General features: G+C 43.3%; 1 protein-coding gene across 1 annotated transcript; it reads right to left on the bottom strand.

Moving 5' to 3' along the window:
- Positions 1 to 46,956: 46,956 nt before the first annotated feature.
- ENC1 (ectodermal-neural cortex 1) lies at positions 46,957 to 60,297 on the bottom strand. The gene is made up of 3 exons (XM_064140195.1): positions 60,061 to 60,297; positions 53,769 to 55,581; positions 46,957 to 50,134 (listed from the first exon to the last, which is right to left on the bottom strand). The coding sequence occupies exon 2, from the start codon at positions 55,567 to 55,569 to the stop codon at positions 53,800 to 53,802; it is 1,770 nt and encodes a 589-aa protein (XP_063996265.1). The 5' UTR covers positions 55,570 to 55,581; positions 60,061 to 60,297; the 3' UTR covers positions 46,957 to 50,134; positions 53,769 to 53,799.
- Positions 60,298 to 72,089: the final 11,792 nt, after the last annotated feature.

Genomic DNA, 72,089 nt, shown 5'->3' with positions numbered 1-72,089 from the left:
AAAATTTCCCATGTCTTCACCTCATCAATATCTCTGAGCTCTTTCGGGTAGGAGGCAGTTGTACAGGCTGGGCTTGAAGGACTGTGCTGCTCTACAAGCCAAGAGAAAGGGGGTTGATGGAGTGGAGGGGCTGTCACCACTGGCCTCCAGCATTCACACACACTTCTTTAGACACCCTGGTGCCACACAAAGGATGAAGTCCTCCATTATTTCCTAGTAGGATAGGAATACATCATCCCTCATGATGAAGCACAACTCTTCACTCAGCAGCAGCCCTATGCTTTCCCACAGACTTAGGAAGCCTATCCTCAGCCAAGCTGATTGCACATCCATCCCTGGAAGAGCCTCAGCAGTGTGCCAGTAGCTCGGAGAGGCAAGCAAAAGGTGAAAGGCCTGGGAAGAAAAAGTGTATTTTATTCTAAAAGTTTGGTTACTTTGATGAACACCAATTTGACAGTCAATACTGCAGTAGATTTTCCCAGGGGACAGAAAAAAGATAAACCAGGGAGAGCTGGTGAGGGAGAGAAACTCACCTATAAATATTTATGCTTTTGTAAAAACAGTTTTTCTTGTTCCCACCTGGATATCATATCTGTAGAATCAGTGGCCTCTGGTACTCACTTCTGGATAAAGAAGGTGGCAGCTAATCCTTGCACTGCCCATAACAGAAGAGGAAAACATCTTGACCTCAATGTTTTTCTTTTAAGCAACATGTTAGCAAAAAATACTTCAGTAGCGTAACTTGCATTTTCATTTCAACTGGGTTAGTTAGATGGTGTCAAACATCTAATAATCAAAAACACATTTTAAAGTTGTATTTATGCTAATTTCTCTGTCTCGTTGAAAATAGGCTGAATCAAGCTCTGCTCAGGCTGTTGGTCTTCTTTTTGCACCAGCTCAGCAAATACACACCTTCTCCTAACCCAGCGTAGATTTCACCCAGAATACCCTCAGGACACAATAAATAGTTAGTGGTATGACAAATATTTTATCTGCTTCAGTAGGCTGACAGGAATACAGGTGAGGGAAAACAGGTGAGTCAATCCTATACTGGAATGGTTTTTTTTATTCCATAACACCCAGTCTTTGAAGGAATATATCTTTTATAACTTAGGAAAGCAAGGAGGAGGCTGCTTATGGCAGTGAATGTTCCCACCTCCCAGTTAGAGGGAGAGTAATTGAAGTGCCATTTATAGAAACCTTAATAATTTATTTCATTTTCAAGACAGGTGCATTTTTGCTGTATAATTTTTAATCATATGACAACTAAAACAGAACAAAGTAAAACAAACAAATGAACAAAAAAAAAAAAACACCAAACAAAACCAAAAAACATTATGACACATCCACTTTAACCTTCTATTTAAAGATGCATTTTGTCACCTTTCAAGCCAAAGGGGATGGATGGATAGATGGATAAATGGATAGATAGACAGTAAGCAGGCAGACAGATAAATAAACAAACCTTTGAAGGTGACAAAATTGAAATGCTGAGATTTTATTTTTATTGCACTTGTCTTTTGTTTGGTTGTTGTTTTGTTTAATATTTTTTTCTCCTTGCATAACCTGCTGTACTGTGAAGCAATGTAACATTACAGCTTCTTCAGCTGTCACTCAGTACATTCGTACTAAAGAACTAAAGAGAACAATGATTCATTAACAAAATCACCAAAATATTGTTACATTTACTCATGGCCTGGAGCTTTTTATACACATACATACACATATATGTGTGTATGTGTGTATCTATATATATATATGTGTATACACACATACACATATATATGTGTGTGTTTATATATATATATATTTAGAGACACATACATACATATGTATGTGTGTATATATATATATATAAAATGTAGAATCGTAGAATCATAGAATCAACCAGGTTGGAAGAGACCTCCAAGATCATCCACTCCAACTTAGCACCCAGCCCTAGCCAGTCAACTAGACCATGGCACTAAGTGCCTCATCCAGTCTTCTCTTCAACACCTCCAGGAACAGTGACTCCACCACCTCCCTGGGCAGCCCATTCCAATGCCAATCACTCTCTCTGGCAACAACTTCCTCCTAACATCCAGCCTATACTTTCCCTGGCACAACTTGAGACTGTGTCCCCTTGTTCTGTTGCTGGTTGCCTGGGAGAAGAGACCAGCTCCCACCTGGCTGCAACCTCCCTTCAGGTAGCTGTAGACAGCAATGAGGTCAGCCCTGAGCCTCCTCTTCTCCAGGCTAAACAGGCCCAGCTCCCTCAGCCTCTCCTCATAGGGTTTGTGTTCCAGGCCCCTCACCAGCCTTGTTGCCCTTCTCTGGACATGTTCCAGCACCTCAACATCTCTCTTGAATTGAGGAGCCCAGAACTGGACACAGCACTCAAGGTGTGGCCTGACCAGTGCTGAGTACAGGGGCAGAATAACCTCCCTTGTCCTACTGGCCACACTGTTCCTGATGCAGGCCAAGATGCCATTGGCTCTCTTGGCCACCTGGGCACACTGCTGGCTCACCTTCAGCCTACTATTTACCAGTAGCCCCAGGTCCCTTTCTTCCTGGCTGCTCTCAGCCACTCTGTCCCCAGCCTGTAGTGCTGCTTGGGGTTGTTGTCGCCAAAGCGCAGGACCCTGCACTTTCCTTCTCACACTTGAGACTTTAAGCTCAAAGTATGAATTAGAGACAATATCATCTAAGTATACACTACATCAAAGCTGAAACTTAAGTTCATTGCAGAGTTTTTTATTTAAATGCAAGCTTCTCACTGGTAAACTTACCACCGAAGGGCCTCCAGAGGAGCATGGAAGCAATGGGGGTGATACCATTATTCCCACCCTCCAACCTCCTGGGCACAGGACCAACACCAACGAAATAAAATAAAATAGACACCAAATATAGCATAATGTCCTTTTCCCTTCTTAACTACCTTTAGAATTGCCAGCCGAACACAGACACCCCACACAAGATTTCTAGCTACGTATTAGCACCAGTTCAGCTGAGTGATGAACCCCGTGAAATAAAAGCTTCATAATGGTGCTGCTGACACAGCGAAGAGCAGCCCCGTATAACGAAGTGGTTTCAGAGCAGCCTACTCACTCCATCATTTAAAGGAGAGGCGTTTCTCCCTTTGAAAGCTTGCCTTTTGTGTTGCTCGCTCTTCTACAGGCTGCTCCCTGCCAGAATGTTTGCTATTCTTTGGAGGCTTCTGCTGCTTCCTACATCAGATGGAATTTACCTTCTTGTAATTATTTGTTCTGGGAGCTTTGATCTCCACTTCCCTTGTAACTGCAATGTAGTCACACTTTGAACTACAAGAAAGTACCAATTTAAAGCTCTTGCTGCAAACATTATAATGGTTAATCCTAACAAAAAGGTGTTAATTGGTCTCCTGGTGATTCTAAGCCGCAGTCACAATAGGTTCTTATATTTGTTTACTACGGCCGTATTTCCTTCTCAGCCCAGTAAAAGTGCATTAGATCTGATAACCTTTCAGGCAGGATTCTCGTTTTTCAGCTCACGGTAGGATTTAGGGAAGAGAAAAAAACACAAACCCCAAATCTCTGTTAATGTCGGAGGAGCGATTCTGGCCCCACCAGATGTGATTCGATTGCTAGCTTCGCAACGAGCTGTCTGAGGCTCTGTGCTCATGGGTAAGAAGTAAAAATTTAATGACGCCAAAACTCTTTCTGAAGTACAATAGAGCCTCTGTAAGAGATGAAAGCTGTTTCCCCGTATAATACATTCACTGAAGCCTTTGGCCTTGACAGAGTTTCATAGACCCGAGGAGGAGCATTACTCCGTTTCTTTCTTGGATCAATCTCCTGCTTAGTAGTCCAAGAAATTTGAAATTAAGAAAATGCTTAAGCTGAAATAGCTCAGACTAATGAAAGTGGCTCATCATTCTGGAGTGTGCTGTTGGGTTTTCAAGGGCTTTTTTTGTTGTTGAATGGGTTGCTTTTATAGGAAAGCCTGGACAAAAGACACCTTCCCAGCAAATAAAAAAACATACAACTACTATTCCTTACCAAGATGAGGCTATGCATTTTGGTTTTCTATATGGAACATGCAGTGGTTTTAAAGGCTCAGTATGCAAACATACCTGTGACACTGCCCAGTGGAAAATTAGGCTTGTTTGCTTTTTGTCTTACAAAACCAGGATCACTAGTTTAACATAACTAGTGAATTCTGTTCACTGTGCCATATATTGTATTCCTCTCGGGGGGGGAAAGGCCCGGGGGGGAGAGAAAAAAAGGGAGGAAAAAAAGGAGAAAGGAGGGAAATGGGAAAAGGGAGGGAAGGAAGGAAGGAAGGAAGGAAGGAAGGAAGGAAGGAAGGAAGGAAGGAAGGAAGGAAGGAAGGAAGGAAGGAAGGAAGGAAGGAAGGAAGGAAGGAAGGAAGGAAGGAAGGAAGGAGAGAAAAATAGAAAGAAAGAAAGAAAGAAAGAAAGAAAGAAAGAAAGAAAGAAAGAAAGAAAGAAAGAAAGAAAGAAAGAGAGAAAGAGAGAAAGAAAGAAAGAAAGAAAGAAAGAAAGAAAGAAAGAAAGAAAGAAAGAAAGAAAGAAAGAAAGAGAAAAAAGAAAAGAAAAGAAAAGAGAAAAATAAAAGAAAAGAGAAAAAAGAAAAGAAAAGAAAAGAAAAGAAAAGAAAAGAAAAGAAAAGAAAAGAAAAGAAAAGAAAAGAAAAGAAAAGAAAAGAAAAGAAAAGAAAAGAAAAGAAAAGAAAAGAAAAGAAAAGAAAAGAAAAGAAAAGAAAAGAAAAGAAAAGAAAAGAAAAGAAAAGAAAAGAAAAGAAAAGAAAAGAAAAGAAAAGAAAATGTGACATATCTGATCTTTTGAGTGAAGACACTGGAACTGATTTTGTCAGGCCCTCAGGCTGTTTCTCAGTGCAATGACAAAAGGACCAGACAGAGCTGCAGTTTCGGTGCTCAGCCTGCATATTCCTGGAGTGCACAGAGATCAGCTGCTCAGCACAAACTTGCTCACAAGATTAACACAGAAATGGCACAGGGCACCAACATCCCACCTTGCTCTTCCAACTTCCTAAGGACATTCCATCAGTCTCCACGAGAGCAGATTGCCAGCTCTCTCTCCTACTGTCCGTTTGATATTCTCGCAGCAAGTAAAATGTTTTTGTGTACTTCTGATAGGCCAGCCCCACCCCTCTGAGGTGAGGTTTCCTGTTGTCCTCTTCCTCTGATTAGAGCACTTCAGAGTCAAACACTTCAAAAGTCCTGCTGAAGAGGCCAGGAGTGCCCCAGCTGACAGAGGACAACTCCTGAACTCTGACTGAACTCCCAGTTCCTCCCAGCGGATAGGGCTGTAGATTTACTGCAGCACGGTGCTCCCGGAGACCCACACAGCCTCCCTGCAGAAAGCTTGTCCCCCCTCTCAGACGCGAGAATGACCCTTCTTCCCCCAGCTATGGGGTGACCTTTCTCTCTCTATCCTAGGCAAACAAGATAGATCTGACTTACCCAAATGACCTCTGTAGATGGTCCATTCTATGCCATACCTCCCCAGCATGCTCCTGCACACAAAATACCTCTGAGTCTGTCGATGAGCTGACAAAATGGTATCAATGTGATCAGTTTTTAAACTCCCTCATAGACACAGGACTTCAGAAAGGTGTTCTTGGTTATGAGAGAGGAAGTGATGTCAAGAAAGTTTGATAGGAAAAGGGTGACCTACGTAGAGGAGCCAGGCAGAGGGAAATGCGATGTTTTTTCTTGCTCAACAGCAATCAAGTAGCTCGCTCGCTCAGTGCTCCTAACAGTGCTTCCCTATCAGTAGAGCTGTCGCTCTCTCTCTCTCACACACATACACACACTCAGTTGTAAACTTCTCTCTCAGTGTTATAGAAGGACGGCATCTCTGAAACGAAAACAACACTGTAAAGGTTTATACTACAAAGAAGTATTTTGGGGTTTGTTTTTTTTTGCCATTTGCTTTGCATGACTTTGTGCAATCTTCTGAATACAACCCAGACCTTTGGCAGCTGCAGATCGTGGTCTGAGGTGTTGATAAATTTACTCTGAAAAAAAAAATATCTGCAGTAGTCTCATTTCATCACAACGCACCCTCTGAGCTAGAGGAAAGGGTAAAAAGATCCCTTTCATTTCCCAGTGATGTTTCAGTTTCGAGTCTATGCATTCGCGTTTGGAGATGCTGACAGTCACTCTGAAAACATGTTTTTTCTCACAGTTAAAAACTTGAATCTGTGCCTTCTTTTTCTGGCTCCCACAGGCTGTTCTGTGCTCAGCACTTTTATTTCTTCCCCTACACTGACATTAGATAACTAAACGTTATGTGAGATTTCGTTATGTGACAGTTGCTAGGATTTTCTTTCGATTTGGGGAAGGGAAAGGGGAGTGTGGGGGGCGTTTGGTGTTCTTCTAAATGGGTTTGAAATGAAACAACTCTCAGAACAAACTATGCAATAGCATGCCAGTTCTCCTGTTCTCAGGATATTTACAACCCCACCTTCCTAGGAAAACAAGGGGTTTTACAATAGTAACTTGATACAATAAATCTAATCTCAATCATAAATCACACTTTAAAAGTTACATTCCAGGATTATGCAGGTTTAGCAATGAGTCTGTGTATTAAAAAAGGAGTAATGCTCATTCTATGACAGATGACAAGCCAAAGTTTACCACCTTTTGATTTCAAAGTGCAATTCTAAGCTGGGAGAACAGGTCCCTACTGTATCTTACACAAACATCCTCTTGCAAGTTAAGTGTCTGCAAAAGGTCGATCACAGCATTTTTTTCTCACCTAGGCAATTCATGGTATGTGCTCAAAGCCTGAAGCTCAAATTACAGCATGAACATGCGTGGAGGGGAATTAAAATTACATGGTTGCCTGAAAGAGAGCAGAAGGAACAGAGACAAGATATTTGCTGTTCTAAGTCTGACAAAGTTAGGAGAGAATTTAGTCATGTCTGGGAATTGGGACCATGAGGTTGTCTTTGCTGAAGTATAGGGATTCTGGTAGCAATGCCCTATCCTCCGCTTCTTTGCTTCATTTACCCTACTTGAAGAAAATAATCAAAAGAAATCATACGTTTTATGGATGCCTGTAGTATAGCAAAAAAGCCTCAGCCCTCAGTAGATGCATCTTTGCAGGACAAGCATAAAGTTAGGAATTCAAGACAGGAAATTAGCACAATGAGAGCGTAAACCAGTTTAGTGCCACCCAAAAACTGGGGAAAAAATCCTTGTGTGGGGTCTGTTCAGCACCAAACACACACTTAAATCAGACCCTAGTCTCACTCTTTGCAGGATTTTAGTTTTTAATCAGCACTGATTATTCTCTAAAAAAAAAAAAAAAAAAAAAAAAAAAAAACCTTAATTTTAATCACTTAGAAGTCAATTCACAACAAAACACCTGATCAAAGTCAGCGATAAACAAGCATAACCAGTTACAAAGGTGGTGTCAATGCATCCAAATTCTTTACAGAGGTGTTGCACTTGGTATCACTTAGACACCACAGTGACAAGCATAGCAGGTATCTCAGGAAACTACTCCTCTATAATCTTCTAGTCACTGTTCCATTTCTCATCTTAAGAAGCAACTCTGTCTCTCAATCCAGTCTTTCTCAAAAAGTACTAACATAAGTAAAATTACTGAATATGTTTTTTTTAAAAACTAATTCTGTGCTTATGTTTTCCTTGAGAAATATACAGAAATCTGTCACATCTGCAAGGACAGGCTCTCCCTATTCAAGTGGTTTGTTGTTTCCTACTGCCAGCCACAAATGTTCCCATTGAGAATATCTGAGACGGGAACTGGGATGCCATTGAGAACAATTGAGATGGGAATTGGGGTCCCATTGAGAACAATTGAGATGGGAATTGGGGTCCACACCATTATGGTAAATTAGAATGAATACTTGAAAGTTAAATCATTACTGGATTAGTTCCAACTAGAATCTTTTCTGAAAGCCTGTAGCTTGTGCCATGGCTATGAGTTTGCATACTGTTACCTATTTCAAAATAAGGAAAGAAGCCCTGCTTCATTCTCTATGCAACATCCAGCATAAGGATGGATATTACTCTGCACTGACAATGCTCAGAGTCTCTAGTTCAATATACAGAGTAGGCCATGAAATGCCTTATATTCCAACATGTGATTCCTTCACATAATACATGCTTTTGTCTCCATACCTGCTACAGTACACAGTGTTCCCTTAGCTTTCATCAACGCCTTCCCATCATTTTATGCTCATCTTGCCCATGTCTCTTTCCTCTTTTTTAGCAGTGCCTTTGGTTTGCTGAATTTTCCTAAACAATAAGATAGATCTCAAATATAGTTTAGACTTAGACTGCAACATGCCAGGGTCCTCCAACTTCCCTACCTAGACCATACCATAACTCCCCTCAGTTCCTTCCTACATCCGTTGCCTCCTGCAGAAAGAGCCTTTGCTATATTTCTCTTTCTTATGCTCTCTACAGCACCTTCAAGATCTCTCCTCACTATGCACTTATGAGCCCAAACCACAACAACGTTTTTCAAGGAGCACCATGTATTCACCATAGGTGGTGTAGAGCCACTCAGGCACTAGCTGGTACATGTGGCAACAGGCTCAATCACTCAGGTCAGGAGTGGGAATAAGGTGCACACCAACAAGCCTGACAGTTGCTGCCCCTCAGGCAGCCAGTATCACATGCTGACTACTAGATACCTGGTAGGTCAAACAAATGGCTTCAAGGACAGTATCAAGCTCTCTGGTGCTCCAGCTGGGTCTTGTTTAGCTGATTGAGAGTTTTGCCATTTTTTTGCATGGAAGTCAGATCAGATCCCAATGATAAGGATGAAAGTCAGCTTCCCTCTCCCCCTGTAACCTGACTGCAGCCATATAATCACCACTCCCTCATTCTCCGCTGGTGTCCTCGCTATGGGAGCATGCACCATGTGTGGCCACAGAGCTCCTTCTTCGTGCTCTTTGGAGAATTTTTCCTCGTCAAGATGGAAATTAAAATCTCAGCCTGGGGATTAGGATGTGGAAGGGCCAAGTCCTCTGTCTCTCACAGCTAGTTAACAATCCAATGAAGTCTTACCAGACATTCCGTTTACAAACCCATGAGTGCCTGGAATTAGAAAGGAGCAGCTTTCTTACTATATGCTCAACTGGAAATCTGTGTGGTTACACTTCCCTTCTTGCCAAGGTTGACAAGAAGTCTTGATTCAAAACTTTTCATAAAACATATACAGAACCGTTTCACCTCCCTGGAGGTGCATTCATGCTGCTCTTGACAAAACAAAGTGGCTTTTTTATTTCCTGTTATCACCTTCTGCACTTCTAAATCCCCAGGAACGGTCTTCGGGTGCATTCCAGAGGGGATACTGAATATTTTATTGACAGGCAAGTACTAAAGAACTGGTTCCCATAGTCACTATCTGCAAAAGTCTTCCCCTCAGGGCTCACGCAAGGGGGAAGTGTGTTCCTTCCTACAATAACCCTGCTGAGAACAATGCCAGGGAAACTGACTACTTCCTGCCAGGCTCATAAATCCCTCTGTTAATCTCTGACAGTTTTGCTTGCCTTGAAGAGAGAATAAATACATATGCTTCAGATGAGCATTCCTAACTCATTATCAAGCCTTTGAAAGATCCTGGATGCATTACCTAAAAATAGCTCAGGTACTCATGAGAAAAAAATTTACCTTATAACCAGAATAAGCTGGAGAGACTGACACCCAGTATCAGTCCAACAGTCTGAGAGATGAACACTAATGCTTCAGAGGTTTGGATATGAACTCTCCAAAGAGAAGGCGTTTAAAGTGAATTCATTAGGGTAAATAAGTGAATTCATTAGGGTAAGTACTTGGTTGTTGGGGTAGCCACTTGTGCACAGTTGTCTTTAAACTTCTAAGTTTGGAAGCTCCCTGTGGCCCATCACATCCCCACTGGATTTTGCATCTTACTGTGTAAATATTTCAGGATCATGATGGTCTTCAGTACAGCTCCTGTCATAGAATAGTCATATTTGAGTTATTTCATGTTGCCAGATTGATTGCATCAGTTATTTTATCTCTCCAATCATGCCAATTCACTGACTGTTCAATCCCTCTCCCATGACTTTCTCTCTATAGGCAAGAAAACAGAGCTTTCTAGTGAATCAAACTCCTCCCTAGCCACAGTAAGCTAACAGTGTTCTGCCTTCCCATCTTCTTCAAGTTCATATGCAGCTTCCTTTGTTTCTACTGTCATTCAGAATCTATTTCTTGTATACTGCTTGTGCAGTCATGTACACAAGGGACTGGCTATACTAGTAATGCTGAAGGGTGTAGTTTATCACATATTTTCTTCTTGGAAAAGCTGGTTTAGAAGTTCTCGTTCCTCCTTTCCAAGAGCTGCACTTTGTCATAGTCCTGCATACCCCCAACTGTGTCATACACTCCTGTCTGCAACCTGGGTTGCAGCAACCAAGTCCCATGATCACTTTTATCAGTACCACTGAAAGCATGGTGGCTGCAGAGGAGGGTGAGAAAAAAAAAGAACACATGGAAGTCTTTGTGGGAAGAGACATTTCTCAAGATGACTGTTGTCAAAGAAAACATATGGAACCATATCCTCAGATGGGAAAGATTTTTCTTATCTCCCTCCTGCTGATTGTCACTCCTCCCATACCCATAATCTGAGCCAGCACAGCTACGCAAACATGTAGGAGACTGCAGCATCAATTTAACAATTGCTAGAAGCCTCAGATCAGACCAGTTCTTAAGAAATTTGTTTGGGAAGAGGGGAGGCTAAGCAGCTTTTCCCACGTAGTTTGCCATGTAGTTTCAACACTGACTTTTTGACACAAAAGGCTTTTACATCTGCATCTTGAAAGCTGACCATGAAGTCCCTAGCAGGTGATACACCAGTTGTGCTCTGCACAAAGAAAATTGCACCAAATGGTAAAACCCACCCAAGTGCTTCCAACTTCTAGCACTGCTGGCTAGAGAGCGGCCAGACAGAGAGGGATCTGGGGGTGCTGATTGATACCCACCTGAACATGAGCCAGCAGTGTGCCCAGGTGGCCAAGAGAGCCAGTGGCATCCTGGCCTGCATCAGGAATGGTGTGGCCAGCAGGAGCAGGGAGGTCATTCTGCCCCTGTACTCTGCACTGGTTAGACCACACCTTGAGTCCTGTGTTCAGTTCTGGGCCCCCCAGTTTAGGAGGGACATTGAGATGCTTGAGCGTGTCCAGAGAAGGGAGACGAGGCTGGTGAGAGGCCTTGAGCACAGCCCTACGAGGAGAGGCTGAGGGAGCTGGGATTGTTAGGTTCGAGGTGAGGAGAAAGTTCTTCACTGAGAGAGTCATTGGACACTGGAATGGGCTGCCCGGGGAGGTGGTGGAGTCGCCGTCCCTGGGGCTGTTCAAGGCAAGGTTGGACGTGGCACTTGGTGCCATGGTCTAGCCTTGGGCACTGTGGTAAAGGGTTGGACTTGATGATCTGTGAGGTCTCTTCCAACCTTGGTGATACTGTGATACTGTGAACAAATCAACTCAGAACCGGCCAATGGCAACATAAACCAGGCTGAATAACAGACCAGAACACTTATATGCTTTTCAGAGCCACCAGAACAGCAGGTCTTACTCAGCCAATGCTCTGAAGCCCCACATGGAAGGCCATTTGAATACACAGCTTGTGTACATAGACTGCAGTCATCCAAGAAGGCATTGGGGCTGTAACAGATGTGCTCATTACACAGTGCATTTAGGCATGCACAGAAATCTCACCTTCTAAACACATCAGATTTACTGTGCTTGCACTAACCAACAGTGGAGCATGTGCAATACCAATATCGGCCTCAGGAGACACAATGCCCCTGCCTGGGGCTACAGCACAGAAATGTGGAAGCCCTGGCTTCCCCTGACGCCGTGTACCACTCCCCCCGCCCCTTCCCTGTGTATAATGGTCATGTACCCTGCTAAAGAAAAACAGTTAAAAGGTACAAGATGTTCAGCTGAAATTAATTATGCAATGGGTTGTTTCTGTTTGATCACAGCCATTTATTCTCCTAGTTCTGGGCAGGATAATACAGGTATTTCCAGGTAGCTTCTTGTTTTCTAGGAGAGCAAAGGATGCAAATTAAGAACACGGGCCAGCAAGGGACTGTGGGGATTGTAGCATCCACAGAAGTTAGTGTTGCTTCATAAGTATTGTGAACAGATCTGATTACTAAAGGAAATTAAATATATAGGATAGAAATAAGCAAATTTTTTGGTCATTCTTTAGGCAGAAAGTGCTATGTTTTGACCAGCTGCATTACCCCCTTAAGTTGGCATCTCAGTTAATTCCAGGAAATCAGTGTCAAAACTCCTATTGATTCCAATGGAGCCAGGATGTAAGCCAGTTATTAAAACCAGTTTGAACTTCTGATTGTTTTATCAAAAAATTATGTGACCCAAAATATGTGGGATAGACCAGCTGTAGACAAAACAGAATTAAACAGAACAGCATTCTACACAGAATCACTCTCAAAATAATAGTACATGTAGCTCACACATTACATAACTTACATTGTTGAAAGGAAAATAAAATCATAATAAAGTTGTCTTTAGGGGTAGACTTCTTTTTCTTCAATAACCCATAATCCTGCTGAACCATATGTTTACTGGTTTGCAGATGATACTGAGTTGGACAGCAGTGTTGATCCACTTGAATGCAGGAAGGCTCAGCAAAGGGATCTGGACAGATTGGATTGATGAGCTGAGATCAGTTGTATGCAGTTCAACAAAGCTAAGTGCTATGTACTGCACTTGGATCACAACAATCCCATGCAATACTATAGGCTTGAGGCAGAGTGGCTGGAAAGCTGCCCAGCAGAAAAGGTGCTGGTTGGCAGCCATTTGAACATGAGCTAGCAGTGTGCTCAGGTGGCTATGACAGTCAACAACATCCTGGCCTGTATCCAGGACAGTGTGATCAGAAGGACTAAAGTAATGATTGACACACCTCTGTGTTTGGTTTTGGGCCCTTCACTACAGGAAAGACACTGAGATGCTGGAGACATGTGCACAGAAGGAAAATGAAGCTGGTGAAGGGTCTAGAGAATAAGAAGGATTGTTTAGTCTGGAGAAGAGGAGACCGGGGGAAGACCTCATTGCTCTCAATAGCTACCTGAAATGAAGCTGTAGTGAGGTGAGGGTTGGCCCTTCTCTGGACACGTTCCAGTATTTCAACATCTCACTTGAACTGAGGAGCCCAGAACTGGACACAGTACTCAAGGTGTGGCCTGACCAGTGCTGAGTACAGGGGCAGAATAACCTCCCTTGTCCTGCTGGCCACACTGTTCCTGATCCAGGCCAGGATGCCATTGGCTCTCCTTCATGATCTAGACATATTTTCCAATCAAAATAATGATGTGATTCTGTGATTCTATTATGGGCAATATGTAAGTACCAAAAAAAAAGTAAAATTTAAAAAAAAAAGCCACAAAACAAAAAACCAAACCAACCAAGCAATGAAAGATCAAATCTCCACTGTGTAGAAAATATCCAGTAATGACTCTTCTATTGTGTCTCCCACAGCATCTTTGGGGCTAAACTGAGGCAGTGTGGTCTGGATGGCCAGAGAGTGAGGTGGATTGGGAACTGGTTGAAGCAAAGAAGTCAGAGAGTTGTGGTCACTGGGATGGAGTCTAGTTGGAGGCCTGTGACTAGTGGGGTCCCATGGAGGTCAGTATTGGGACCAATTCTGTTCATCCAGTGACCTGGATGAGGGCACAGAGTGCACTGTCAGCAAGTTTGCCAATAATACCAAACTGTGTGGAGTGGCTGCCACACCAGAAGGCTGTGCTGCCATTCAGTGGGACCTAGACAGGCTGGAGGGGTGGGCAGGAAAAAATTCAATGAAATTGTACAAGGGCAAGTGTAGAGTCTTGCGCTGGGAAAAAACAACCCCGGGTATCAGTATAGGTTGGGAACTGACTTGTTAGATGGCAGCTAAGGGGAAAAGAACCTGGGTGTCTTAGTGGACAGGAGATTGACCATGACCCTGCAATGTGCATTTGTGGCCAGGAGGGCCAATGTCACTTTGGGGTCTATTAGAAGGGCTGTGGCTATTAGGTCAAGAGAGGTTCTCTTGCCCCTCAACTCTGCCCCGGTGAGGCTGCATCTGGAGTACTGTGTCCAGTTATGGGCCCCCCCCCAGTTCAAGAAGGACATAGAAAAGCTTGAGAGAGAGTCCCGCGTAGATCCACAAAGATGATCAAGGGAATGAACCATCTTTCTTGTGAGGAGAGACTGAGGGAGCTGAGACTCTTTAGCTTGGAGAAAAGGAGACTGAGAGGTGACCTATTCAGTGTTTACAAAAATGTAAAGAATAAGTGCCAGGAGGATGGAGCCAGGCTCTTCCTGGTGATGCCCGATGGCAGGACAAGGGGCAATGGATGCAAGTTAATGCATAGTAAGTCTCATCTAAACATGAGGAAGAATTTTTTTTTCACTGTGAGGGTGACAGAACACTGGAACAGGCTGCTATGGGGGCTTGTGGAGTCTCCTCTCTGAAGATATTTGAAACCTGCCTGGATGTGATCCTATACCAATAGGAGATACTGCTCTGGCAGGGGTGTTGGACTAGATGATCTTTTGAGGTCCCTTCCAGCACCTGACATTCTGTGATTCTGTGATTCTGTGTCAGGAATTGATGGGGGCATTCCAACGTATTTCTTTGGCATCAGAAGGAGCTGAGCTAACACAGATATAAATGCCAGAGCATGGTCCTCGTAAAACTTTGGTTCTCAATCAGTCTTTTGTAAAACCAAGAGTATGAGGGCCTAATGCATGAGTCTGCTTGCTTACACACAGAATCTCCCAAACAAGACAAGGAGTATCTTGAAATACAAGTCATTTACTAGACCAATAGAGGAAAGGAAGGTACTCACATTGGAATGGTAAAACATAACAGAAAATATAGACAGAACAAACTTTACCAAGAAAGATTCAGGGGAAGCAATTGTGTGGATACAACAAATACCAGGTAAATGACCTCACTCAGTGGACAAAGAAGTGACAGGGTCAGAAGAGAAACAAAGGAGCTTTGGAACATAACTTTTATATCAGGTTGCTATAGCCAGGGGCCCTTTCCAAAGTAAGCAATTCTTACTCTAACACTAAAGGGGCAAGGTACAGTAAAATAAAAATATATGGTAATGGAATGAGTATAGGAGAAGAAATACAGCTAAGGATAACAACTGCCATGCAGACAAGCACCCTGCAGGAAACATCCTAGTGGCAGCTTTACAGCATTCCACAGATAAAAATTTCCTAATTCTGTCATAGGTAAAAGAGAAGGAAAAATGTGGAGCAAAATGCCTTTAACCCCCACCAGAGCTCTCTGATTCTACCTTAATTATTCAAAGGCACTTGGAAATCATACATGAAGCATTCTTCCACAACAAAAACTAAGACCTTCAAAGTTGTGGGGTTTTTTTTTTTGTTTTTTTTTTGTTTTTTTATCAAATTGCAGGAGATGTTTAATCATTTGCTGCAGTAATCTTGTGAAATGACTTTTGGGCAAATTTTGATAGAGTTAATGAAGTTAAATGAAACTTTCAGTTCCACTCTGACTAGCCCAACTGTGACAATGTTGACCGTGCATATGAGAAACCCCTATCTCTAGTGCCCTTTTGTGCACTTGTGCACTCATTTCCTTTATCAGGAAAGCCAGATACCCACAAATATGAGGAAAGGGGCCTTCTCAAGCATTTCTTACATCAACCAGGAGAGTGAAGGAAGCCCAGTCATGGGTCATTAGAACTCAGAGGTCAATCAGGGAGCAATCATGTGGGCTGTGGGATGTTCCTCCACAGGAATTACTCTGTGATTAGAGCACATCTGAACTTAAGAAAGTATTACCCACTTAGCTCTGCATTTTTGATTGACCCTTTCTTGTTGTGATAGCTGATGACTATGGATTTATGTGTCTTCCTTAGGCTTTGTTCCCGTTGTAGACTAAGGAAATCTGAAGCGATGACTCCACTATATTCACTTCACAGTTTATCCATTTCCCAGTGTGAACAAAGTCAGGCAGCATGCAAAGGCAACGTGTGCCTTGTATTATTACTCAGTACTGCATCCCTGGATCTGGTCCAAGACTAGCCTTTTCAGCAGTCAGTAGGCTGGGTGGTCTGAAGTGGAGACGGTTTCCTACTGCTTTCTACTGGTGTAAAGTTACCTCAACTATCTACAAAATTATGAGCAAACAGATCTGAAGAGAACAAACAGGAAGTCGAGCAATCTACAAGTTCCTCCAGAGAGGAGGTTTCTATTTTGAAGGCATGATGATCTTGGTTGCAATGAGGTGAATGCAATCTTAGATGCCTCACAAGGTATCTCAGTGGGGCCAAGTAAGGTATCTCTGCAACATACAGAAAAGCTTTGTCCCTATGCTGGAATTATTTTAATTCTTAGTTTCCATTTCTCATTAGCACTTTAGAAAGGTAGAAGTATCACAGTATCACAGTATCATCAGGGTTGGAAGAGACCTCACAGATCATCAAGTCCAACCCTTTACCACAGAGCTCAAGGCTAGACCATGGAACCAAGTGCCACGTCCAACCTTGCCTTGAACAGCCCCAGGGACGGAGACTCCACCACCTCCCTGGGCAGCCCATTCCAGTGTCCAATGACTCTCTCAGTGAAGAACTTTCTCCTCACCTCGAGCCTAAATCTCCCCTGGCACAGCCTGAGGCTGTGTCCTCTTGTTCTGGCGCTGGCCACCTGAGAGAAGAGAGCAACCTCCTCCTGGCCACAACCACCCCTCAGGTAGTTGTAGACAGCAATAAGGTCCCCCCTGAGCCTCCTCTTCTCCAGGCTAAACAATCCCAGCTCCCTCAGCCTCTCCTCGTAGGGCTGTGCTCAAGGCCTCTCACCAGCCTCATCGCCCTTCTCTGGACACGCTCAAGCATCTCAATGTCCCTCCTAAACTGGGGGGCCCAGAACTGAACACAGGACTCAAGGTGTGGTCTAACCAGTGCAGAGTACAGGGGCAGAATGACCTCCCTGCTCCTGCTGACCACACCATTCCTGATGCAGGCCAGGATGCCACTGGCTCTCTTGGCCACCTGGGCACACTGCTGGGTATCAATCAGCACCCCCAGATCCCTCTCTGTCTGGCTGCTCTCCAGCCACTCTGACCCCAGCCTGTATCTCTGCATGGGGTTGTTGTGGCCAAAGTGCAGCACCCTGCACTTGGAGCTATTGAACGCTCTGCCCATCTGTCCAGGCGGTCAAGGTCCCACTGCAGAGCCCTTCTGACCTCCAACCCAGCCACATCTGCCCCCAGCTGTAAACTTGCTGATGACTGACTCCATGCCCTCATCCAGATCATCTATGAAGATGTTAAAGAGGATGGGGCCCAGCACAGATCCCTGAGGGACACCACTAGTGACAGCCGCCAGCTGGATGTGGCACCATTCACCACCACTCTCTGGGTCCGGCCCTCCAGCCAGTTCCTAACCCAGCACAGAGTGTTGCCATCCAAGCCATGGGCTGACAGCTTAGCCAGCAGTTTGCTGTGGGGGACAGTGTCAAAGGCCTTGCTGAAGTCCAGATAGACCACATCCACAGGCCTCCCCACATCCACCAGGCGGGTCACCTGATCATAGAAGGAGATCAGGTTGGAGAGGCAGGATCTGCCCTTCCTAAACCCATGCTGGCTGGACCTGAGCCCTTTGCCATCCCTTAGGTGTATCCTTGCCCAGGGTACAGCATACAACTGGTTGAAATGTGTTCAACTAATTTTTAAGCATCTAGCTGACAAAAAAAAAACACTTGGGATGATTGGTATGAGTACCACACTGGAGAAAGCCATTCTACAACTAAAGCATAACAGATTTCACCTGGTGTTGTTCAGTGGGAAATTGAAATCAAATACAGTAGTGGAGCAATCTGTCAAAGACACCTTGGTTCTCTGAGCAGCAGGACCCACTTAAAGGTATATAATTCACCAGCATATGAAACAAATGACATTTTGATTTCTTTCATTTCTCATGTCTAAGATCCGTTATTATAAATCAGGGAAACTACGAGTAAGAGGCAATGTCTATAGGTGACTCTGCATTTAAGACTGCTCTACAACTTTACCTTCTTCCCCAAGGCTTATCCCTCAGCCACATCTGTCTTAGTAAGAATGACATAATAGGAAATTATTACAGGTTTGAAGAATTTGTAGAAGAATGATTGACTAAAGGATTAGTCATTGCATTTCAACAGACAACATTCCACTGACAATGATGAAGCTCCGTCTTTGTCATTAAAATTAAAGTTCCAAGGAGGCATATTAAATTACATCAAGTGATTTGGAAGAAAGGGAAGTGTGGAAGTCACATTGCCAGAGAAGTTTGTCTCAAGCAAACAGCTTCTCTCATCCCTTCTCTTTGTATTAAAGCAACCATTATGAACCTGTGGCTTGTTCCGGGAACAGGACATTGCGATTCAGACACCGCTTGGGTAGGCACACCTGTGTCAACTCAAGGTAGTTGCCACCACCTTCCAGTACAACTGAGCCTGCACAAACACAGGGGTGAAGCAGTGGTCACCTGGATTGCTGCAGTGCTTGCAGTCTTGTGATCATTATGTTATTTGCAGGCACATCAGGAATGGTTTAGTCAGAATGGGGTCCTAATGTGCCTGCACCATAACATGAGCAGCACATGATCCACCCTGCCATAGGAACACTTCTACCAACCACCCTCCTCAGCTCAGGAATAAAGAGGAACTTACTGATGAGAGACAGCACCAGGTGTGCATCCACCACCAAGAAGACACTGACCATACAGGATACCTCTGGAGCTCAGAGTGGTAATACTTTCCTCCTCTTGCCCCTGGTCTTATTTCACTTTCTTCTCTACTCTTACTTTCTTTATCTAACCCTCTCTCTCTCTGTCTTCCTCTCTTTCTCTGGCACACCATAGGTAATTTTCTCACCTGACTTGAGAACAATTGTATAATTGAAACAATCTCCACAAACATGTATTTAATAAACCTACAGTTACTCCAGTCATTTTGGTGTCAGTTTGTCTCACCTCATCTCTTTGATATCATTAAAAGAACCTCCCATGAACCCTTCCATCACAGGTTTGGTAATGACAGGCAGGCTCTGTAACATATTGGCTTTTCACAAGAGCAACAGAAATAGTTTGTCAATGAAAGCCACTCCAGTGACTCTACAGTGTGAGTTTTGCAGGAAGTGCTGTGTCTGATTTGTCTCAGACTTGCCCATGCAGAATAAGATAGACAATTCAGAAATGTGTAGACCTCCAGTGTGCTAATGTTGATTACCCAAAGTCCTGAGGAAAATGATAGGAATTTTTAAATCTTTTTTATGAGAAATGGAGTAGCTTTCATGTTTTTGTAGCCTGGGGCTGTTAGGCTTTGAGTTGCATTTCCTGATGGCTTCAGTGGCAGTAGTTAAGATGGGTTAAAACCCCCACTGTCTGCAAGACCTCACTCAAATATTGTCATCTTGGAAGAGTCAGAACATCACACAGGTGGCCAAAAGACTTGAAGCCAAAGGGATAGTGTTTTAAATTACTAGGCAGGATTGTGCACTGTGGTATCCATTGGCAATAGGATGGATGAAAATGTATGGAGAGTAATCTCCTTAGCCACTGCAACCAAAGAAGAGATGATCCATGGCTCGGAGAGCTCAGCAAGTAATTTCTCTTTCTCTTGCGCCACATAGAATCATAGAATCAACCAGGTTGGAAGAGACCTCTGAGATCAGCCAGTCCAACCTAGCACCCAGCCCTATCCAATCAACTAGACCATGGCACTAACTGCCTCATCCAGGCTTTTCTTGAAGACCTCCAGGGACAGTGACTCCACCACCTCCCTGGGCAGCCCATTCCAATGGCAAATCACTCTCTCTGTGAAGAACTTCTTCCTAATATCCAGCCTATACCTACCCTGGCACAACTTGAGACTGTGTCCCCTTGTTCTATTGCTGGTTACATCATTCTCTTACATGTATATTCTATTCCCACTCTCATTTGGACCCCACATAGCAATCAAAATCTGTGAGTCTTGGGGTTAAATACCTAAAGTTACCATATTAAACCACCATAGTGCCACAACTAAGCATCAACTCTCTTCATCTTGTTTTGGCTCCAACTCTGCTCTCTCCAGGCCTGTGATGCTCTGACAAGTCATCCATACAGTGTGAATGTATATGTCATACATAAGAGCTCTGATGTTAAAATGTGCATTTCTCAGTTTTTTTTTTTTTCTTGTATTGTTGAGTTTCTGTTTTCCTCATGACCTGTCACTTTGTGTCACACCTGAGTATTATATTTGTGGAGCAAGACAGAAGTCTTTTTGGGAACAAAAGCATTTTATCAAGAAGCAAAACGTACAGAAACATGTCAAGGATACATTTGACTGCAACCTTTCCTGTTGCAACTTTGTTACTGTATTATTCAATATCAGGGGCAAAAAATGCACTTGGGGACTATAAATCATTACCTGCAGAACCGTCAATATGGTGTTTCAAGGTGTCACTCTAGAGCCATATAGAAATCAAAGATATGTTGATCATGCTGTGGCATGATTAGCAACACATCACTTCTCAGTTCTGCACTTCAAACTGTTTTTTTTCTGCTGCTTAGTACACATCAGGTTTTAGTGCAAGTTGGAAAAGTAAACTGCTCTTTAGGATGCAAAAAGCAGCAGTTTACTTTTGTTGTGTCCTTCAGCTATACAGAAGTGCTATGGAGAACTATTAATGAGGAAAATATACCCTCAAATGCATCAGAAAAGTAGCCCACCATAGCAAAATAAAATTGCTGTAATCTCACATGAGTTCTTTATTCCAGAATCTTTGGTTTCTTTTTATCACATACAGCATTTGTCACCAGGCCAATGAAATGTCTTCTCTTATCCCCTGGGATAGAGACCAAGCTCTCTCTTGGGACAGTTTGGAGTACCATCACTGACATGTAAGTAGCAACAGGTGGACTTTCCTCAAAGCTTGGAAAAGAACTCCAGATTTCCCATTTAAAAGAGCTGTGTAGCTCATTTGCCTGAGACTTGAAACATATTGCTCCTAACATTTGTCTGTGACTAACATGTACTGTTTTCTTACCCTGGTAGATTGCACTGCCTTTGGATCAAAGGCACTAATAGTCTCTCTCTATATATACATGGTACCACCACACTCAAGAGCAATGAGAAGCAACTTATCTGATGCTGTGATGGGACTGATGGCAAGACCAAAGAGGGAGATGGTGGAAAACACACTGCTGAACAAGGATCCCTAGCACCAAAGTGTAAAGAATACTTCTGAGTGTGGTATATAGCATGTGACATCAGTGGTGGAACTAGCCCAGAGCCAGCCAAGCACACAAATCCTACTTTCTGGGAAATTGTTTAGCTCTGGAAAATGTTTTACTTTTAAAACAGAATGAATGCTTGATGAAAGTCTAGAGTTGTTCATCTATGTTGCCAGTGACACTCTTCAGGGCACTCATCTACAGAGAAGCCCAGACTGGAGCTTTTGTTATACCTGATCTGAGGCCAGACCCTGAAGCTGCTGGTGAGAGCCTTTACCACTAGGCTGATGTCCAGCTTGAATGTGTTCCAATTCTCTCCTCAATATCTTCAGTGTGGAATATGCAAAGAAGGAACACCATATAAATCCTCTCTTCTTAAATTCTTTCCATGGTTCAGACATGGCAGAAAAGATGATCTTTGATCTGATCCAGTACTGTCAGATGTATGTGCTCCCACATTTCATCCTCCCACATTTTTCCTATCGCCCACTCTTCATGTCCTCTGTGAGAAGCCTTTCCTTGTCATAGCTTCCACAAAATTAATAAATTTCTCCATTTCCCCCCCTTTTTTTCAGCAAACCAGCATTTTACAATAATGTTTCTTGTTACAGGAAATTTTTCAGCCCCTACTTAAACTTTTCTGATACCGTTTGGTCTGCCACACAAATAAAGTCCCATTGATTCTATGCAAGCCCTTGTCGTTAAAGCTCTGGCTTTTCCTACGTACATGCAATTCGTCTCAGACAGCAGCGTTCCTGGCATCCCACCAAAGTCTGTGGAGAGATTGCTCTACATTTCAGGAGTCCTTGATTTAGAGTCTCTCTGCATAAACAGCAAGCTGAGCCAGTACAAGATTTACCTGCCTGCGTTAAAAATCATAGCACATAAACATCCAAAACCAAATGGAACATAGTGATCACCCTACTTTGATGTTTGTGTAGCTTTCTTGAAGTGATCTAGACTATTTGAAGACTATTCCTAAGAAGATCCAACCTTTAATAAAACATTCAGCTATAAAGAGAGGGTGTACTATGATGGCAAGTGTCCTATCATCCTCCAATCCCAGAGCTGGCACAAGAACTGTAACCATAAGACTTTAGATAGAGTGCTGCACCAGCCTGTAGCAGCCTGTACCAGCATGTCCTCAGTTCAGAACAGCAAGGAAATAGAGGGTTGAACTGTCATAGCTGAGACTCCTTCAGGCTTTTAGTGCAATGGACCATCACAAAAGGGCCAGAGATGCTTTAAGATCCCATGGCCCTGAAATACTCTCTGGACATTAACTGGCTTCCAGTGACCCAGATAGCCAGGCTGAGAAGATCAATTAATTACTATATTCTCCAGTGACCCAGAACCTAGAGCTGCGACACTAGAAACTTGGTCTGCTTGAACCTTGTAACTGGTGGGTCCCTGAAAAACCATAGGAGGCAATTTTGTGATATGTGGAATCATCATTCTGATCCCCAGCTCCTAACAGCTCTAGTGAAGCCAACTGCCTTTTTCCTTAGAAGCTGTCAGGAATGACTGCACTGAAGGCAGTAACCACACTGAATGAACCTCCTGTCAGAGCAGTATCAACAACTGAGTCCCACAGTGAACCCAAACCCATATAGCTGAGTGAATCTCAAGGAATTAGAGTTCTTCTGCCACACTGAACATCTGAATCGTTCTGCACAAACTGGAGAACGACAGTAAGGCAGCAGAGGATTGTACAAAATAGGACTGGAAAAGACTGCAAAGGGTCATCTCATCTGTCCCCTTGCCTCAAGGCAAGCTCAGTTTTACCCAAACCACTCTTGACAGATGTTTATCTAAAGGGCTGAAAAAAAAAAAATAAAAAAAATCCAAGCCCAGACTACCCACAGCACCTTAGGTGCCAAAAATGTTCTTTTTCTGATCTTCCAGAACTCAACTCACTTTGAGTATAAAGATGAGGCAGACATCAACTTCTAATTGTGCAAATGGAATTTAGCTTCTCAGTTCTGGGGACTGGGAATTCAAATGCCATTTGCACATTGAAATGATGGGTGCATAGATACAAGGATGACAGCATGACATCTCACACATACTCATACTGAAAGAGGCCTTAGAGAGCAACTAACAAAGGACTATAGGAGTATAGGATCTGCTCTGAAACAAAAGCTAGCTCAGGACTACACTGCTTTCTCTACATCAGTGCTGCTGCAGTACTTGTGGTGCTGGAAAGCACCTGTGATCCATCTAAGGGGGCCCAGGTGCATCAGCCCCTCTGTTCCTTGCAGATCAGCCTTCAGCTGCAATGCCAGCAAGTCTCATCACCTCAGTGCCCTGAAGGATTTTTTTTTTTTTGAGGAAAACCCCCAGTGTAATCCCAGTGTGACATTCCCACACATTCTTACCTTGGAAGTCACCAGGAGCAATCAGTGTAAACGGGTGCTGCCATTTCCATGGGATCTTCCCTTCTCTGGGACCTTGCCTTTTCTGGGACATGTGAAGAAGACCATTGTGCCACCATAAGACAATGGTTGCTTTAATTGATGGAGGAAGAAAGCAGAATAAAGCAATATGTCTCTACATGACAGGATTTCTCTATTCAGTGTGTATGTCCATCTGTATGCATGTGTTCAATAAAGTGAACAAGAGGCAAACATCAACAAGGACAACTTCCTCTTCACCAGTAGAATAGCTGCATGCTGCTGATGTTGAGCACAACAGGTTTCACATTCCATTCTTTGAAGTCAACATGTCTTGAACTTGTCTTCAAAACGTCCCAGAGGCAATTTAAAGCATTTTCCAGATGCTTACAGAATAGAAATGAGTACAACAGTTAGGAGAATAACTGACTGATTTTACTACAACTGGATAAGCCATTCCTAGAAAGAAAGGAGAGAACACAGCAGAGTGGGAGAGAAGCTCCTCTGTGAGCACTGAACTGATTGACTTCATCCAGATAAAACAAGCAGGATCTGCATTCCTGTCCTTCTCCCTGGAAAGACACAGTTAGGTGAGACATAGTTTTGAGTTACTCCCATGCAGAAGTGTAATTACTGAGCTACATGACTGCCCCGAATTTACCATGTAGTACTAGCTGCACAGCACTGGATGCCCCAAAGCTTCCCTCTCACACATGGCTGAGAGTTGCTTTTGCAATATCAGTGACCTGAATATATGAGAGCAAAACTCTCAGAGAGAATTAACTTCAAGAGGCTTGAAGCTTCCCAGGAATCTGAAAGAGCTGGCATTTAGGTCTTCATGGCCCACTAGAGCCAGCTAAAAGGTCAGAAATAAAAGGTTATTGACCTGCAGATTTTCTTAAGACTCAGACAGCACCACAACTTTAGTCTTTTAGTTCTTCTCAAAACACAGAGATGATAAAGGGGTTTGCAGGTCACCACCCCATAGCATATGAAATCAGGAAAATAACTGGTACATTCATTCTGCATTTTATTTGATCTCCATTGAATTTAAATAAATTCCTAAGCAATTGTCACTAATCAGGAAAGTTCATGAAGAGCACAAGTAATTCTTATTGCAAGAAATATAAATGACATTCTGTGGCCTAAATTACATGGCAAGTCAAATGATGAGATCCTAAGGTCCTGTCTAACCTTACAGTCTATGAATTTCTGTTTTTCCCCTGTAGCAAGGCAAAGTCTGCCTGTGTCTGATTTTAGTTTTCCCTGTGTTCTTTAAATGACACCTCTCAAGATATTCTTAAAATCTACATAGTTACCCTTTCTTCAAATAAATATGATCCATGCAGCAAATTGTATTATCATACACGACAAGGGCTTGTTCTTGATACATTGCCAAGAAAGCTTGAGAACACAAGTCTCTCTAACACTTTGATCACAAAAGTCAAGTGGCTACAATTACTTGAAATTGTGTTTAACAGGATGGAAGCAAGATAGGAAGTGAAACGTTAAATTCCACCATAAAGATTGATGCTTGAGAAACACATAGACAAACAGAACAGAACGAGAGGGTTTTCAAAAGCCATCCCGGGTCGAGCTTGGAAAGGCTGTGGTATATGTTTTATTAAATATCCCTTCCAAAGCATGGCCCTGGTGAAGTGAACTCCTGATCGTTGCTGCGCTCAGAGCACCCTTGCTAATTCAAGAAAGCCACTCACTAACAGCACTCTGTTAGCGTTAAGCAGTGCTAATCGGCATCAAAATACTGCTGCAGCTTTACGAGTGCTTTTTCACCCACATTCTTTCCTCGCAGAGACTAAATTCTTGGAGTCAGCGGAACTAGTCCTGGTTGAGGCTGGTGGAAATGAGTGGAGAATCGATGCCTTGTCTCTTCAAGTGATAACCCCGCTAATCGTCTTTTCCTAACAGGAAAGCAAAAGCCAGTGCCTGAAGTCCAACTTTCAGCTGGACTATGGCTATTTTGCACACAAAAGGACACTTGGGAGAAATTACATCAGAAGTGGATGCCTATTTTAGCAACTTAAGTCTTGCCTCAGGCTAAAAGTGTATAACACAGATGAAAGACTAATAGCTTATCTAGCCAGCTTGATGACGGTTAGGATAGGGCTGAGCAGCAGCAAAGTTTGAAAATGGGAAGAATTGAAACTTTTTAAAAGATTCAAAGTGCTGAGGAATTCTTTGTGGGCTTTTTTCCTCTAGGAACCTCATGTTTAAAGGCCATTAGCAGCCAATACACCAAGCCACAAGCAGTCATCACAGTGATTGCCTGGTTCACAAAATTCTCAAAGTAAGCTGGATTGATAGGTCTGCAACCACTCATCTTCTTTTTAGTCAAGAGTAACTTCTTTAGATCCCACTACTATGGATCTCTTCATATGAGAAAGCAATGTCACACAGCACAACTACTACCTTAACATGTTCTGCATGCTGCTTTATAGACCCATGGATACCATGGAGAGGAACACCTAACAAGCAACTATTGAATAGCAAGCTAGCAGTCATAATTTTTTTTTCCCACAGAAATTACCTCTTCATATGTTGTTACCATCCCACAGTATCAGCTGGCAAATGTAAACCATCCCACCTATTTTTTCACCAATTTCAAACTACCTTTACCTTGGAAGAGAAGCAAGTGTGGGAACCTGCAGACCAGCTGATGTAACCTGTTACCCCAGTGAATTCCTTACACAGCTTGACAATTCTCTTGCAGTTCTGCAATATTGACACCAGCCTAACAGGAAATCCAATTTCAGCTAACGTGTGAGAAATGGACTTCAGTAAATTCTAACCAGAGATCTATGAGCCCTGAGCAACCAATCCTCCTGCTATGGTTTTACTTAAGGATCTCAGTTTCAGCTGTCAGCTTTTTTTTTTTCCCTTCCTCCAGTGAAAATTAGATTAAAACTTGATTAGAACTTTGAAACCCAAGTTCACATCAACACTTATGATATAAATCAACACCGAAATAACAAACTGAAACATCAGGCTTATCTCTACAGATAAGATCAGTGACAGACACTATTGCATAAATATGGGTAGTAGACCAAACCAGAGGCTGATATATTCTTTGACCTGCCTTCATTCTAGCCAGTTATAAGCAGGTTTTTGAGAAGCAAGGAATATAGAGTGTTCCTATCCTGTCATGTACCATTAAGATAAATAAAAGAACTTCAAATGTGTCTTAGAATCAGAGAATTAACCGGGTTGGGAAAGATCTTTGAGATTATCGAGTCCAACCTATCACCCAACAGCTTCCAATTAACTAAACCATGGCACTAAGTGCCTCATCCAGTCTCTTTTTAAATACCTTCAAGGGTGATGACTCCATCACCTCCCTGGGCAGCCCAATCCAATGCCAATCACTCTTTCTGTGAAGAACTTCTTCCTAACATCAAGACAAAACCTGCCCTGGTGCAGCTTGAAACTGTCCCCTCTTCTTCTGCCACTGGTTGTCTGGGAGAAGAGACCAATCTCCACCTGGCTACAACTTCATTTCAGCAATAAGGTCTCCCGTGAGCTTTCTCTTCTCCAGGCTGAACAACCTCAGCTCCCTCAGCCTTCCCTCACAGGCCACCAACTGGATGTGGCACCATTCACCACCATTCTCTGAGTCTGCCCATCCAGCCTGTTCTTAACCCAGCACAGAGTGCCCCTATCCAAACCATGGGCTGCCAGCTTTGCCAGAAGTTTGATATGGCAGATTGTGTCAAAGATCTTGCTGAACTCCAGGTAGACTACATCCACAGCCTTCCCCATGTCCACCAGGCAGGTCACCTGGTTGTAAAAGGAGATCAGGTTGGTCAGGGAGGATCTGCCTCTCCTAAATCCATGCTGGCTAGGTCTGATCCCCTGGCCATCCTGTAGGTGCCCTGTGATTGCTCTCAGGATGATCTGCTCCATTATCTTGCATGGCACTGGGGTCAGGCTAACAGGTCTGTAATTTCCCTGGTCTTTCTTCCAAACCTTCTTGTGGGTGGGCACCACACTGGCCAGCTTCTAGTCATCAGGGACCTCTCCAGTGAGCCATGACTGTCGACAAATGATGGAGAGTGACTTGACAAGCTCATCTACCAGCTCTTTTATCATCCTAGGGTGGGTCCCATCTGGTCCCATAGACTTGTGAGGATCCAGAAGGATCAACAGGTTTCTAACTGCTTCCTCATGGATTACAGGGGGACTGTTCTGCTTCCTGACCCCAACTACCACCTCAGGTGGCCAGTTGTCTTGAGGACAACCTGCCTTGCTATTGAAAATTGAGGCAAAGAAGTTGTTTAGTACCTCTGCCTTTTTCTCATCTCTAGTTGCTACATTCCCCTCTATGTCCAATAAAGAGTGGAGGTTTTCCTTGTCCCTCTTTACATCATTAATATATTTATAGAAACATTTTTCTATTATCATTCACAGCAGCAGCCAGTCTAAGTTCTAACTGGGCTTTGGCCTCTCTGATTCTCTCGCTACACAACCTAGCAACATCCTTACATTTTCCCTGAGTTACCTCACTCTCTTTCCAAAGGTGACACACCTTCTTTTTTCCCTCTAATTCCCTTCAGAAGTCCCTTGCCCACCCAGGCTGGTCACCTTCCCCATCGGCTCCGCTTTTGGCACGTCGGCACAGCCTGTCCCTGCACCTTCAAGCTTTCTTTTCTGAAGTAAGCCTCAGAAAGAGCACTTAATAACCAGTAGCTCTGGTCTAATATCCATAAATCTAGCGTAACAGCAGAGTCACCAAAACATAACTCCACTTGATCTTGCCACTGTTTCCATATTTTCTGACATCTGACAGCACTAATTTGTTTCCCATGCTGAGCATCTTGTTCAGGGCACGAGAAGCATCTTCTGATCCATGTTGGAACATCTGCATACACCACACAGATCTTATTGTGTGGGCTGGGTTATCCAACATATGGTATTCCAACAACAAGAAATTATATTTTGGCTTTGTTGTTTTTAATAATAGCCAGAGATACTGCAACTATTAACTCCAGCTATGATGTGAAGCCAGCAGGCCTCGATCTTTTCTGTTTGTGTTTTACCCCACCATTTACTGAACGCCCCTCCTCTGTTCCCTTCCTGTCCAACAATATCTATTGATCCTCTCTTTTCTTTCCACGATTTGGCCATTACTAAGAGCTGAAAGCCTTTTCCACAGTTCATTATTTACTAGCTGTTTTGAAATTACATCCAAAAAGCAGAGCTGGTTGACATACAACCCGAAGCAACAGAGAGAGAAAGAGCATGAGAAAGAGCATTTCATCAAAGATCCACAGGACCTCATTGTGCTCTTCCACAGCTGTTCCAGTTAAACACTTTCCTCCTGCTTCCTTCAAGTCTTTTCAATCCCATGCTTGTGGACTCGACAATTTGGGTGCTGTTGCTGCTCACACAGTAATTGGGCTAACCAGTGCTGCTCCATACCTCTTGAAACTGAGGTAAAGGTTCATCTGCTCACATTGTGTAGTAACAGGGCTATTTTCACACAGATTAATCCAGCAACACCAGTATACAACTATTTAAACTGTTCTCCAAATTACAGTAACTGGTCAAACCTGTTTCTGGCTTTGCAAGAAAGCTGTTCCAGTGAAACTGCTGCTGGAGAGATCTGGTGCTTCAAATGGAAGTATTTTATGCCAGTTTGGACTTTCTCCAGACAATAGTAAATTACTCTGGGGACACGGCAAATTCCTACTTTTATCTTATAAACTCTATCATGTTCTTAGTTTTCAAGCATTTGAGGTACTTTTTTCTTACCTTAGGAGGACACAACATTGCAGGCAGAGTGCATATTCCCAGGTACTTTAACATAACCTGTTAATGCCTTGTGACTTCCCTAAGCAATTAGGCAGAGAAGACTTGCTTCACACAAAGCTTGTAAGTGAAATATGAACTAGACAGTTCCAAAAAGGAGGTGCATTAGGAGAAGCAAGATTAATATGATTTTATGTACCTAAGTTGGGGGAGGGGGAGGCAAAGCATGGGACAAAAATAATAATACTTTGACGGCCTTCATTGAAGACACAATAATCAGCTCACCATCTGGAGTCTTACAAAAAGGAGTTTAAGTTCAGAATTTGTTGGAACTACTTGTAAACCTTGAGCTACAGCATCCATCAAACACAACAAAGCTCTTGGTCAGTTTCTTGATTAGGCTGTAAAGACACACTGAGAGGCAGTAATTGTATTACAAGGAGAAAAGAGCCATAAGATGACTGCTTAAAATTTCATGAGTCATTATGTGAATCAAATTTCACTTGCCTTTCCAGTACAAACAACAGAACTACATGGTTATGTTGATTTAAACAAGCCCTCCCCTTATGTAATAGTAGCTTAAGTTGGAGTGAAGGTGTGAAGCAAATGAAAGCTTTTTGTAGCACTTATAGCACCTCGCTTCACTTGAGCAGGGAGAAAACTAGTATTGCAATTAAACTTAAATATGGTTTCAGTAATGAAAGGGATCTTCTAAATCTCCTCAGTGGCAAGAAAGTCTGTTTACTAGTTAATTAAAGACTGTTTCTTAAGCCCTTTCAGAACTGACATTAAAAAAAAAAAAAGTCAGAATGCAAGGCTGAAATTATTACTTAGGCTCTAAAAAGCAAAGAATTACATCTCTGCAGTATGCCTGTGTTTTGAAATGTCCTGTTTTCTTTAACAGAGTTCAGGGTGAGAAGGAAGCAGCATGTCTCTGAACAGCTTTGTGGGCATAATAAAGCTTTGCTGAGCTCCATTCCCCATCTGGGGTGGACAATGGCTCACCTAGGCTCTCATATGTGCTGACTGCACAGCAGGTCACACCATTGTCAGTGCTGCAGGAGACCCTGAGCGTACTCCAGGCATCTAGGGACGTACTCTGTAAGCGAGGTATAAAGCCAGTAAGAGACAGATCAGTACAGTTGTATTAGCACAACTTTACAAACGTCAGTCCAATTGAGGCATCTTTAAATGCCAACATTTTTTCACTTTAAACAAAATTCCACATTTCATTCCAGCCACCAAGCATTAATTTTCGGTGTAAGGATGATCTGCCAATCTGCATACTTTGAAAGGACCTATTTCTGTCTCGTGCTGGACAAACTCCCTTTGTAACCACTTGTTATCAAACTCTAAGGCAACACAAATCACATCATTATATTCCTGTGACTCTCTGTATTGGAGTGATTGGGTTTAGGAAGGGCAGGTCCTGCCTCACCAACCTGATCTCCTTTTATGATCAGGTTACCTGCCTGGTGAATGTGGGGAAGGCTGTGGATGTAGTCTACTTGGACTTCAGCAAAGCCTTTGACACTGTCTGCCACAAGAAGCTCCCAGCCAAGCTGGCAGCTCATGGTTTGGACAGATTCACTCTGTGCTGGATCAAGAACTGGCTGGATGGCAGAGCCCAGAGAGTGGTGGTGAATGGTGCCACATCCAGTTGGCAGCCAGGCACTAGTGGTGTTCCCCAAGGATCAGTGCTGGGCCCAGTCCTGTTCAATATCTTTATTGATGATCTGGACGAGGGGATTGAGTCCAGCATCAGTAAGTTTGCAGATGACACCAAGCTAGGAGCAGGTGTTGATCTGTTGGAAGGTAGGAGAGCCCTGCAGAGGGACCTGGACAGGCTGGATGGGTGGGCAGAGGCCAATGGGATGAGATTTAACAAGGCCAAGTGCAGGGTTCTGCACTTTGGCCACAACAACCCCAAGCAGCACTACAGGCTGGGGACTGAGTGGCTGGAGAGCAGCCAGGAGGAAAGGGACCTGGGGGTGCTGATAGATAGTAGGCTGAAGATGAGGCAGCAGTGTGCCCAGGTGGCCAAGAGGGCCAATGGCATCCTGGTCTGCATCAGGAACAGTGTGGCCAGTAGGACAAGGGAGGTTATTCTGCCCCTGTACTCAGCACTGGTCAGACCACACCTTAAGTACTGTGTCCAGTTCTGGGCCCCTCAATTCAAGAAAGATGTTGAGGTGCTGGAACATGTCCAGAAAAGGGCAACAAAGCTGGTGAGGGGCCTGGAACACAAATCCTATGAGGAGAGGTTGAGGGAGCTGGGGTTGTTTAGCCTGGAGAAGAGGAGGCTCAGGGGTGACCTCATTGCTGTCTACAACTACCTGAAGGGGCATTGTAGCCAGGTGGGGGGTGGCCTCTTCTGCCAGGCAACCAGCAATAGAACAAGGGGACACAGTCTCAAGTTGTGCCAGGGTAGGTATAGGCTGGATGTTAGGAAGAAGTTCTTCACAGAGAGAGTGATTTCCCATTGAGAATGGGCTGCCCAGGGAGGTGGTGGAGGCACCGTCCCTGGGGGTCTTCAAGAAAAGCCTGGATGAGGCACTCAGTGCCATGGTCTAGTTGACTGGATAGGGCTGGGTGCTAGGTTGGACTGGATGATCTTGGACGTCTCTTCCAACCTGGTTGATTCCATGATTCTATGATTGCTTAGGAAAAATTGTTTCATGTACACAATACTTTATGTCTCTCTTTGATGATGTCTTTCCTCATGGATCTGTTATAAGGCCACTCAGTTTCTGGTATCCATTTCAGCAGTGTGCTAGTTTGAAGCTAATTAGAATGTTTTGGTGAGAAGAGTTAGATTACAAGCTGTGAAAAAGAAAACAATGGTGATGTCTACTTCACTCATAGGTTTGCTGAGATGTATAAGAACAAGAACACAACCATAGATAACAGGGCTGCTGCCTGGGCTTTTGGGCTGAACTGCTCTCTCTCTCTAACCTAACCTGCCATCTGTGTGACTAATTCATCTGCTTCCCGGCCGAACCTTTGAATCTTCCTTGGGCACAAGGCAATGTCCGGCGTAAGGTAGAGAGGGGTGGGAGAAGGTAGAAGGGTGGTTGAGAGCCCCTTCTGGGGAATCCTGGGTTTCTGGGAGTGGAGTTTTGTTTCTGTATTACCTTTTAACTTGTATATTTCTGTATATACTGCTTGTATATTGTGCTAAGCTGTAAATACAAAGCTTCATTCAATTTCCAGAGCCACTGAGTTTAGTCTGGGTGATTTCCAAAGTGGGAGGGTGGAGGGGGGGCAGGTAACACCCAAACCATCACAAGCAGACACGAAATACATGTATCAGCCAGAGAAACATGTTTGGGCTGCTCTTATATCCTGACATGAAACCACAAGAGCAAACTTTCCAAAGCCATGACCATAAAACATCTTGCTAGTGCATCTAATCAGTTAAAGGTTAAGTTTTCCTATATCTGGTGATGAATTGTCTGTGGGGTGTCACTCACTTGAACAGAAGCGAAATCTCTTCCTGCCTCTTGCCAACCAGGTCAGCATAGTCCAAGCACAAGCTGCTTGGACAGCTTTATGTACTTTGACTATTACAAGGCTTAATTCCTCAGATTTAGAATAGTGTTATCTACTCTCATACAACTTTCTGACAGTTCAGGCCATGAAAACTCAGAGTGGATGTGAGAAGGAAGCTCTTCACCATGAGAATGGTGAGATCCTGGAATGGGTTGCCCAGAGAGGTGGTTAAACCCACACACACACACATGCACACACACAGACACACACACACACCCATCCCTGAAAGTGTTTAAGGCCAGGCTAGATGAAGTTCTGGCCAGCCTGATCTAGCGTAGGGTCCCTGTCCATGGCAAGAGTGTTGGAACTGGATGATCCTTGTGATCCCTTCCAACCCTGACTGATTCTATGATTCTATGAAAAGTGGTAGCCTAGCCACAATGGCTAACACAGGCACTTGCCAGTTCTACCCAGTTTGTTGTTTAAAAAATTCCCAGGCATCCTTCCCCAAAAAGGTAGGTCGCAGAACTTTTGCAGTAGTTCACTGAATAATAGAATATTTCATTTGATAACACTTTGCTACCTCACAGCTAGGATTAGGAAAATTTATTCAGTTCCAATGTGCATGATTCTCTGTATTATGCAGCTTCTTATACCACCCTTATCAGCATAAGAACAAGTGAATTCAAGTGTGCTGAGCACACGTGCATGTGCAAAGCACAGCTGAGTTTGAGAGCAAGGGGTGCTTTACAGATATGCATCTATGTTTATGCATTGATAGATACACACAGACTGTTAGGCTTTAGTTTAGAGACACTGTGGGAACATGAGCATAAAGGCAACTCAAGAGGCCTTTTATTCAAAGGAAATTGATGTAACCATTTTCTAAAAACCCTGTTCTTACTCCCCCATGCACCCCAGTTCTGCCTTCCCACAGAAGTCCCATCTCCTGCCCAGGCAGTCCTACCCTTCCTGAGGAAGTCCTATGGAAAGTGACACAGACTTCACCTGCCGCCCTCAGTGAGCTGACAAAACACCATGTATTACAACTCACAGAACACAGTACAGTTTACAAAGACCATAACAGCTCAGCAGGTGGGCACAAAATCAGGATAAAATTTCATTTAAAAATTATCTTAATAGCTTGCACTGTGTACCTGAATCAGATGTCTTTTTTCCCTCCATATGTTTAAATATTGCTTAGTGTTTTTCAGTATAGGCTGCATTAAAAGGCTCTGGAGTCAAGGGTATATGGTGATACTTCCTGTGCTGTTTGCATTCCCAATCTTGAATTCAGCCCAGATCTACACGTCTCATCCTTGGAGGGCCCTCTGCCTTGATTCTGGCTCTTCACGTCTCATAGTCATTAGGTTTTCCAGCAGGCAGAGTCTCCTATCTCCACTGGCTTGAACATCTCTGCCCTCTGTAGAGTTGTGGCCACTAGGAAGTTTCCTTTTCTACCACCAGATTAGCTTTTGGAAAGCTCTAACTCAACCTCCTCAGCCCTCCCCGCCTATCTCTTTTCAGTCATTTTGCTTATTTAATCCTCCCATTGGACTCCTTTTTCATCCATTGCAGAGAAGTGTGACAGACAAAGTAAATCTTTAGCTGTCATCACTTCTCCTATGGTAAGAAGGAGGGCTGACAGCCTTGCCTTTTCCCACAGCTGAGCAAGCTGGAAACCATGGGCTACATATTTGCCAGTAAATTAAACCACTGATCTGCTGTGCTTAACTGTTAAAACAGGCCTAGGCATACTTTCTGGCAGTGAAAACTCATATTGTTATAAACAGTATTGATTTATATATATATTACTGACTGATTAGCAGGTTCTGTTCTTGTAAGGGGATGTACTTCTTCTCTGCATACTTTCCCAGGAGTGAGCCGTCTCAATGCAGTGATCAAAAACTGATCACAGCCTGCAAAATGCAAACCCTGCTGTGGTTAAAGGCAGCAAATTGCAGTGCCATTCAGCTTACTCTGTGGAAGTCACTCTAATGCCTGGCATCAATCAAGAAGTTAAAGGTGCTGGCAAAGCCAACCTTTCATAAACATTCTCATCCCACCACTTTCTCAGATCTTTCCTTCTCCTCTGGGAAACAAGCAGCCTTTTCAGTCTGGTCCCAGTTCCTCCCAAGAGGATGCTTCCTAGTAGTGCCTAGCAAATTACCACCTTCCCTTCAGAGTACCTCACACTTATCCACTTATCCATCACCTTCTGATGAGAGGTGAAAAAGTTATGAAACCTTACCCTTCCATTATTCACAAGGCAGAGCATAAAGAGGTTACAGCAAATGCTTTCTGCACAATCCCATAATGACTTGCAGTGGCAACCACATGCAGCACAAACTCCTTGATCAGAGCAAGTACAGTCAAGCAGTACTAAGCACTCTTTAGCCAAAGCTATTCAATACTTCATGATGAACTGAGCACAAAACAGAAGCCTGATATTCAAAGCAGGTAATAACATTTTCAGCATTTAATAAAAACAGGCATGAGGTATCATCAGGTAAAGAAAAACTGACTGTCTTGGAAAAAAAGGGGGAGATTTGTGAAGGCTACTAAAAAAAAAAAAAGAAAATAACCTCTAAAACATAAAGAAAGAAGTCCAAAGAAAAGGCAAAGGTTTCTTTAGGCTTTTGTTTGGTTATTTATTAGCATGATCTTTCAAGACAGTTGTACATTCAGCTAGTTGTAATATTGTTGTGATGGTCTCTTTAAGCTCTGAGTTTCTGTTCTCAACCATGCTCAGTCACCACTTTTTATTTCCTGAGTAACTTCATCTTCCCAGAAACACAGAGGGGAACATCTGAAATGTGTTTTTTGCAATGTTAAAAACTAATATTTAAATACAGTAGTGTGATACAAACAAGATAACTAGATTAACTTATTTAGCATTATCATAGAATGATTTGGGTTGGAAGTGACCTCTAAGGGTCATCTAGTCCAACCCCCTCTGCAATAAGCAGGGACATCTTCAACTAGATCAGGTTGCCCAGAGTCAAGCCTCACCTTGACTATTGCCAGGGATGGGGTTTCAACCATAGAATCATAGAATCAACCAGGTTGGAAGAGACCTCTGAGATCATCCACTCCAACCTAGCACCCAGCCCTATCCAGTCAACTAGAACACAGCACCAAGTGCCTCATCCAATCTTTTCTTGAAGACCTCCAGGGACGGTGCCTCCACCACCTCCCTGGGCAGCCCATTCCAATGGGAAATCACTCTCTCTGTGAAGAACTTCTTCCTAACATCCAGCCTATACCTACCCTGGCACAACTTGAGACTGTGTCCCCTTATTCTGTTGCTGGTTACCTGGGAGAAGAGGCCACCCCCCACCTGGCTACAATGCCCCTTCAGGTAGTTGTAGACAGCAATAAGATCACCCCTGAGCCTCCTCTTCTCCAGGCTAAACAGGCCCAGCTCCCTCAGCCTCTCCTCATAGGATTTGTGTTCCAGGCCCCTCACCAGCTTTGTTGCCCTTCTCTGGACATGTTCCAGCACCTCAACATCTTTCTTGAATTGAGTGGCCCAGAACTGGACACAATACTCAAGGTGTGGTCTGACCAGTGTTGAGTCTGTCCATCTCCCTGGACAACCTGTTTCAGTGTTCCATCACCCTCTTAGTAAAGAACCTGTTCCTAATATCCAATCTAAGTCTACTCTTGTGTAGTTTGAGACCATTGCTCCTCGTCCTATTACTACAGGCCTTTGTAAACAGTCTCTTCTCATTCTTCTTGTAAGGCCCCCTTGAGCTACTGAAAAGCTGATGATTGTCTCCAGATGAGAGACACTTCTTACACCTTAGAAATTGTGGCTTTCACCTTTTTTAGTCTTCAAAACCAAATATGAGTAGTTTTCATTTGGTTCTGCTGAACGTGCATTTAAGATATTTAACCATATCAATTAAACCTTGACTGTCATTAGCTTTGCAGTCAGGAATGAGTTCTGATCAGAGGACATGGGTTTGCAGGATACTGTATTTCAAGTGGGCAGACACTGTAGATCCAATTTAAAAAAAGCATTTGTCACATACTGCTTCACCTGCGAGAGAGAAGGGAAAAGAGAGAGACTCACCTGGGCTGAACTGTATAATCATGGAATGGTTTAGGTTGGAAGTGACCTCAAGGATCATCCAGTTCCAAGCCCCCACAGTAGGCAGAGACACCTCCCACTAGAACAGGTCACTCAAGGCCTCTTCAACCTGGCCTTGAACACCTCCAGGAAGGGAGCAGCCACAACCTCCCTGGGCAATCTGTTCTAGTGTCTCACCACCCTCATTGTAAAGTATTTCTTCCTAACATCTAGTTTGAAACTCCCCTCTGCCAGTTTAAACCCATTACTTTTCATCCTGTCATTACAAGACCTTGTAAATTGTCCCTCCCCAGCCTTCCTGTAGGCCCTTTTAAAGCACTGGAAGGCTATTACAAGGTCTTCTCAAAGCCTTCTTCAGACTGAAGAGCCCCAACTCTCATAGCCTGTCCTTATAGCAGAGGTAGATGCTGCAGCCCTCTGATCATCTTCATGGCCCTCCTCTGGACTTGCTCCAACAGTTCGATGTCCTTCTTGTGTTGGGAGCTCCAGAACTGCACACAGTACTCTGGGTGGGGTCTAATAAGAACAGAGTAAAAGGGCAGAATCACCTCCCTTGCCCTGCTGGCCACACTACTCTTGATGCAGCTGATATATGGAGGCAGGGAATTAATGTGTCCGAGTCAGGAATTATAAAAATAGAATGGTTTTATTTTCTTGAACACTCCACCCCCAAACTATATGCAAACCTAGTTTAGCTTTAATTACAGATTCTAATTCTATTAGGAATTCTTCAAAAGGATGTTATGGGTAAATGTAGATATTTAGGAAGTTAGGAAATTGAAAAAGTTAAGTTATAAACACAGCTTTACCCCACCATCAATCAGGCAGAGCAGGGAATTAAGGGACCAGAAGGCTTTACTCACAGAGGTGAACCAGGAAATTGGAGATGATCTCTTGCTGGATTCATCCGTGGCTTGGATGCCTTCTGAGCTGCAAGCAATATCCAATAGTCTGGATGCATGTGGCAGAAGTCCAAGGCAAGTGGCAAAGCTGCCAAACTCAGAAATGTCTCTGGACATGGCTGCCACAAGACAGGGATTCGTGGAAGTGACTCTGTCTCAGCAGTGGCAGGGGAGAGCCGAACTGCTGTGGTCCCCCAGTCTGGAAGGCAGCCAGGAAGCTGGCTGCTGATATCGTCCAAGAGTAGCCAGGACCAGGTGCCTCTGGCAGCTCTCTCAAGATGGACCCCAGGACTTGCCAAGCCTGCAAGTTTGCACAGAATGGTGCAAAGTGGGGAGAACTGTCCAAAGGCAGGGACGGCGTAAAAACGAGAGCCGTGCAAAAAGGTAGGAGCCGTCCAAAAGCAGGGACCGTCCAAAATGGGAATTTGGCCACAGCAGGAGCCTGTCCTGTCGGGAACTCTGTCAAGGTGGCAGCTCTTTCAAGACGGGAACCACCTCGCCTTCTCCCTTTATGGTTTTCTAGACAAAGTGTCCATTTGCCATCTTATGCTGGGTGTGAAAACACAACCAGCCACCAGCCTGACTCCAGCGCGGGCTCCCACATGGGTCAACACACGTGTGCAAAGATCTTTTGTTGTTCCACCTCCAAGCCTGCAAGGCCAGGGAAGAAAGCAATTTTTGCACCTTCTTCTCCTTCCCATTCAAACCCACAGTGGGTGGAGGAGAAACGAATTTGGAGTGCCCTGGAACAGCAGCCCAGGACACGGCTGCTGTCTGGGCTGCGCGCACACATTCTCAACTCACATTGAGCTTTTATCAACCAAGACCCTCAGATTTTTTTCCTCAGGGCTGCTCCCCAGTCATTCACCACCCAGCCTGTATTTGTAATTGGGATTGAACTGACCCAGGTGCAGGACCTTACATTTGGCCTTGTTGAATGTCATGAGGTTGAATTTCATGAGTCCACCTTCCTCTCCAGCCTGTCCAGGTCCCTCTAGATGGATCCCTGCCCTCTAGCAAGTCAGCTGTGCCACACAGCTTGGTGTCATCTGCAAATTTGGTGAGGGTGCACTCCGTTGATCTGTCCATATCACTGACAAAGATGTTAAACACCACTGGCTCCCAGCACTGACCCCTGAGGGATGCCACTTGTCACTGATCTCCAGGTAGACATTGTGCCCTTGAGCACCACTCTCTGCATGCAACCCTCCAGCCAATTCCTTATCCAGCAGTGCTCCACTCATCAAGTCTGTGTTTTTCCAGTTTGGTGACCAGGATGTCAATGCCTTACTCAGGTAAGAGAACTTCTATCATAGAATTAAGGAGAACTTACACCATGCTTCAATACAAAAAGATATTTACTTGTAAACTCCTTGACTAAAGTCTTGTATGCATAAATACATGATGAGTGTAAAATAAAGGGGTAAAGTGAGTAGAGAGGAGACAGACAGAGAATAGGTAAAGACAGGTCACCACCCAGGGTTCCAGTGACATCTCACCTGGTCCATCCCTTGGGTCTCCAGTGGTGTGCACACCACCTGCTAATGCATTCAAGTCCTTTTTATTGCCTGCCAAGAGGGTTGTTAGTTCCTGGCTTGGTGGTGTATCCCCTAATCTGCACAGGAAGTGCAGGGAGGCAGTGCCTACCAATGCATCCATGCTTATGGAAGGGGAAGGGCAGCGTTAACCCATGCTGTACCCAGGTACAGAGACCCTGTACTTTATTACACTTTGTACAGAGTGCAGCAAACTTCTTTATCTTGGAGAAACATATGCAAACTTGAGAAGGGGCAAGGCCATCCATCTTCCAGTGCGTTCCAAAACATGTCAGCTGGCATGTTTCATCCTTGTCTCAACCCCAGAGCATGTTTGTCTTATCTGCAAGGCTATAGTTTCACACAATGACTGAAACATTAACTCAGCCTGATTAGACTTTGACAGCATTTTTGGGAGAAACAGCAGCATAAGAAATTTTCAAGTTTCTCACGCTAATAAAGACCAATTGTTAAATTAATTTAAATGCCACATCCAACAAGAAGAAGCAGCTGGGGATTGCTCCATCAGAGGCATAGACCCCAGTTCTTGAACACTCCTAGCAGGGCTCCCGAGTGAAATCCTTGTGGACAATGGCCAATGTAATAGAACCATGAACATTTTGAATTGGAAGAGACTTCTAAAGATCACCTAGTCCAATCTCCCTGCAGGGTCATCTATAATGCTTCAGGTTGCCTAGAGGCCCATCCAGCCTGACCTTGAATGTTTCCAGTGATGAAGCTTCTACTTTCACCACCCCTACTGAAAAAAATTCTTTTATCTACTGAGTCTACCCCTTTTAGATTAAAACTTTTACTTCTGCTCCTGTTACCACAGGCACTACTAACAGGTTTCTCCAACTTTTTGATCTTCTGGCCCCATTCCAACAGCTCCATGTCTTGAGATGTGGACCCTAGAGGTGGACCCTGTTTCAGGTGGGTCTCACCAGAGTACAGCAGAGGGGAAGAATCCTCTCCCTATAACTGGCAGACCATGCCACTTTTGAGGCAGCCCAAGATGCAGTTGGCCTTCTGGTCTGTGAGTGCACATTGCCAGCTCATGACCAGTTTCTCATCTACCAGTACTCCCAAGGCCTTCTCCACAGGGTGCTTTTATTCCCCAGTCCATGTTGACACCTGATCCAGGTGCAGGGTCTTGCACTTGGCTTTGCTGAACCTCATTTCTACAGCTTCCCCAGGTCCCTCTTGATGACATCCTGTCTCTCTGGCACATCAACCACATCATTCAGTTTGGTGTCATCTGCAGAATTGCTGAGGGCACTCACTAAAGATATTGAACAGCTTTGGTTCCAGTACAGACCCTTGAGGGACACTTCTTAGCAGTCTCCATTCATTTATGAAGCTTCTAGATGTGACCATCCTGAAAGGCCAGAGACCATCATAGCTGAATCTGAAGATCTGGTGGTCAAACTGAAAGGGCAAGACTGCAACACACAGGCACTGTAAGGCAGGGATAGGTATCCTGGGAAGAGTACAGACACACTGCTTGGTTACTCAGGGATCGGGTGCAGCTGTAGCCAGTGCCTTGGCAAGGGATTCTACTTGTCAGTCAGAAAAGGAAGGCAAAAGAGAGCACACCACTTCTGATGAGCAAGACTGGCAACCTGGTAACAACAGGCCAATGTGGTCAATAATGTCTTTACTTCAATCTCAGTTGGCAACATCATTTCCCACACCTCTCAAGAGGGCAGACTGCAAGATGGGGACCAGTGCAACAAAGTCCCTCCCACTATAAGTGAAGACAAGGTTCATGACCACCTGAGGAGCCTAAACATACACAAGCCTATGGGACCTGAACTGGCTGATGCAATTACCAAGATACTCTCTGCGATATTTAAAGTCACAGCAGCCAAGTGAGGTCCCTGGTGACTGGAAGAAGGGAAATACTGTGCCCATGATAAAAAAGGGTAGAAAGGAGGATCCTGGGAACTACTGACCTGTCAGCCTCACCTCTCTGCCTGGGAAGATTGTCGAACTGACCCTCCTAAAAGCTATGCTAAGGCAGATGAAGGACAAGGAGGTGATTCAAGACACCCAGCATGGCTTTACTAAGTGCAAGTCCTGCTTGACCACCCTAGTGGTTCCACAATGGAGTAACTACATTGGTGGACAAGGGAAGGGCAATGGAGGTCATCTATACAGACTTTTGTAAGACGTTTAAGACTCTGCCTCTCAACATCCTTCTTTCTAAGTTGGAAAGATAAGAGTTTGATGATTGGACTGTTTGGTATACAAGGAATTATCTAGATGGTCACATCCAGAGGGCAGAGGTCAGTGGCTTGATGTTCAGAAAAAGGTGAGTGACAAGTGGTGTCCCTTAGAAGCCCATGCTGGGACCACTGCTGTTTATTCATCAAATGACACAGACTATGGGATTGAGTGCATTCTCAGCACAACTGCAGATGGCACCAATCTGTGTGGTCTATGCGATATGCCAGGGGGACAGGATGTCATCTAGAACCTGGAGAAGCAGGCCCAGGTGAACCACATGAGGTTCTACAAAGCCAAGAGCAAGATCCTGCACCTGGGTTGAGACAATCTTTATTATCGATACAGCCTGGGGGATAACGCAACATAGAGCAGCCCTGCAGAATAGGACTTGGGAATACTGGTGGACAAAGAGCTAAGGATGAGCCAACAATTTGCATGCTGTGGGTCACATCAAAAGAAGCAGGGCCAGCAGATCAAGAGAGGCAATTCTGCCACTGTACTCTGCTCTAGTGAGACCTTACCTGACTACTGTGCCCAGCACCAAGGCCCTCAATACAAGGACAGGAACCTGATAGAAGGCCACAAAGATCATCAGAGGGCTAAAGCTCCTTTCCTACAAAGACAGGCTGAGATAGTTGCAGTTGTTCAGCATGGAGAAGAGACAGGTCCAGGGAGAACTTACAGCAGCCTTTCAGTACCTGAAGGAGGCCCACAAGGAAGCTGGGAAGCATCAGTTTACAAGGGCCAGTAGCCATAGCATGAGGGTTAACAGGTTTAAACTAGAGCAGGGTAGATTCAGATTGGACATCAGGAAGAAGTTCTTTACCATGAGGGCAGCAGAACACTGTAGCTGTTGCCCAAGGAAGTGATAGAGGTGCCATCCCTGGAAACATTCAAGGCCAGGCTCAAGAGGGCTCTGAGTAATCTGATTTCATCAAATATGATCTTGCCTACTGCAAGGTGGTTGGACTAGACAACTTTTAAAGGTACCTTCCAACACAATACATTCCATGGTAAGTTTTTTTTTCCAACTACTCTGATGCACTTTGTAAGGCAATTAATCCATGCAGGATGCTGAACAAGAGTAACAAGTAGCTGCCCCAGCCTGGTGGAAGCACAAGTCTGTAACGAATCCTACACTAGGCTCGGTGCTAACAGCGCAGAGTGATAGGTTGGACTGGATGATCTCGGAGGTCTCTTCCAACCTGGTTGATTCTATGGTTCTATGATTCTATGATTCTGAGCATGTCTCATCAGGGGTGCTGCTGATCTTGAACACTACCAGGAAATGAGTGGATCGCTAGTTACCCCAGCCATCAGAACAGAAAGAAACAAACCTAAGACTTCAGTATTTGTAAAGCAAGATGTTCTTATTTTTAGAATGGAAAAGAAAGCGTATCACCTCTAAGGTAAAAAGTCCAACCTTTGAAGAGGTTGCTTGGTACCTCTCTCCATACTGGAAGGGATGCTGAGGAGCAGGATAATATTTTTGTCTGTGTAAATATTTTGATACCTGTAACTCCCTAAACCTGCCTGCTTCTTATCAGCACTCCTCTAGCTAAATAGTAACTGTCTGCCTGAAAGAGCTGTTGTCCCTCTTTGCTATGTAAAAAGCCAGCTCGATTGTGTTTACCTAGTGGCAAGTCCTCCCTGGCTCTGTTAGTCCTGAGAAACAAGATTTCTGTTTTCTCGGGCCCTTCTCAACCCAGTTAACACATGAATGAGATGACCAAGTTTTCACAGCCAATCTGGCAAAGCAGCCTGACATCTTGTTGACTGGCAGAGTGTATATAGTGGCTCCAGGAGAAAGTGTTGGGCAACTAGAGGAGCCTCTCCCGCAATTCCCGTTGCATCCTTCAATAAATCAGACTCGAACTGGAAGTAAATATTTTGTTCCCAGATGAACCTGTTGTTGGGATGAAACACAGTTAAGTTGAAATATGGAAAGAGATGCAGATCTGTAGAATCTTAGCTCATATTTGTGACTTTGGCTTATATTAATATATAATTGCAATTAAGCAACACAGTCAACCATAAACTTTACCTCTGAATCAGAGCACACTCTATGACCCAGAAATTCTGCACAGTGAATACAAAATATCTAATGAACTTCATCTAATACACAAGCTTTGCTGAACGCCTGATAATGTAAGAATAGGCTTGGGAGAGGACCTTGCAGAAATTCCAGTGGCTTTGCTTCATTCACAGCCCTCTGTCATTTCAGACATACAGATTATGGTTTCTAGGGTAACTAGACACACACACAAAAAAGGGACACATAGTCTAATTTGGTTTCCTGAAGCTGTCAGAACATTGTCAGGTCAGAAGCACAGCCTAAACACATTTATGAAAGAGGTGTGTAGTTCGTGTAACCTCTCGTTTTAATTCACAGCCACGTCCTATGAACGTTTTTAGTTTTAAGGCTAATTCTCATATTTAAATGTACAGTCTCTAACAAATGCTGACACTTTAAAGTTAACAGACTGTTATTAAAGACACAAAGACGACAGATGGTCCTGTTGTAGATGTGCATATGTTGCTGCTGAGGGCGTCTGTACTTTGGGTCATGCCACACCCACAGATGAATGTAAAGGTTTGAATAAGCATGCAATTTTCATATTATATTTATGTTTCTGTATGTCTTATGTGCATAAGACACACACAGATGAGAGAGCACAATTTCAGATCACAGCCCTTCACACTGCAGAGTGGAATAAATCATGTAGATCTCACAGAGGTGCTAGGGATCAAAAGTGATGATATGCCAGAAACCCTGGGGACTAGGGGTCCTTTAACACAAGAGACTTAACTTTGTCTCATTTAATATTTGCTAGCCGGGGGTATGGGCACATACATATGCATTCCCACTTGGACACTTGAGCTAGTTCCTTGTGACAGCTCCGCTGTATCTTTGATGTCCTACTGTTTTTTGCTTTGGAACCAGAAGGAAACATTATACTGCTACTGCAAACCCTGCAGAGTGCTGCCACCTCCTACTTAGTGCCATGGTCTAGTTGATTGGATAGGGCGGGGTGATAGGTTGGACTGGATGATCTTGGAGGTCTCTTCCAACCTGGTTGATTCTATGATTCTATGGTTCTATGATTCTCCTTTCACGCACACCGTTTTTCACCTACTTGTAAGACACTCCTTTCCTATTCTCTGTGGACTTCCAAAGCTTCATGTTACAGTAGCTGAAGAAGCAGTATGTCTCCACCTCTTTTGAACACAGCTTTCACAAGTGACTCGAGAGACAGCATTTTTTCCTCCATCTTCAACAGCATTTAGGTCACTAAGGCTGGGTCAACCTCCACTCAGTTAACTAGGACTTAAACATGACGTTAACTTGGGTGTCTCAGCTAGGCCAGCAGTAGTATCTTGAACCACACTCAGGAATGTTCTCAGGCATTGGAAGGCAATCTGCTAGTTCTGCTGAATCGTTTGAGCAGCCCTGGCAGGGTTTAAATCCATGCAAACCTGCACTCTTCTAGAGCATTCTGAAGCAGTCCAGCAGTCACTCTAAGCACATACAGCTATCTTGTCTTGCCCAAACAAGAGGCTGCTCAAAGAGCTCATGACAGCTGGCTTCAATGTTAAGAGCCCTGGGAAAGTAGGCATGTTCAATTTACTACTGTAGACAGACCCTCTGAGATTCCTGAGTTAGGATTGATCATCTCCCAGTATGCTCGATTGAGCCATACTCAATGCTAATGAGCTGATTCCTCTCTAATCATCAAAGCTATTTAGTATTCACACTTAATGTGAATAGAGCCTTGCAGGTTTCTATTCTATAGATTATTAACTCATTTAAATCCAAAAGTAATTATCTATCTTAAACTCCTACCATAAATATCAGATCTCCTATGAGTTTTCCACAATCAGAAGCCATGACCAGACAAAGTCTTCCTATAAGTAACCTGATGACCTAACATGACACCAGTGCCTCACTCCACAGCAGCCTGTTCAGAACCAGTGCTGCTCTAAGCATCCCAGGCCTTCACAAAACCCAAATTAAAACAAAACAAACAGAGGTTATTGTCCAGCAAAGATCTTGCAGCATACACTCTAACTTATTTAATACTATGGTGCTCCTTGGGAAGGCTGATTTCTTCCAGTATCCTTCACATTTCAAGATCATTTCTTCCAGTATCCTTCACATTTCAAGATCTTTTGACTAAGTGCTCCATATCCCTGCCAACACTGCAAGCACAGATTAACTAAACAGTGCTGAGGCCTGAAAAGTCACTTAATACTGTGGCTCTGACTCTTTCGAGTAAATAAACAACCCTGAAGCAACCTGTGACTTTCAGAGTGCTGCTGCAGGAAAAAGGTAATTTAGATTTCAGAAAACTTAATTCTTGCAGAGAGTAACACCTCCTACAGTTTTGCCTTTCTCTGTGCAAAACAAGCACTACAATTTCCAGGGCCAGGAACTCACTCAAGTTACTCAAGTCCTGCGGTACAGGCTGATGGCAACTGCAGCATCAGCACCCTTGTTTCACTGTGCTGTGCACACCGTTTCCTTCTTCAGACCTGTAGAGGCAAAAGGATGAGACAGCAGGTAGTGAAACCATCCAAGGAAAGCAGACCCTGTTCCTTTGCTCCAGAGCACTGGATGCACACTTGAGTTAAATTCTCTTCCAGGATGTATAGCAGGTCAGTGCTTAATAGACCTAAGCAAGTGAACCTTCAGGTCATATGTACAAATACTCTTGGCATACTATTTAATAGCTGGGCAGCAGTCAGCAACACTGCAAGGTCAGAGAGGTGCTAAGCCAACACTGAAAAATCAGTAGGGTTTTTTTTGTTTGCGTTGTTTTGAAAGGCAAAAAAACAAAACCCACAAAGCAAAACGTGCCAAGTTTAAAAGATCAAAGACTTTGGCTATAACTGTGCATTATAAAGAACAAGTGGAATGCTTTAAACACAGCCAGCAATTTTTTTCCTTGAGAATAATTAGCAAGTGTTTGAGATGTCTAATTCCACTTCCAAGTCACATCTGGCACCAGCTGAAATTTACTACAAGCACCAACAAACTTGCATTTCCTGTTCTTACATGTTTTGAGGCTCTCATGCTTTTAACTGTTGAGCTTTTGAGATAGACACCACAGTAACAGCAGCAGAACAGAACAAAGGGAAGGGAAGCCCAACTGAAGCAGAAGCTTAAAACTAAGCAGTAACTGTGTGTTGCCAATGTGCTTTTAAGAGTACACTAAAAGGACAGTATCAGGCATTCGAGGCTGGAGAGAGAGGAGAAGAAACACTTGAAATAAATGATCCACACAGAGAAAATCTCTAATAATTTATTGACCTTCAGTTTCACATTGTGAAAAAAAAAAAAAAAAGTTTTACAAAACCTTAAAGTAGCAAACAGAAAGACACAATGTAGACAACTTTATTTTTTCACTTGCACAGTTTTCTTCTAGCACATGAACCAAATCTTCAGTAGCCAGGAAAGGGAACATTACTTTCCTCTAACCATTATTTCTCCAACAGGTGTCCAGACCTAGAGAAAAGGGGCTGCACAATTATGCCAAAAAGAGGAAGGCTGTCTTTTATTACATGTTTCTACAGTAAGCAGTCTGTAAAATAAGAGGAAGCTTCCCATCTTATGCCTGTGTTTTTGTGTGCACTCCACTGTGAACTGCATTTGCTTCAAAGTGTGAGGTGTTTTTCAGGCTGACATGGTCAAGCAGCTAGCCAGGACTCCCACATCAATTCATAGAGCAAGAAACTAGTATATTCCCTGCAGAGCCAGAGGCCCATCCTGACTTCAGCTTCCTTCAGACTACACACAGGAATTAACTGAGGACTTGAAAGCAGACCACAACTTTGGAAACAGCTGCAGAAAATCCACCCTACTTTTGGAAGTTGCATGGTGCTACAAAACAGATTTCAAAAGCTAAGTAGTTAGATGTAGTGCAGCTTCACATCTGGACTCCAATTAACTTCATGGAAAATACTGGTCTCAAACTTACATGGCCCTTATTCAAACAAGGGAGCCTCGGGGACCCAGTCCCTCGTAGCTCCTGCAGTCGCTAGTGCCTGGGAGAGGACAGGCAAAGCACAGGAAGTCTGATTTTACAGCTGCCCTTCCACTCCTTGGAGTGAGCCACAAGATGAAAGACTACAGCAGTTCAAGGCTGTTTGATTCAATGGAGCAACATGTGCAAGTACAGGGATACAGAAAGGAGAACTACCCTAATTCTACTGCTTAAAAGCCATCTAAGAGGAAAGGACTAACGCTGGGGAAGGAGGTGGTGGGGGAGGGAGGGTAGCAGGTTTAAACACTTTTTAAATTATCATTTCAAGAAATTGGTTTAACCAGAGGAACTGTAACTGTTCACATCTAGCTAGCTACGCCTCACCCTTCTGAAAACTGCTAATGCCTTTTCTAATTAACTGATGTTCTCTGCATTCAAAGAACTCCACATATTCTTTTTCTTTAAATGTAAAGGTCTACTCCAAACAGCAATTCAAACATAAGGCAGCACAGAGAAACTTCCAGTGACCAGTGTATACACTTCCAGATGACAGGACTTCCACAAATACAGCCACATCACTGTCACACAAAGGCAAGCATCACCAAGGTGACTACTTTGTTTTTCGCATGCACACATGCAGCTGTGCAATACACACCAACCATGTTGCTGAATGTGCCAGTGAAGTTGGTCTCTAGAAACACTTAGGAAAAAACACAACACAATACATGCTTCATCAAAGGATCTGGCAAAGACAGCATCTGTGAAACACAAGCTTCTGAAATCCAGAAGAAAGAGTAGCTTCATCTCTGCCTCAAGACCAGACCGAAAGAAACAACCTTTAAAAAAAAAGTTACTCAGGATTGTATCTAACACTTCTGAGCAACCAAGTGTTTAAAAACACACCTGGCTAAGTAAAATAAAAGGGAGTCAAGCTTCAGGGCTGTTTTGAAGATTAAGAGGTCTGAAAATGACTTTCTATCCCCATAAGAAAACAAAAAGGCAGCAGAGTTTGAGGGCTATTTTTAAGATTAAGAGGTTTGAATTAGTTTTCTATCCCCATAATAATTTTGCTGGAGCACTTGAATCTTTGACACCTGAAATCCAGATAGATGAAGCAATCCAGTCAGTGCAAAATTGCTGCTCTTCTTTTTTTCTTTTCCTTATTTTTAAGACTTCATCACTAACCTATCTTGAGGGTTTGTTTTTTTTTTGTTTGTTTGCTTTTATTCTTGAATGATCATATTCCACTCATCCAGGTCAATGCGGCTATATTGTAGGTACTCCTCCTACAACTCAATAAATAAATAAATAACTTTGGACAATGACTTCATCTGGGCTGGGTATCCAGAAGCTCTTCCACAGTATTTGCATTGTAATCAGGAAGCTGCACAAAGAGAGCACTGCAAGAGTTTTCGGCTATTTCCAAATTAGAAACTGAAAGGCATGACCAACAAATGAAATGTAGCAAGGACACCATCTATAAGACATGCCACGAGCAACCTGGGGAGCTGGTGGCCTAAGAAAGTGACATCCATGGTTTCTTCCTTTAGTACTTAAGTAACTTAAGATCCTGTCGTGTAATCCTTCCATTTCTGACCAGAAAATCACCTCTCCTTTCCACCTCTGTTAGCCAACAGTTTTCCTTCTTTGTGCAGCAGAGCAAGTCAGCAATCACAGAATGTGCAAAACACACAATTCACACAGGCCCTTGCAACATGACAATTGCAGGCATTGTTTCAGCATGCAAGCACAGAACAATAAATAACCATATCTACAAGTAACATAACAGGAATGGGACAGTTTGAATTACTTCTAAACACAGGGAGGAAAAGGAACAAGGAGCATTTGCAGGATATCATTTTCATTCCCCACTGTTGCAAAAACATTTCACCACTGGGCTGTTCCTTACCGAGTGGAAAGTCACTTACTGCACACAGGACAAGTCAGTGTGGGACGTAAGAGATGCGGTAGACACTGCTCACAGACAAGCAAGATCCACACAGCAGAGTTCAGCAACATACTGCTGTATCTTCATTCACAGCAGCATCTCGCCACTTCAGACCCAGCCTGCTTCCCCTGCAGCTGGCGCTGGCACTTCAAGCCACCACAAAGAGAGATGACAACCATTTCAAATCTCACATATGAACATGGAAATAGAGTGCTGCAAGCTCTCACAGCTCAGAGTTGTCTCCTCTTTTTCTTCTTTGAAGGACTGATTAATATTGGCGTTAATCCACAACTATTAGCACAAGGACCAGATCCTTGGCTCATCCATTCATATTTAAACCATGCGCTGAAGTACTGAAGACAGGTTTTCTCCTCCCACTCCTTCATGTCTAGGTATATAATTTACAAGGTGCAGATGATTTTCTTCAAATGCAAGATATCAGATGATTTTTCTTCATTAAAACCGTTTCTCCAGAACTGAGGTTCCAATTCTCTTCTCCAAATACAGGAGGAAACTGAAAGCATGGGAAGGGGCTGGGGGAGGGAGAAGAGAAAAAAGGCTTAGAGGGTTTTGTTGAGACAATGTACCATAAGGTTTTCATTAGATGTTGAAGAAAATCTAACACCTAGGATTAGGATACACCCCTCCACCTCAGTATGCCTCTGTGATACCCAACTCATAAACCAGCCAAGAACATAAGTATTTAGGGTCAGATTGTGCCTCTATTACTCTACTGGCCTTGCTCTGCAAACCATTCCACTGGCATCAGAAAGTTTTAATTTACTTGCAATAAACTTGGTCATTTGACACCTAAATCAAGTTGGCCTGACACAGTTCACTGTGATGGGTTCTGAACACTGCATGCTTCAACACTCCTATGTTCCCTCAAAAAATCTTACAGGTTTGCAGATTTGTTAACGCAAACACAACCTTGTGCAACTTCTTTTCCGCAAGAGCTCACCTAAACACCTAGTGTAAAAGAGTTTTTTTCTAACCCTGGGCCAAAAAATCCTGTTTGTTGTAAAGCAGAAGGGGCAGTGAATACCCCAATGCCTCTCTGACCACAAAGAATTCTGAATTTCTTTTATTCACAATATAGAAAGGAACATATAATCCCTCTACTTAAAAGATACCTACTATTCATTAAAGCAGAAGTCTGTCTCATTTCCTTTCACACATGCATCATGCATCAGTAATTCCTTCCTAGAGTCCTTTATATAAATTGGTTATTCAGTGAGAAATTCAGCCTTTGGATACTGAGATTGTGCTCTGCTTTATCACCATGAAGCTGTATTCAAATGTCACCTTCCCACCCAGCTTCAGTTCATCACAGTCATTACTGATAGCACTGCTAGAATTTTAGGAGACAAATCCTACATCACTACAATGCAAAGGAGCTCAAAGACTTCGATTCATTTGAACATACCAGCTCTCTCTCAAGCTGTGATGTCTAAGAACAAAAGTGAATGCTTAAGGAAACACCACAGCCTACATAACCGACCCCTAGAGCATCAAACTCTTCACTCCTGTGGGCCTGAAACACACCATCTTCACTATGCCTAATAAAAAGTTGCACACTGTTCTCCTCACTGCAAGACACTATCAACACTGAAGACAAAACATGATCCTTGTCATGCCATGAAATTTAAAGAACTATAAACAATTCTGAAATGGAGTGGGGAGGGGAATTCCCAATTTACTCAAAAGCCCCAAGGTTGAGGAACGAGACAATGCAGACTGAAGTCGCCTAACAGCTGTCAGACTGGGACCACACAGTACCAGGAAAATATAGAGTAATCAGAAGAAATTTCCTTTTGGTCCTTCCCACCCACTGATGAAGCAGCAGGAGTTAAAAACCTACTCGCTGGATGAACACACAGCATTGGAAAGATTTCAGTATAGAGCTGCATTCATTTATCTTGTGTGTTACTCAAACCAGTTGTCTTGTGTGTTAATGAAGCTAAAATAATGGCTTTTAACAAGATTGCTGCACAAAGAAAGGCATTTTGCAGAGTTAAATCCTGAGGACATATTTTCAATATGAACACTCCTCATATACCGTAAACTTCAGAATAATTCAGTCAGTCTCAGAAGAATAAGTCAATATTATTCTTGGCACACACCCGATACTGGGCATTGAATACTGTGCTCTGATAATACTGAGAACCGCTGAAAGTCAGTAATAATAGAAAATAACTGAAGACGTCAAGATATTGTTCCCAGATAGTGAGGAAATACCCACACACAATTCAGGGCTTCAGCTCCCTGGCTGTTAAGGGAGCAACTACTCACAGAACTCATGATCTGGTAAGTCTCAAGGATTTATCCCACTGTCCCAAAAGTTAAGTCTGTGGAAACAGTGCATGGAAAGGAGAGGGCAGTGTCTTCAAGATGAACAATCAACTGAGACAAGAGAAGGAGCCAGCACAAGACAGCCTGATTTCACACTAGATTTCTACACTGACCTGCTGCTCTGCACAGGACCAGCCTTGCATTCTTTACTCAAAGCTCTCGGTCAGCTGAAGGACAAATACAAGGTAAATACTCAGTCTACCAACAGAAAGGAATTTCATGGCTATCCTACATTTCTAGGTGTATATTTCTACCTACACTGCTTCAAAGACATTCAGGTTTTGTATTTACTACAAAGGTCAGACAACTATCTCTGGCTGCAAAAGAAACCAGGGGGAGGGGGAAAAAAAAGAAAACCAAAACCACAAACCAAAAGACTCTGTCTCAAACAGAACCACCTTGGGAAGTCTTTATACACAAGCTGTTCTTCCTATTTTCTGGAGAGTCTCCAACAGTTTGGACCTCCAGATGATTTAGATGCACAAATGCAGAGCCAGGTTTTGCTACTGCAACTTGACTGCCCTCATCGCTGTGCTATACACTGTTCAAATCCAAAAAAGAAATTATCACTTACAGAGCATAGACTACTGAGCATTGAGGATGCCTCTGTATTTGTTTTGTTGCCTGCTATTGATTGTAATGCTGTACTAAAGAGGGGAATGAAGGAAAAGAACACCAAATGCTAAGGGGAATCTGTCAAATTTATTGCAAAATACACAGAGTGACAGTTCTGGGAAAAGTCAGTGACTTATTTTAAGTGATGGAACTCTAGAAAATGCAGTAATAAGGGAAAAATAGCAGTAATTGAAGCAACCGTGAGTAGTTAGCATGAAAAAAAATCAGACTTGAAAAATACTGACAATATGAGTAGGTGCTCAGTTTTTTTTTAGCTTGGGATTGGTTTTGGTTGGGTTTTGTGGTGTTTTGGGTTTTTTTAATTTAATTTTTTTCAAGAACCACATCTCTCCTCCTAAAAGCCAGAAATTTATAACAACAGAAAAAAAGGAAGGCCAAATTCAGACTTGCTTGTAAGAAGGTAACAATGCTGAAGTTGCATCTGCCTATTACGTGTAATTAAATTGTTTTGGAACAGTATGTGCTATAGACTGATAATTATTTCAGACAGCAGTATTAATTATATGCCTCCCTGACACCTAGTCCAACATATATGACCATAACTACTTTGAAAAAGTCTGTACTGCAGAAGTGTATCAATGGAGCAAATGTAACCTTAACCCATGCAGGTGCAACCACATGGTCTTGGCAAGATGGAAAACCAAGCATTAAGTGCCTGTAAAACAACTTTCTTAATACAGCATCTTTCCCCAAAGGCTGCTTCCATGCAGAAAATGTGATGTCTGCCCAGAAATTCAAGTGAATTCCCTACCAGGCTTCAGATCAGAATTTGCAGTATCTTCTTTGGGCACTGTTGCTGGGTATACAGTGACCTAGCCCTTCTCACCAGGAAAACAGCATGAAACCCTTGTTCAGCACGTGTTAGTACTTAAAAGCAGAGCAGGATTCAATTTCCAGATTACCTGCATTTCCTCACAAGCAGAAAATACTGTTTTCACTCACTCCTTTACATTTAAGTCATGCAGAAAAAGACTCTATTAAAAAGAAGTGGGTGCAAGATACACAGCAGAATACCCCCAGCATCTGGTTTTGTCACAAATGTGGTGCCTGCCTTACAACAGCCTGTGAATGTACATCTCAGTTGCTCCAGTTGCAATATTAGATTGAAAACATTCATCCTCTTCAGAGCTGCTGCTGAAAAGCATTACTACAATGGAATTAAAAAATGCTACATCTTACCTGATAATTTATAATTGCAACATACACACAATTATGAGGGGAGGTGCTTCCATGTGCTGACAAACGCTGTGGGAATTAATGAATAGGGCACAGTTGTTATGCTGTTCCATACATCTAACGTGGGGTCGTAGCAGTCCAACGTTTTGCACCTTTGAATGCCAAAGTAGCCTCCAACCACATACAGTTTGTTTCCAGATGCCACTGCATGGCAGCTCATCCGTTTAGCTGTCACGTCTCCCACCTTAGTCCACTGGTATGCCTCACTGTTGAATTTATAAGCAGAGCATGCAGAGAATTCTGTATCTCCACCCATAATAAAAATCTGGTTACCCAGAACAGCTGCAGCTGTGTAGCGCCAGGGCTGGGGGCAGGTGGCCGGTACTGTCCATCTGTTTTCACACTGGTCATAGCACTGAACTTTGGGCAGCTTATCATGGCTAACGCTGGTACCACCGAAAGCAAACAACTTAAGCTTTGCGCTGACTACTGCTGCATTGCTTACTCCCTCTCGCAGCGGGGCAACCATTGTCCATTTGTTGGTCATGGGGTCATACTGCTCTACCTGCTTTAAGGATACTGAAGGAGAAGCTGGAAGGCAACCAGTTGCTGCAGTGTGCCCTCCTACTACATACAAACAGTGCTTCAGTTCAGCAGAGCCATGTCCAAACCTAGCTACCAGCATGGGAGCAGCCTTCGACCACTCCTCATGAAGGGTGTCATACACCCACACATCTTTAGAGACTCCGTTTTCTGACCCTCGTCCCCCAGTGATATATACTTTGCAGCCTATGGCACAAGCACTGAACTCTTTCCGTGGGCTTGGTATGTCAGCCTTTGGAATGATCTCCTTTGCCTTTTGGTCCACCAAGTACAGCTTGTCACACATAAAGGTCTGACCGCCCAAAAGAAAAAGTGAATGACCAGTTTTACGAGGTCTGGCGCACAAACTAGTGACCACTCCATCATTCTGTAAGATTTTTAACTTGCATATTATTGATTCTTCTAAAATCTCTTTGCTTTTTCTTTGCTTGGTGATGAGCTCTTCTGTGGCCACATTCTGCATAAGGTATAGGGCTGGCAAGAGGGCCAGCCTCACTGTCTGCAATAGCTCAGGCAGGTAACAGTGACGCTTACTCAAGTTATAGTTGACCCAGTTGATAGCTGATTCATATACCAGTCTCTCATCCTCAGTTTCTAGTTCTTCACTGGAAAGGAGCTGCACTACCATGTCTTTTGGCAGCTGGAGGAAGTCTTCGCTTTTACTGATACTCTGAAAGTTGCTAAGGCACATCCTCCAAGATAGCTCGTACAGCTTGGTGCACTGGTGAGCATCTGACAGCAGCAGCATACCAAGACAGTTGGTGGGATGAAGGTTTTTCTCCAAAAATTCTGCACAGGCATCCCGAATGTCCTGAAACTCCAGCATGTCACCAGCCTCCAACAGCGATTCTGCATTCTCCTCATTGATGATAACTCTCGAGGAATATGCATAGTCCAGAAGGAGCTCCAAGACTTCTGGATGAATTGAGTTATGAAAGTTGACTTCACTGTCTTGGCTCTCTTTCAGTCCTCCGCTGAACATTGCTTCAAAATAGCGGCTACAGGCAGCCAGAACGGCTCTGTGGCAGGGGAATGACCTGTTCCCGGCATGGAGAAGCACATCTGTAAAGAGACGCTGCTGTCGCAGAAGGTTCAGATGTGTAAGGACACTATCAGCATAGGATGACTTGTGGAACAAGTATATGTTTATGGAGCCAGTACTGGCTCTGGATTTGCGATTTTCATGCATGGTGACTGACATTTTCTTTCACACCTATAAACAAAGGGGAAAAAAATTAAATGTAAAAATAATAATGAATTTAACTATCAAAAAGTGTATCTATCACTCACTGTAAGATAAGGAAAATAATCCTTAATTTATGAGCAAACAGAGAATCGCATCTGATTCGGTGTGCATTTAGGTTTTTTGTAAGATGAGTTTCATAAATGACATACTCTAAATTTGTTGCCCAAGAGCAGGTTTATCTTGGGAAACCTGATCTCCAACTTTCATAGCAATATAGTAAGCAAGTAAGTCAGACAAGAAAGGAAAGGAACCACGACTGATTTTCTCACCCTTCCCCAACCTAGACCAGCTGATTCATTACATACATATACACGCACCTGCTTGAAACATTCTCATGTACTGAATCATAGCAGGAAGAGCTGCCAGACAGAATACCTAAGGAATGTCAAAAGCTGCACAGTGAACAAAAACTTACTAATCCCATTAGGAAGCTTCCCTTTGGTATAATGATTCCATCAGCAACAGTATAGAATGGGGGGGAAAAAGCATTTCAAAATAAAAATCTAATAATGATTGTAAATTTTGTCCTGCCAAACCGCAAATAAAAAAAGATGAGTGAATTTAGGGATTACGTCTTGAGCTCCACCAGCCGCTGCCTGCTACAGTGATATAGCCTATACACAGGTAATCAGTGCAAAAACTTATTACCAGCTGAAGTCACTGAGGCATTGACTCTGAAGCTACCTAGAGAGTCAAGTACTCAAGAGGACAGGCCATCAGTTCATTTTGAGCTTTCAAAGACATATGAAAACAGAAGACATATCCTATCCTGCTCTGTTCCTAAAAATCATCAGAGCTGTTCAGTCCCTGAAGGTGAATGCTACTGATACTTGCCACAATATGCAGGGTAATAAATTACAGCAGCAAGTTCCCTATTTAAGTAAAAGTCAAGGCAAAACAGTATACAGAGAAAAGGAAGAATGCTGGCAGCCATGTAAAATTAACGCCCAAAAAGTCACAGTGCAAGGAATAGGAAATGAAGCATATAGAGCCCAGTGCAAACTGTAGCTCACTGTGGACCACTACTGTAACAATCACTTCTCTCTCTGCAAGATGCAGAGATGGAGCCATGTGTAGATGTCTTTAATGTGAATATACTTCCCTCTCTTATGGAACTGATAATTTTCATATTCCTGAGCATACATAAGCAGTACAGAATTGTAAAACTCTATTTCCGTATTTCATGCTTTGGGTAACACAAGCCCAAAAAGTGAAGTCTAATAAATACATATTTTTTTAGATTCGTATGACCAGAACCTCGAACAAAATCAAAACCACATGGTAAACTTAAGCAGTGGACTCCATTTCAGAGCAAGCCTTGTATATGGATTCTGTAACACCTGCAGATTAACTGCTGCATTGCCCGTACCATCCTCCTTGCTAAATGTGCTGGTGTACAGAATAAACAATTCATCCCATTCAACAGCAAGTTTGTGACACACCTTGCCTGTCAGACAGAAAAAAACCCTAAACAACCACACACGCAACAAAAAACCTCAATCAAGCAAGCAAACAAACAAATAAACCATCATCACTTAAGGAGTGAAGAGACACTTTACCATAAAACTGTATTGGCCAATTTCCTTTAATCTGAAATACAGCTTCCCTGATGAAGCTTATCCAGGACTGAAGCACAAGCAACATAGTCCGATCTACAGTGTGCAATCCAAAATCCGTCATAACAGAGAGAAATCCTTCCCATCTGAGTTATGAGGCAGAGCACCTGTTTTATTCTACCATGCAAAAGTTTAGGGAGATATTTTACCAATGCTCCCTGGACTAAGCTATTAAATGTGGTAATACAAAACGTAGAATAATTTAAGGAGGCTGATACACCATGACAACACAAATCCTTTTATGAGAAAAAGTGAATTACCGTTAATGCAATTGTATTGTCTGGCAAATAAAGACTCGGATGGCATTCAACGATCCTGAACACTAATCTCAGACTAAAATCACCCACTTAATCTATAGCTGAAAAAAAACTGCACTGATCAAACACAGGTTGAAGCCTCCTGGACCTGAAGGATTATAGAAAGCAACATGGTTTGAAATACTAGTACACAAATAGCTTGGAGACACAGACAGGAAGGTGAACCCTTTAGTAGGAAAGAACCATCTGCAATTTTTTCCACTCTTCCAGGCACTTTGCCATTGTAAATGCTGTTATGATTCAGGGCAAAACAATCTCTACAGATCAGGTTTCCTCACACCGACGACCTACACCTGCAAAGTTCTCTTTACAGGAGCTAAACATCCACTCATAGGAGATAACAGTCATTAGGATTTAAAGGTGCTCATAGCCCTCCTGCTCTCTATCCCAATTAAGTGAATCTGTAGACTAGCAACAGTCTAGGCTTGTCAAAACCTCTACAGAACAAACGGTTCCTCTCCTTTCCTCCTACATATTTGGAGTATATATTTCAGAGCACACCAAAAACTATCCCACACACAGGGTTCAGAAGGAGAGCAGGTAGAGTTCACATCAGAGGCTGCAAGCTCAGATTCTTTCAGTGGGCTCTATACTCCTATAAGTACCACTTGCTTAGCATCATTCAGAATGAGACCATAACCACAGCAACCCACTTTGCAGTTATGCATACATTAGAGGCTAGTGGGCTACAGACCATATGCAGAAGGGATGAACAGATCACTGCCTTTCCCAAGCCCACCCAGAGACACAGTAACAACACTGCTGCAAAAATAAATAGGTACTCAGTAAGGCACTTGCCATTTTAACCCAGTACAACAGAAGATTTGGTCTATTCCAGCGAGCAATGCAATTTCCAACGAAGCATTTACGGATTTCATGTATCCTGGTCTTTAACTGTTCCAGTAGCATTGTCTTTATCATTACAATGTCATCTATTGAGAAGAATTCAAAGCATGCTTACTTGCATTTAAGATAAGCTAACATATTTCCCCAAAGAGAACAAAGATACGTATCTATACATATCTTTTTCCTCCAGTGGGGCTGCTGAGTTCACACAGGGACCAGCCAAACAAACGGGCACCCTTATAAACAACTATCATAACTTACTACACAGCGCTTCTGTGAATACGACCTTATGATGTTTCTGACAAATAGCTCAGAACAGAACCTTACAATGTTAAGATGTATAAATGACATGTCTGGTTCCTCTGTTTGGTTTTGGAAATTATGCATGCCTCAAATACTTCAGTACAGGTAATTTACAGTGAATAAATGCTGACCTTGAATTAGGAGTTGAATCCCTTCATATACTTTTTCCTTAGGAAAAAAAATATATTTTAATGCAAAAGACAAGAAGTGGTCATAAAATGCAGATGCAGATTTTATCCACGAAGAGAGGTTGAACCAAGGCTTTGCTTTATAATTAGACTTCAACAGGCTACTTGTCACAGCAGCCCAATAGTAAACACTGCTTTAAAACTAAATAGACTCCCTGCCTTACTTCTTAATAGCTCCGCAGCCTAATTCAAAAGCAAAATTAAGTATTTTCAAATTAGCAACACATTCTGATGTAGAGTCATTTTAATACGACAGTAATTACATGGTGGTGAAGCAGAGGAAACGTCCCATCCATTTATCTAACGTGCCTTTCAATCGCTAAATTTACAGCGATACTACCCTTTCTCTGAGCCAAACCGTGATCCTATCTAAAGTCCCTCAGCACATACTCAGTGGATTCCTAGGACCTGTAGAGAGATGGCAGAACACGCTGCTCCGGCTAGGAACGAACCACTGCTCGCCACATGCAGACAAAGAAACCCAACTGAAAACTCCGCTCTGTTCACTCTATCCTAACGCCTAAAAAAAACCCCCATTTCTGAAAAGGAACTTGCTGGGTTTCTTCTCAGCTTGATAAAGCAATAATATTACGCCAAAACGCATTTAATTTCCTTTGTAGAGTAATAACCACGTGCAGAAGTTTCCGTACCATCGCAGGGAGAACAGCGTCACCGCCAGCTTCAGGAGCAGCGAGGCGCCCGCTCCCTTCCCTGTCCTCGGTCTGACGCCCGCCGAGGGATGCTGCGGGCCCCCCTGAAGAAGCTGCAGCCCCTTGGGGAGGCTAGCAGACGTCCTGAAAGGCACTAGTACTTCCAAGAGGCAGCTACATAACGGAGACAACAGCTACCGCGATTGCCTACGGTGCTCCCGCTGCCGGCTCTACGGGCAGAGAGCTGAGCTCCCGCTGTGCCGGGGACCAGTAAGGCAGCCCGGCGCCAGCCGGAGCGGCACCACGATACCCCTCGGGCGCAGATCTGGCCACGCTGCCAACAGCGCAGACCCAAGCAGAGCCTGCTTCAGCATGCGGTACCTCGGCTACTAGCTCTGCCGTTGCCGCCCACCTCCCCGCAGCGCACGCTGCAAGACCGCCGCCCACCCCTTCGCTGTCCCGCACTGCCCGCCCGCTCCCGTCTACCGCGGTCAGCGGCGCAACAGGTCGGTGGACACCAACTTACAGCGACAGCTCCTGGGCAAGCGCGGACGTCCTGGTGCCTCCGCGGGCGGCGCAGAGCCGCGCATGGGAGGGAGCCCGGCTGCCGGCGCGGCGTGGCACAGTCCGGCGGAGGCGGCTAGGCAGCGGCACGCTGGGCGGAGGTGCTGCCGCTGGCGAGAGGCGGGCCGCGAAAGGAGGGCGGGAAGCAGGAAACAGAGACGGAAAAAATGGGAAAGCAGGAGTTCAGCTGCTGCCTGCAGCACCAGCTCTGCTCCAGCGCAGCGCAGAGAGGGAAGTATATGGGCTGAGGGGCGGGGGGAGCGTTTATGTACAGCGGGTGAGTGACAGGCGAGGGAGGGACGGGAGGAGGAGAGGGGCAGTGCACTCGCTGGAGTTGCTGTCCCGCCCGGCGGCAGCAGCGGTAAAGCTGCCCGAGCCCCGCCCCGCGGGAGCTGTGGGACAAGCTTCTCTGCCCGCCGATCGGTGCGGAGAGCCGGCTGGGAGCGCGGTCCCGCTGTGTGGGTTAGCGCTAAGCTGCGCGCTGCCGACACTGGCACCCCCGCCGTGAGGGGAGCACTGCCGCTGGAACGGCACTACGCGGGGCGAGGCCGATGTGCCCCGGAGCCTGTGCTTGACCGCCCGCAGCGCTCAGCGGCCGAGTGGGAGCGCAGACGTTAGAATAACTGTCTAGGGCAAGGGACGCGAGGGCCGCGGGCTCCGGGGCTTGCACTGTCTCTGTCCCTTGTGCCCCGGCGAATGCAGGGGAGCCGAGCTCTGCAGCGCTCCGGAGGCCGGCCCGGGCAGACCAGGGCAGGGGCCCCAGCCTTCGGTGGTCCTCGTACCGGTCTCGGTGCTGCTGCCCCTCTGGAAGAGAAGTTTTAGGCACCACGGTTTCGTTGCGCTCTCGTGCGGCCTGCACAGAGCTGCCTTTTTACAGTGGCGCGCTGGAGTGCTGTAGCCGCACAAAGCCTGGCTTTAATTACTTCCCAATTAACCAAGTATTTGGGAAACATACTTGTGCTGAGGGCTGATTTCTAAAATAAACATATTCTAGACATAGCAATGTTTACACAATGGTACTGTGCAGATCTGTGCAAGAAAAACGCAGGGTACTGTACTAAACATTGCACATGCTGCTAATTCACTGTTTGCTAATACCATTCAGACTATTAGACTAACAAGGCTTCAAGGAAGATAAGGGCAATTACTTCACTCCCACCATCAGGAAACTCCTGGTTTCATATAATAGCTGTGAGAGTTTGTTCATGCCTCATAATGAAGTGCAACCCAAATTTCTCCTTTTAAAAAGCCCCCAAAGCGATTTACTTACATGCACAAAAAGCCCTGCAAGCAAATCACACGCAGAGGGTGACTTGTATTCCTGTTGCTGGACCCTAAAGTCTGCAAGTAAGCACGCACTTAGTGTACAGCAGAACACATCTGACATTCCAGGGAGCCTAGGGGCATACACAAGCCTGGAGAGAAAGCTGAACAGGGAGCAGATGAAAGAGTTTGTTTCATAGATTATTTGTGCTTGCCATATTGTTTGATTACAACATGAAGTACTGGCAGACTGCAATGTCTAAAAATGCTGTACATCTGTATGTAATAAGGATGTTTCAAAGCTGGTTAGGTGTGAGAAGTCGTTAGATATTGTAAATTACCTTAGGCAAGGGGTGTTCATAGACACCATTCACCACTTGAGTCATTAGAGCACTTTGTGTTTGACTCTGAATGTTTAACTGTTCTTGCACATTTGATTGTCTGCATTATGAGTCTTCATTCTCTCATCATCATGTTTCCCATAAAATGCCCTGATCCTCTTTTCTCCCATTTTCCCCCAACAAAACCCACAGAGATTCCACCCAAATCCTGTCTTTTTTACAGCTAATTCCATTATGATTCCATAGTCTTGTGTCAGAAAGTCAGATTATTATGCAACTAAAACCATGGGGACGCATTACTTCATATAGTGTTAGGACAAACTTCAAACAGAATTACCACTGTGAGTTAAAAACAGACATGATAGAATAATAATCCCTAATCACTCAGCAACATCTGAATTCTAAAACTGATTTTGAGTATGGCTATGAGGAACGGTCAGCAAAAACAGGAGGTCTGTAGAAGGGACAACCCACTGGGCTTACACAGCTACCAACAGCACACACATTTGGGTAGTATGATGCATTTTAAAAGAATGAAGAAATAATCCTCTAAGAGAGGGGGACCAGATGAAGTACTGGTCTTCCTTGTCCTCCATAAAATGAAGAACCTACTAAAGTTAATCAGGGCAGAATGATTGGATGAAGGTATCCATGATCTGTGGGCAAACAACTATGCATCCAGATGGCCCCTTCCTTGTATACTTAACTTGATGCATATACACATGCTACTAGTGGAAGCAGGGAGAGAAGAGGAACAAGTAACTCCATAGCTGTCTTGAATCTAACTCGGCACCTGGAATGCTTACAAACCACAATTGCAGTTCTCATGAATGTGCTCAGAGGAGTTCCTTTTTATGTTTAGGTGATAAAGAGCATGCAAAATGTCTCTGCTCCTTTCTGCACAAGACCTAAAAGTAGGTACCTCTGACTGAGAACAGCTTGTAGCACATTCAGAGTAAGAATGCTTGCATGGCTAGCATGGAAGGGAAAAAACCCCACAACAAAACCAAAAACCAAGTGAAAACCAAATCCCAAACAACTCTCAGAAATTAGCCTTGTCCAATGCATATCTTCAGCCTAGTTTACGTTGGTCTATGAACTAAATCAGGTCACATTTAAGCACAGTTCCGGATAAGCCAGTTTTGTAGATGGGCCAATTTGTATTTTGACACAGCTGAAAACAAAGCTGGCCTAGCCTATCCCAGGACATAGTTTAACATGCCTGCTAAACTAGTTCAAACATGTTTTTCCTAGTATTCATGTGCCAGGACAGATAGAATCTTTGTAGTGTTGCTAAATATCATGATTTTATCACAAATCTCAAGATAACTGCCCCCTTTTCCCAAAGCCCCAGCTTCTAGAGTCACATGAAATTGGTAATCTGTTAGGGTTGGTTTTGTGTTATATGTTTATGCCTTTTTTTTTCAAACAAGAGGTTTGTAAGAATGACTGTGAGATGGAAGCGTGGCCTTCAAAACCAGAAAACCTTATAAAACTCCTATTTTTGGGTTTTGTCTCTGAAACCGTACGTGCCACATTTGACTCTGAAGAAGTTAGGGTAGCAAAGATTTCTTTGTCCAGCTCAAATCAGACTTGCTACGCAGACATGCTCTGCTGTATTAACTAAACGAGTTTCACCTCACACTTTATTTAATTGGTTTGACTTCTGTGTTGAGACAAGTTCTTGGATCCTTGAATTTATAGAAAACTTTGTAACATGGTTTTATTGACATTTAAATGTTTTGCAGGCGTACCAATATAGCTAAAACATCTTCCAGACTACCCTAGCAACACTAGCAAGAGTTCTAATGCTGGCAGAGCTTATACCAGCAACATTATCTACTTAACTGCAAGTTATTTAATTGAGGAAATGGAAATACATTTTGTGTTTTGTTTTGTTAGTATCAGCTAGGAGGGTTTGTCGGTTCAGCTATCCTGACAACCCTTTTAAATGCAAAGAAGCAGTATGTGCCTGCAGCATAGGCCGAGATCTCATTTTTAATGCTATTAAACAGCTGTGTCTTGGGCTTTTGCCTTGTTAGACTCTTTTTAACCACATTATTTTGTTCAACTGCTAAATAAACAGCATGGGGTTAAATGTATTAGTGTAATTTATCTTCATTCCTTCCTAATTTACACTCTGAATGAATGAATTAGAATGATCTAATTAACACTGTACAATAGCAGTACTAGTGCCAGAGCCCTCCCAGGGGGATGAGACTGGGAACACTCCTCAGTGACCCACACCTGCTTTTCCTATAATTTGCCTTTGAGGGACTTCTCCAGCCTAGCCTGCAAATGGAGATTTGGTTTTGATACAGCCCAGTGTGGTACAATGCCTGTTTAGTGCCAAAGTGTTTGGTGGGAGGTCAACATTCAACAATTCTTACCAACAATTACATCAGCTCGCCCACTCTGCAGGGAGAGCCCCCTCTTTGATCTGTTCTACTTTTCTCACCTCTATATATGTTTATTCAGGAGAATCACTTTCAGTCTGGCTGGCCCGTAGATGTCATTCCTGCATGGCATGGTAGCTCAGGCTGAAAAAAAAATACCTGCTTCTGTCTAAAAGCTATTAGTGCTATGGGGTAAGTGTTGGTTCATATGACATGAAACAGCTCTTCTCTAATAAAACATTTATATTGCATCAGTGTGACAAACACAGTTTTGAGGTATGAGTTGTTGTTGCTTGCAAAGTGTATGAACCCTAGCCCATTTGAAGTCTGAGTTAGACATCATCTTATGTCTAATATGTAGGAAAAGTCAGGCCTTGGTTTCTATATAAGGCTCAATGTCTCTCGTACAAAAGATTTGTAGAAGGGTCAGTTTGTCTCTAAAGTAGTGTCATAGTTAGGGATAACCTCTGGAGTGAGAAGGAGTTTCATCAGTAGTTTCTTAATCCTCAGAGGAAATACATGAAAAAGCCAAAGTATTGCATCTACTCCAAAGTTCACATTCTGCATTATTCCAGCAGTATGTGTTTTCACAGAAAAGTAGTATTGAGGAAAAAAATGCATTTCATAATATAAAGATAAGCCATGCACTTTTATTCATGTTCCTCTGAACATCTTATAATTTTCCAGTTTGTCTTGCTCTTTACTCCCTGAAAAGTCCCTGCTACCTGACAGTTTTCCTCCCTTCTATTACATATTGCCTGTTGTCCCTTTTAGCAAGAAAAGTAATTCTCAGTCAGCAAAACCAACACTGATAATCACTGATGATCAACACTTTTGACCAGTTTTGATTAGCAGTAGGTTCCTGTTATTACTGATATGTAGGCCATTACAGATGTGTAGACCAGCTTAGGAGTGGGAGTACTGCTGCAAAGAGGAGTTGTTGGTGTTTCTGCCATCACTAGTGGCAACACTCAGCGAAAGCCTTAGTATCTCAATCATATGTTCGTTGTCATACGTTTGCTGGCTGTATTCATGTCTGAACAATGACTCTACACAGGGGCAGTTTCTTGCTTCCCTCCAGGAGGCTTAACTTCCAGGCAGTGCAGACTCCAGGCCTGGCAGCAACTTCCCTTTGCTTGTCTCTTGCTAAGTAGCAGTGGCCCCCAGTGGCGACAGCTAAGCTGGCTTCTCATTTCAAGTTTTCCCACTCCATGCTGGAAAGCTTCTATACTGAAAAGCATCCATACTGTAACAGAAACTTGGCCTAAGGACCTAGGAGTTGCTCACATCTTCCAGTTCTGCAGGGACTATGGGCCAGTTGTCCCTGACCACTTATAAACTTATGCTTGGAACCAGCTAGCACTGATGAACCTGTGATAGCAGATAGTATTATTCATTAAAATGTTTAGCCTTTAGAAGGGACTTAGATAATTTGAACAGTGTATAACCTAGGGACACCACTAAATGTTGAAGATTTTTTTTTCTTGTTTTCATATTTTGTGTTAATATTGAGAGCAGGAAGACAAAAATAACATCTAAGTAGCTATTCTTACATCCATGAATAGCACTACACATTTTGGGAAAGGTATTACAGATTTCTAATATTTAAGAACTATTTAAGGAATACATATGCTTTTTTGAGGGTGCAGCTGTGAATCACTCAAGACTGAAAATACTACATGTATGTCTCAAAAAAAAAAGTGTATTTTAGCTTGGGGACTTGTTACTCAGTTACCCCCACTTAGTTGCAAATTTTGCCCTCAAGTCAGAAGCAAACCAGCAAGCTTTACCTGTTCAGGTCTGTTGAAGACTGAAGCCATACACTGACATACGCCAGAGAAAAGAAGGTAATGCACAGGAGCTGAAATGTCTAGACTGTTTCACATACTGAGGAGAGAGCTTTGGATTTCTTCAAGTGGATAAAAGCAAATATGAGAAAAAAACCAACATTTTTTGCATCTTCTGTTTTTTTTAGTGCCCAGTGAACACTGAGTTAATAGTCTGTATGGATATTGATGGATGGACCACTTGGTGGATAAGAAATTGGCAGAATGGTCTCACTCAAAGAGTTGCGGTCAATGGTTTGATGTCTGAGCAGAGACCAGTGATGAGTGGTGTTACTGACAGGTCCAGTGTTTGGACCAGTGCTCTTTAACATCTTTGTTAGAGAAACTGACAGTGGGATTTTAAGTGTGCTCTCAGCAAGTATGCCAACAACATGAAGCTGTGTGGTGCAGTTGACATGCTGGAGGGAAAAAGTGCCAGTCAGAGGGACCTTGACAGGCTTCAGAAGTGGGTCTAGGTGACCCATATGAGGTTCAACAAGGCAGGGTGCAAGGCCCTGCACCTCGATCAGAGCAACTCCCAGAAGCAATATGGGACAGGAGATGAAGAGATTGACAGCAGTCCAGTGGAGAAGTGGGTGAAAAGCTGAATGTGGGCAATGTGCACTCACAGCCCAGAAGGTCAGTCACATCCTGGGCTTGCATCAAAAGAAGCATGGCCAGCAGGTTGAAGGTGATTTTTCCCATCTGCTCGAGTGAGATCTCACTTGGAGTACTGAGTTCAGCTCTGAGGTCCCCACCTCATGGGGATGTGTCCCCACCAATCACATCAGCTTGTTGAGCAGGTCTACAGGAGGGCCACAAATATGATCACAGTGTGCACCTTCCCTGTGAGCAGAGGCTAAAAGAGTTGGGCTTGGTAGCCCGGAGAAGGCTCCAGGGTGACCTCCTGACCTCGTAGTGGCCTTCCAGTACTTAAAGGGGGCTTACAGGAAAGATCGTGAGGGAGCCTTTGTCAGGGAGTGTACTAATAGGATGAAGTATAACAGTTTCAAACAGAAAGAGGGTAGATACAGGTCAGATATAAGGAAGAAAATCTTTACTGCCAGGGTGGTGTGACACTGAAGACAGGTTGTGGATGCCTTGTCCTTGGAAGAATTCAAGGCTAGTTTGGAAGGAGCTTCAAGCAACCTGTTCTAGTGGAAGGTGTCCCAACCCCTGGAAGGGGGATGGAATAAATGACCTTAAAAGGTCTCTTCCAACCCAAACCATTCTATGGTTCTATGATGTATAGGTAGATCAGGACCCTGGGCATAAGCCCAGGTTGCTCACTTGCTATGCTACTATCATCCACTGTGCCAAATTAAAGTGACAGCAAACAGATGCCTTATAACCATTCTTTCCACCATCATATACTTAACTCTTAGAGGACTAGTTGCCAAACTATAGTCCAAGAGGTCATGGGAAATGGTCCACAGAACCAAAGTAAACTGTAAAGTTTATATTGTTTCCAATTCCAAAAGTTCAGTGATATGAATGCATGAGAAATTTGCAATCTTTACATAGTTTGTTTGGGACTACAGCTTTGAAGAGAGGACAGAATTTCCTGATTTTTATGAGTTTAGGACAGATCCAGACAAGTCTTTTGAAGCAATCTTGTTTGTCTAAGTATGACTGTATTAATTTTCTTGCTGAACAATTCACCACAGACATCTGGAACAGCATTAGTAGCAGCTTTGAGGCCACACTAATTTTGGATGTTCTTATGTAGCAGTTTTACAGATGCTTAAGAATGGAACACTTTTGAAGGCTCTTGGCAGGACATGAGAAGGTTAAAACAGTCTGTTACCTGCTCTTATTCTGTGAAGCCCAATGATCGTGAAGACTAAGTAATCTGATTCCAGACATTTTAAGAGAATTAAATGTGTCCTATAGTTGGTATTTCTGTGGTTGAGATCTAACTTTTGAACATGTTGCCTACAGCAGGGGCTGTTTCTCAGGCATTCTTTTCTGCACAAGTAGCCTCAAAATCCTCATCAGGCTGTGTCTAATGAGAAGGACTTAAAAGGACACATTTGCATATTTTAGGAGACCTGTTTATGTACTCTCGAAAAACCTTTGAGACTTCACTGTTCTCATGTACAAAGGAAACCAGTGAATTGGATCCTGCCACAGAGCCTGTGTATTATACAAAGATTTAAATCCTTCACGGTGTTGGTTTGAATTTTTAAAACCTTTTTTATAAGCAAGCCTTCGTAGAAGATTAATTCACTCTTGGTGCAGTGCTGGTGCAGTAAAATGTTGGTTTTGTTTGTTTGTTTGTTTTTTAAGAGAAAAGAGTTTATGAGTGAAGAAATGTCACATCACAACAGACAAAAGCTTGCAAGTTTCATGTTCAGTGGTGATGGGGAGCCACATTTCTTAGGTGAACTGTATTCCAAAAAAGCCTCTTACTTCTCGGTTCCAAATGTCAGTTTGGATGGTTTAGTTAAGCAAAAGGGCTTAAACTTGGAAGAATGCATACTGTGGGCAAAGCTTCAAAACTTCCTTAATACAGTCCATGTGGCATATATTCTGGCTATTGATTTGCATCTTCAAAGCTCTGCATTATTTTAGGGTAATGGAGTTTAATTACAGATCTGATTGATGTTCAAAGTAGTAAAAATGAAAACTGTTGATGTTTTATTTGAGCTAAACATTTTCTGGCAATTTTCCCAAGCTTCGGGACATGTCTGAACATGTTTTTTACTTTCCTACCTGAAGAAGGAGGCACTTGGCATGTCAGCCTGTGTTTATTTTGGCTTAAAGAAAAGACAGTAGTTTGGAAATACAAAAGACAACTTCTGTCTTTTGTAACAGGTCTCACGTTAAGATGTAAAGGAGGTCATACATTAAATTAGAAAGAATTTGAAGTGCGTAGTTGGAATATAGCTAGCAGGTTATTTGGGCTTTCTTAAAGAAATGTGTTTAAAGTTTTAGTTAACAGGCAATTTCCTTTTCAGAATCTACTTTCATCTGAATGTTAACCTAAGAGTCCTGCTCAAATAGAATAACAAAGCCATGTGACTCACCACATCCAAATAATTGATTGGAAGAAACATCAAGTTTTCCTAACAAGTAATGCACATTAAGGAATCGTATCCTCGGCTGGCTAAAAGATCAAAAGACTCACACTAGTACATTATTCGAAAGTCATTGCTTATTGTGATAAACTGCACATATCACAAGTACTCAGGATACTTGCAAGATTTGTCTTCTCACAATAAACAGACGAGGGCAGGGGCTGGCAGTCTTGAGACAGTGATCCTTATACAGCAGTTGTCAAGCACACGTAAGTGGATTTTGTAGTTCAAACCTAATAGGTCACCAAAATATCTAGGAGGATGCCTCTAAGTGCCCAGTAGCTCGTCTGCAATGCCAGTACACTTACGGCACGTGGACACAAGCTCAGCCTGTGCTATGCAGAAGCATGGCCAGAATTGCCATTTGTACATGTGTAGTCTGATTTTCTCATCTAGAAACAAACAAACGAACCCTAAATGCCTGGATAACCAGTCATATGACAGTTTATCAGATCTGGAAATTTTCCTTCAGAAATTTCTCAATCAAATTTTATGTGTTCATTGTTCATATGAAGACTGAAAATACCTAAACCTCTTCCCTAAGTGTTAGTACATCTGCCAGATTATCGTGCAAATGAAAGCCGCATGCATATGCAAACAGAATCGTGAAGATTGCCTAGAGCTCCCGTGACTAGGATACTTTGGAAAGACCTTCTGTTCTCTTCTCTTCAAGTACACTTCTAGAAGCTTTCCTTCTGCTGAGGGTCTGCAAGATTCCAGTATGTTAAATTGGGAGAAGTCTTTAAGGCACAAATATCTGACAAAAATCTGTGCGGTTTCATCAGGTGCCACGGATTTTCCCAGGTGATGATTAGATCGAATTGGAAAAAAAAAAAAAAAAAAAAAAAAAACCCAAAAAAAAAAACCACCAAGGAACAATGTACAGTTATCTTCTACAATTAGCACAGCAGGCTCCATGCAGTTTTTCATGAAACCAATGAATAAAACTGTTTTATGTTGCTTAGTGAAGATGTGTGTCTATTAAGAAAGCTGTATTGTCAAAGAGCAAAAGGCATTCAGGTTCTCTCGGGTTCCTGTGTCTGATTTCCTACCAAATAACATTAATGTGTGAAGTTCTAAGACATGCATGAAATAATGTGATGGTGATTGAGCTTTTTCATGCTAATGCATCTCAATATACATATGTTGACTTGCCAAGACTATACAGACTAGACTATGCATGGAAACTATCAGCGACAAACTGTAGAAGTGAAACTACGTTTAAAACGCAGGGCTCCCAGCCCATCCAAATACGAAGCATAAGATTCTCTGTATGATTTTCAAAGACTATTTGAACAAGGCCTTATCTTTAGCCTCTTCAGCATATTTTTTTTTTTCATTTTAGTTGATCTTTAACACATTGAATCTATCAGCATGTCCCAATATACTCCTGTATGAGAAATAAAATGATCCAGTCAGTTGTTTTAAGGGACCACAAGATCCCCTAATAATCTATTACTACAAGAAGGTTTGTAAGAAGAGGAAATCTCTTCAAACTGTCATTCTTTAGTGTTGGAATTACAGCGCCACAACTACTACCATGGCATTGCTATCACATTTAACTGTTTAATTGCTAGATACAATGCTTTGAACACCTCTTTTTAAAACATGACAGTTCTCAAGTCTGAGTTCTGCAGTCCTTTGTACCCACTTTCTGTCACACTGAGGTGGCAGATGCCTGCCCCAAGTCAGCAGCTTTGCAGGCAGGTGGGAAATGAGCACTATTCCTGTCTCTGGCTGAGAGACAAACAAGGCAAGAAACTATCCAAAGCCCAAGAGAAATTAGGTTAAACTCACTGTTTAGGCAAGCCTTTATTGTGAACAAACATCAGACATCTGAAAAGTGATAAAGTGAATCCTGGCTTTGTTGAAGTCAGTAGACAGATGGTTGATGATGTGGTTTTGTCTCCCTAACTATTACAGAGCTAGGCAATTATATTGAGTGAAACAGGCATGCATCTGTATTACCTAACTCCACCCTTCCCTCTTATATATCCCTCTTCCCTCTTTTATTATTATTTGTGGTATAATCATTTATTCTTTACAGATGGACACATTCTTTAGGCACTTATGATAGCAGTATTTTTTCTTTTAGTGTTTTCTCTGTACATTCATTTCTCTTTGAACATTCCTGTCTTGCTCCATCTTGGCATATTGCGTTCAGGTTGTGTCCTAACCATTAACAACATATTTTTCTCTTAGCTGCCCCCCCTAGCTTAGCAGTATTTGTCCACAAAGATAAAAGGAGCTGCTTAGAGGGAAGTCTGCCAATTACATAGCCAAAATATACTCTGTCATGCCCTGCTAATAGACTGACTTTGGAAGGATTGCACAGATTCCATCCTGATAGGTTTTGGTACCACACCCTCTTTCTGGTCCACTTAGTTCAGTAAATCACACAACCACGAAAAGATAGGTCTAACCTTTTAATGCCTGCAAGCACAGCTGTACTTTCAACCCCATCTGAACAACAAAAAAAATCACTCAGAAGTTTTTGAAGAACATTTTCTCAACATTATACTAAAAGCCAGCTCCTGTGAAGTCAGTGGGAGTTTTGCCAGTGAATGTCAACACCTCTGCTATTTTACTTCTTGGCTTCCTAAGCAGGAACTGCCAATCATGCTGTATTACACAGTAATTTTATTAGGCATGCAGTCATGCTTTCAGTGAAGTAGAGACAAGTTATCGTTTGCCTTTGCCAGCAACGGAATCAGGCGCCTTCAGCAAACCACCAAATTCTCTACATGTTTCTTTTGTTGGAAGACACAGTTCTAAACAACTTCAAACTGTTCTGACTTCTGAACTGAAAAAAGTAAAACATTATGCCATCACATAATATCAAAGTTCTGTCTGCAAGTCTGTTTTCTCTCTTTTCACCCCCCTCCTCATTCAGGACCTGAGTATGCTAGAGGGCAGGGATGCCATCCAGAGGGACCTGGACAGGCTGAAGAGGTGGGCCCAGGCCAACCTCATGACATACAACAAGGCCAAGTGTAAGGTCCTGCACCTGGGTCAGTGCAATCCCAAGCACAGATACAGGCTGGGTGGTGAATGGCTGGAGAGCAGCCCTGAGGAAAAGGACCTA

This window comes from Pogoniulus pusillus, chromosome Z (assembly GCF_015220805.1).
Source record: "Pogoniulus pusillus isolate bPogPus1 chromosome Z, bPogPus1.pri, whole genome shotgun sequence".
Classification (NCBI taxonomy): Eukaryota; Metazoa; Chordata; class Aves; order Piciformes; family Lybiidae; genus Pogoniulus; species Pogoniulus pusillus.
This window is presented reverse-complemented; position numbering and strand designations above follow the sequence as displayed.

Bases quoted from the DNA above. Each gene is read 5' to 3' on its own strand.
- ENC1 (XM_064140195.1), bottom strand. From the start codon at position 55,569: ATGTCAGTCACCATGCATGAAAATCGCAAATCCAGAGCCAGTACTGGC.